This window comes from Papaver somniferum, chromosome 9 (genome assembly GCF_003573695.1).
Source record: "Papaver somniferum cultivar HN1 chromosome 9, ASM357369v1, whole genome shotgun sequence".
In the NCBI taxonomy this organism is placed as follows: Eukaryota; Viridiplantae; Streptophyta; class Magnoliopsida; order Ranunculales; family Papaveraceae; genus Papaver; species Papaver somniferum.
The window spans coordinates 56,612,948-56,685,036 of NC_039366.1; the positions used below are offsets into that span (position 1 = coordinate 56,612,948).

The window sequence follows — 72,089 nt, forward strand, 5'->3', positions numbered from 1 at the left end:
ACCCCAATAGTTGCTCAGTGGTGCAGAGTGCATACTGGATGATTTTTATGATGACCGATCAAAAAAAAGAAGATGATGATTTTTATGATAATCAATCGAAACCTTATCCTAATCAGTTGACGTCTGCCACACCAAAATCACTGTTATGAAACTGACCGGAAATTTCAGACTGAGTGACTTATGAACGTGCATCACATTTTATTTTATTTTCTGATGGAAGGTGCATCACGTTTACTTTATTTAATTTACTGGTCTCATTTGAATTGCTCCTTGGTCCAGCTATAATCAGCTATTTTCAATCCATTTCAAAATATATACCGTATATATGCAGTTGACAACTTTTCTATCTGTATTCTAAATAGTTTGTCTTGTGAATAACTATTGTCTGTATACTCCTCAAGGACCTTAATACCTTATGCTGAATTGCCAGAGAATAGGTCAACCTCATTTTGTTATAAATAGAGGGTTCATTTTGTTATAAATAGAGGGTTCATTTTCTCTTAAGCCTCCAACATTACACATTTTCTACATTAAGGTCTAATCTAGACCAATAGAGAGATATTCTTACTTTAGCTTAAAACTTCAATTAGTAACCAAGTTTATCATAATTAATTAATAGTATTAGTTTTTGTTTGAAATATGAAGAGTTTTGTAAGCAAACCAATATTCTTGGTTTATGCATATCTCCTTATTGTGGTTCTTGTTTTAAACTCAAGGCCAGCAACTTCTTGGTTAGAAGTTGGTAAGTAATTGCTAATGAACTTTTTTCTGATTTTGAATTTGTTTCTTCTAATTATGATCGACGATCAAGTGCTTGCATAGTTACAAGTATAAGATCATGATATGTTCTTACGTAAAGTGAACATATCTGATTTATAATCAACTGTTATGCATGCATGCAGAGAACCAGGAAGATTTTAGTTATGTAACAGGGAGCGGAAACGGACCAGAGAACTGGGGAAATCTTCGTCCAGAATGGGCAAAATGTAAGAATGGAACCCAACAATCCCCAATAAACTTGGATTTTAGCAAGATGCAATATGCTCCAGAGTTGGGTGATTTGCAAATGAAATATACGCCAGCATCTGGAATCCTAAAGAATAGAGGCCATGATATCAGTGTAAGTAGTTAAACTAACAAATTTATCAATCTTAAATACGTACTATATATTAGATGTACTAAAATATGTTTATCCATGTACCCGTCGATGTGCATATGCAGCTTCAGTGGGCTGTTGCTGGAGATGCTGGATCCATTCAAATAGATGATACTACCTATGTGCTTGATCAAATTCATTGGCACTCACCTTCCGAGCACACTGTCAATGGAAGAAGGTGATTAATCTAAATCACTGTTGGGTGCAATAATCAAAAACAAAGAAAAATCAAATAAGCAAAAGTTATTGATACTTAGCTCCTTTATAATGGAAGTGATTGCTTTGACGAAACGAACAAGCTCCCCGTATCTCCGCAACAGTAACAAGGCAAAACTTTGGAAAATAGAGTGAGTCACGTGTTCAACACGCTGTCCTTAAGACATTAGCGCCCGGCTACACTCAAGAGTGATGCTATAGCCCTCACAGGACGGATATCTCCAGGATAAAACACCCTAATACACCTACTACTAGCATATGTAGTAGATGCTCAACTTGAGCTTGGCAACTCCGAAAAAACCGTTAAGGAAAATCGCGAATGCTTAAAAACCGCTATAAAATATTTTCCCTTAGGGGTCTCTCTAAAATATAGAGCAACCCCTTTCCCATAGATTTTACAAAAGTAGTGAATTTCTTTATATAATTGACAAATACAACTTAAGAAAAAAACCCCGATGTGGGACTAAAAGCTTTATATAGTTTCTTAAAACTACTAAAAATTGGAAACTCCACGATGTGGGACTAAAAAGTTTCATTCACAAATAAAACAATAAATTATAATTTTTTATTAAAACTTTAAAAAATTATTTTTTTATTAATCGTTTTCCAACAATCCCCCACATGAATGAAAACTCAATAAAACATGAAAACACAGATAGATCTTGGTAAATAAACATCCCAACCTCACGATCCAAACAGACTGATCGTGCAAGTGTTGAAATCATACTAGTCATTTCTACGTCCTCTCCCTCACACAAAAGTGTGTTGACCCCAGGGTCATACTATGGATTGCATAAATCATAATAGTATTGAGAGCTTTCATCTTTAATTCTCACATGGTGAGACTATAGGTATCTTTCACCAAAGTGAAAAAGCATGAACTAGTGAACCCTTAGTGACCTTTAGGTCCTAAGTTCCAGTAATACCAAAACCATCAAAATGAAAATCACATAAAAAACGCAGGAAATACCATTTTAGGCAGAGGTGTCCATGAGGTCTTGAACCTTTGCTTAGTGAGATATTACCAGAATTACTTGCTAGAGACAGTGAACTATGTCTTGAACTGCTAGCATTTGATGTAATTCGTGATAACAACCACGGGTGATATCTCCAAGATTGCTGCCAAGCTCGTGCCGTTTTGTCCGTTTTGGCCCTGGACGTATCCTGTTTCTCAGAATGCTCTAGAGAATCAGCTCATATTCTCACAGGAAGCGACCCACTTCCTCATTCAGATAGGTGAGTTTCCATAAAGAGTGTTACTGCTACACCCCACTTCAATCTTAAATTGAAACTATAGAACTCATTAAGACTTATTAAAAAGTCATCCTCCACATGCAGTCACACTATCACGTCTACACCATAGGGAAGGGACAGAGAATGAAAATCTCTGATAGTGTTTACCTTTACCCACCACAAATTAGTTGTCTCATTCGAAACCTTGATCATGGGATCTCCAGTCAGCAAGGTTGAGTATCCTTCATGGCAAGTTTAATATATGAGCTTAAGCCCCAACCCCCTCGATGCATTTTTAACTATCTCTTTGTACAAACCTTTCGTCAAAGATTGCGCGATATTCTCCTTGGACTTTATCCAATCAATGGAAATAACGCCGATTGAGATTAGTTATTTCTTAGCTTTAACTATTATAGCTTGGCTAACACAATGTATAGATATAGCTGGCACAGGCCTATGCCAAAGAGGAATGTCTTCTAAAAATCATCTTAGGCACTCGGCCCCCTCTCATGCTTTATCTAACGCAATACTCTCAGATTCCATAATGAATTGAGCGATATGTTTGTTTGGAAATCTTCACTAGAGTGAAACCATATCCACTCGTAGACTTAGACTCCTCTGAGTCAACTATCCAGTTTGCATCATAAAGTCCCAAGGACAACAAGATACCTTTCATAAATCAAAAGAGTATTTTAGGTACCATAATACTCTACTCAGTGCATCTGAATTCTCTTGCTCTGGACTACAATTATATCCACTTAACTTACTAATATAGGCAATGTCTGGACTCTTACAGTTCATTAAATTCATCAGACATCCTATAACTTTTGAGTATTCAAGTTAAGATACTCCACTACCCTTATTTTTCTTGAGACTACAAGAATAATCGTACGAAGTACAAGCAGGTTTACAATCAGACTGATTGTATCTCTTAAGCACAACTCAACATAATGAGAACGACTAAGACTTATAAATGTTTGATTATCTTCTAATCCTCATCCCTAAGATTACATCAAAAGGGCCCAAGTCTTTCAAGTCAATGTTCTCATTCAGTGCATGTTTTTAGTGGAATTGATCACATCTATGTTGTATCAAGCATATCATCAACATACAAGCATACAATTACACAGACATCCTTAACAAGTTACTTGTAGACATACTTGTCAGATTCATTAATTTAAATCCACTATCCATTATCACATGATTAAATTTTCCATGTCACTGTTTACGTGCTTATTTGAAAACCATACAAAGATTTTTCAAATTACAAACTTTGTATTCACAACCTTTCACTACAAAGTCTTCAGGTTGATCTATGTAAATTTCTTTACCTAATTCACGGTTTTAGAAAAAGCTGTCTTAACATCCATCTGATGTATCTCTACGTTCTTTATGGCAGCAATAACAATTAGTATCTCAACGGAAGTAATTTCCGTCACAATTGAATTAGAATCAAGGAAATCTACACCTTCTTTTAGTTTATAGCCTTTAGCTACCAACTTAGCTTAATATTTTTCCACAGTTTCATCTACCTATCGTTTCCTCTTAAAGACTCATTTACATCCCATGGTCTTACAACCTGGAGGTAAACTAGCAAGCTCCCAAGTCTGGTTCCAACGGACTGAGTCCATTTCACTAAATGAAGCTTCTTACCAGAATGGGGTTTCAGTAGATATCAAGGCTTTTTACAAGTCTGTGGCTCAGACTAAGCTAGGCATGTTATGAAGTCGGTTTCATAAGAAGTCTCAAGTCTAATTATTTTACTTCTCTTAGGCTCAACATCAACTTCATCTTCCTTTAAAATAAGTTCTGACTATTTGAAATAAATCTAGGGGATCAACAACACATCTCTAATGAGGTACAGGTTTAGAATAAACATGTTCAAAGAACTCAGCATCCCTAGATTCCGTAATAATATTCACACCAATGTCAGAAAAAATCAGAACACACAACCAAAAATCTATTTGTAGAAGTATACTCAATATACCCTATACGAAAACACAATCAACATTTTTGGTTTCAATCTAGTTCTTTTAGGAAGAGGAATTACAATCTTAGTCAAACGCCCCCACACTTTGACACATTCATAAGAAGGTCATCTACCGTTCCATAAACCATATGGAGTTTCATCTGATTCTTAAAAGGGTACTTTATTCAGGATATACTAGTTAAGAGGACTGCCTCCCCCCACAAGGCCGCAGGTAATCCTGAACTAATCAACATGGAAATTATCATCTCCTTAAGGATACGGTTGTTATGTTCAAGGCTTCTAATTGGTTTCCAACTTCAAGTTTATACATCTTAAGGCTTCTAAGGCGTCATCCTTATCCTAAGCAAGTATACAAGATAGTACCTCGTACAATCATCTACGGAAGTTATAACCATCTTTTACCACAGTGTTTTGGGTTGAACTCATGTCAACTAGGCCTAACTGAATTAATTTAAAGGCTTAATTACTCTGAACATTTGTGCTAAAAGATTTTATAGCATATTTTGATTCTTCACAGATTTCACTTTTGTGTTCAAAATCCAAACTAAATTTGGGTACGAAGCCTATGCTAGCCAGTTAAGCATTGACTTATAAGTTTACGGTTCCAAGTCTACCACGTAAAACAATCAATCACACAAAGATATCACAAGAATCAACTACGTTCACATCATCAGTTTTTCCGTTAAGCTTATATAGACCCAAAGTCCTATAACTCTTGCTTAAAAAATCACTGCCTAGTTACAACAAGTTTTCCAGATTCAATTAAGATCTTAAATATTTTTCCATCTACAACAGAACAAGATACAAGATTTTCGCATATGCTCGGAACATGAAAACTTCATTCAATGTGAGAATATTACAGATATGAGCTTCTGCTCGACCTTTTCCTTTTATGCAACCTCTATTGCATATGAGTTACTCAATAAGAGTTTCTCGACATCCCCTATCCTATGATAGGAGGTGAACAGGTCTCTGTTTCAACAAACATTCTTGGTGGCTCCAGAGTCCACCTACTGGTCTCTCACATTGGTTATTAAAATAACTTCCGACATCATGCCACCAAACTCGTTCTAGTTTGTTTCAACTAAATTAGCATTAACTTTCTACTTATTAAGGTTTTTTGTTGTCTACAATTTACTGCCGCGTGGCCAGGAATTTTACAAACATAACACTCACCCTTAACTAAAGTAATTCGGATTCAGGTTTACGAAATATACCTTTATCATGAAGACCATGCTTATAGTTGCGTTCGATGTTCTCACCTTTGCCATCTTTGGAAGATTTGTTTCCAACCACATGCGGCTATTAGCCATGTCCCTCGGAGATGACACCTTTATTCACAAATCACAATTCCAAATCAGAAAGTAAAATATGAGTTTTGAAGATAACATCTATATATACAAACTTCGTTTGAATCAGCGTTTCAAAAAACTCATGGTTACCCCACAAAAATTAATTTAGTTAACAACAATTTTCTGCTCGTCAGAATTTTTCAGAAACGTTTTTCTGTTTTGTAAAATATCAAAAAATACTTTTACAACTCCAAAAATTCTGAAATTTTACGCGGGTAACTATCAGGATGTCTACTACGTTGTGTCAAAAGGGTTCATCGAAATTCCTTCTAGATTAAAAGATAAAATTGAAACTCTACAGCTGACCAGAAATTCGTTTTTGTTTTTCACTCCACAATTAACATCCATGATTCACAAACCAATCAATCGTTTTCGATTATTAAAATATAATGTCTTAAGATTGTTGGGTGCAATAATCAAAAACAAAGAAAAATCAAATAAGCAAAAGTTATTGATACTTAGCTCCTTTATAATGGAAGTGATTGCTTTGACGAAACGAACAAGCTCCCCGTATCTCCGCAACAGCAACAAGGCAAAACTTTGGAAAATAGAGTGAGTCACGTGTTCAACACGCTGTCCTTAAGACATTAGCGCCCGGCTACACTCAAGAGTGATGCTATAGCCCTCACAGGACGGATATCTCCAGGATAAAACACCCTAATACACCTACTACTAGCATATGTAGTAGATGCTCAACTTGAGCTTGGCAACTCCGAAAAAACCGTTAAGGAAAATCGCGAATGCTTAAAAACCGCTATAAAATATTTTCCCTTAGGGGTCCCTCTAAAATATAGAGCAACCCCTTTCCCATAGATTTTACAAAAGTAGTGAATTTCTTTATATAATTGACAAATACAACTTAAGAAGAAAAACTCCCCGATGTGGGACTAAAAGCTTTATATAGTTTCTTAAAACTACTAAAAATTGGAAACTCCACGATGTGGGACTAAAAAGTTTCATTCACAAAATAAAACAATAAATTATAATTTTTTATTAAAACTTTAAAAAATTATTTTTTTATTAATCGTTTTCTAACAATCACTAGTTAAACCTAAACCGTGTCAGTATAATTGATATCGTTCTGGATGAACATATATGGTAGAAAAGCTACGAATATATCGAAATAACTAACAAGGTTTTTGCGAACATTAATTTAATATCAGGTTTGCTTTGGAGCTACATATGGTTCATAAAAATGTGGAACTTAAAAAGGTTGCTGTGGTTGCGGTTCTATACTCTCTTTCTATTTTCAAAGACCCATTTCTTTCCAAGGTAATGCATATACAAACTAAAAATCACTCCTTAGTATATCATTCAAGATATAACCTTATGATCTTATATATTGTGATTCATTAATCCTTTGATGGCTCATCAGTTGGAGGCCAACATAAGGGATATATCCGGTACTGGGGCGAGTGAAGTGAACATAGGTCCGGTTGATCCAAATGACATTGATATGAGTGATAGAAAATATTACAGATACTTGGGTTCTCTCACAACTCCTCCTTGTGACGATGGGGTTATTTGAACCATCAAGAGAAAGGTATATACAGTTTAATGATATGTATATAGTGTAGTTTACCAAGGATATTTGATCTTTCTTAGTATTGCTAACTAATTTTCTCATTTTCACTTAGCTAGCTAGGATTCTAATTTATCCTTACTTCGTGAATTTTAGGTGATGCCTGTCAGGATAGACCAAGTAATGTTATTGAGAAGTGCCGTTCATGATGTAAGTTCCCGTGCAAATATTGTCTTTGTCTCTTCGAATAGCATCAATTTAAAAGCATCACAGTTGATTAATGAATATTATTATGTTGCAGGGAAATGGGAATAACGCAAGACCATTGCAGCCTCTAAATAACCGAGACATCCTCTACTACTCTGCATTACCAACATCAGCACTGGTAGACAGTATGTAATTACGGCCAAGAATGTGTTGGAAAACGATTAATAAAAAAAAAAAGTTTTTAAAGTTTTAATAAAAAATTATAATTTATTGTTTTCTTTTGTGAATGAAACTTTTTAGTCCCACATTGTGGAGTTTACAATTTTTAGTAGTTTTAAGAAACTATATAAACCTTTTAGTCCCACATCAGAGAGTTTTTCTTCTTAAGTTGTATTTGTCAATTATATAAACAAATTCACTACTTTTGTAAAATCTATGGGAAATGTGTTGCTCTATATTTAGAGGGACCCCCAAGAGAAAAAAATATTTTATGTTGTTGTCTCAAGCGTTCGAGATTTTTCTTTATGGTTTTTTCGGAGTTGCCAAGCTCAAGTTGAGCATCTACTACATATGCTAGTAGTAGGTGTATTAGGGTGTTTTATCCTGGAGATATCCTTCCTGTGAGGGCTATAGCATCACTCTTGAGTGTAGCCGGGCTCAATGTCTTAAGGGAAACGTGTTGAACACGTGACTCACTCTGTTTTTCCAAATTTTTGCCTTGTTGCTGTTGCGGAGATATAGGGAGCTCATTCGTTTCATCAAATCGATCACTTCCATTATAAAGGAGCTAAGTATCAATAACTTTTGCTTATTTGATTTTTCCTTGTTTTTGATTATTGCACCCAACAATCTTAAGACATTACTATTTGTAATAATAAAAAAAATGGTTGGTTGGTTTGTGAATCATGGATGTTAATTGTGGAGTGAAAAACAAAAACGAATTTTTGGTCAGCTGTAGAGTTTCGAGTTTATATCTTAACCTAGAAGGAATTTCGATGAACCCTTTTGACACAAAGTAGTAGACATCCTGATAGTTACCCACGTAAAATTTCAAAAAATTTGGAGTTGTAAAAGTATTTTTTTGATAGGGAAAATTAGGCTAAGGCCCAACCCATGGATAACCCATAATATGAGGCCCTTAATTAAAACAAATTTAAATCTAGGCCCCGAGTTATTAAAGGACATCCATACCCTTTTATATATTGTCAAGCCCATAATTAAATAAAATTTAAAATTTAAGCCCAAAATTATTAAATGTAGGCCCAAAATTATTAAAATACAGTGTGAATGTGTAAACAGAAGTTACACATGCATATGGCATGTGTATCCAGAAGTTACACATTCTTATGCCATGTGTAATGCAAAGTTACACATCAAGAAAATAGACATCAAAAAGAACGCATACAAAAAATACATGTAATACTTTAATATTCATTTATTAATTTCTTAGCATGTGTAACTAGAAGTTACACACGCATCTGTCTAGTGTAACTGAGAGTTACATATGCATCTATCTAGTGTAATTGAGAGTTACACATGCGTCTGATTTGTGCTTTTATGAAGTTTAAATCTTTTCCTTTCCTTCTTGTCTTCCTCCCTCCAAAATGCTTGCCTATCTGCAACGAAATAAACATCCATGGATTAGGTTGGATGAACAAAAAGCAAAAAAAGAAAAAAAAAATATTAGAACGAATTGTAAGGCAAAATTATAGAACAAAGATCACAGAAAATACACATGATAACCTATCTTAGCATGTGTAACTGGGAGTTACACATGCATCCGTCATGCGTAATCATCAGTTACACATCCATATCGATGTGTATGCAGAAGTTACACATCCTCATGAGATCGGTTTCTTCACAACACAATAAAGAAACTTGAAAGCAAGTGAATGTATCTTGAGTCAGACCCTCATTCTGCATCCAGGTATGAGTAACAAGCTATAATATACGCAGAAAATGACAGAATAGGGTCAATGCATAAACAAACCATTATGTTGTCCATACACTACTTTCACTATGGACTTGTTATGGACTTAAACTGGTTAACATATCTCCACTAGTTAGTCCTACATTTACTTAAACAAACCATTTCCACTACTTACCTATAGACAGAGATATATAGGGGCATATGGATTTGCTCGCAGTAGCATTAACTTATCACCCCGATCATCATTGACAACAAGCCGCTCATTTTTATTGTTTCAGGAACAATTGCTCTAAATTCTCAATCACTAACTGAACCTGAATCATTCAAAGCACAAGTAACTACTTAGGTTTAATCATACACAATACTACTACTTTTGAAAGACCTACTAATTTGGTAACCAATTGTGTAAATACTATATGTAAGTAAAATATATGTAACCTGAAGTTACACATTCAATCGGCATGTGTAACTAGAAATTACACATCAAATTAGCTTGTGTAACTAGAAGTTACACATCTAATTAGCATGTGTATCTATAAGTTTCACATACTTTTGCATACCAATAAATACAAAAGGAAAATCAAACACAATCAGCTAAAATTCCCAATAAAAATTTAATAGATGTATTATGTTACAAATGAGTCTCACAAGGTAGTAAATTCAGTGATTGTTAGAACAATCAATCTTAACTAATTAAACTACCGAATTGCACGCCATAATACTTTTAGTACTGCAATCAAGTAATCTAAAGAACATTGTCAGCTGTATTTTAATCTGATTTATTGACATAGCGCATACTACTGAGAAATGATGACAGAGTTAATCCATAAGTACAGGTCTAGCTAAGGGTTCAGTGCAGGCTGGAAGCCAAATAAACACTATGAATACTGAAAAGAAAAAAAAAACTGTAAATTATTATGTATAACGTACCATATCCAGAGTGAAAACCCCTCAATCTGGCTTTTGTCATTCTCCGTGCATGATATGGAGAGTGAATGTGGTTTGGTTTGCAGCTGATGAATCCATCTTTAACCAACTTCCTAATGTGTTTCCCTGCACAAGAAAACACAAAACCAATAAACTCAACAAAAAATAAGCATAACGTACATACAAACCAGTAGATCCGCATAGCATGTGCAACTAGCAGTTACACATTCGGTTAGCATGTGTAACTATAAGATACACATTCAATTAGCATGTGTAACTTGCAGATACACATGCATCTGAATTGTGTAACTAGGAGTTACACATGCATCATACTTATATATGTCAACATAAAATCAACAAATTCATACGATACATTAAGTGGTAAAGTAACTGAGTCCATAAGACCCTACATAATATACCAAAAAAGTAATGTTCAGCTATTATCCATGTAGCAAAGCTTGCAATTCATTCTATGCGCCTATGCCTCGTTTATAATAATGAACCTATATATCTTGGGGAAAAATGGTTACCATCAAAAAGTTCAGGTACTTGGGCAGAAGATCATCGAATCCATCTGAGATGAAGACACGTCTGACGTATAACTTCAAGTTGGACTTGTTAGCATTGTAGTAACTCCCATACAGATCATGAGGAGCCTTTGGAGGAACAAAAAGAACAGCCTTGAACTCAACATCACCTTCATCACTAACTTGACTTGTTCCAATCAGACCAAACACCAAAAATCCTGCCAAATGAGCTATAATTCATGTCTCATGCTTAGGTATATGAACAAGCAAAGTATGAAATTTTTCTTCTGAGCCAGCTGACTCAAATCCAGAAATGAAAACAAACAAAGAATCCTTCCAAATGAGCTAATCAGTATTAAGAACAAGTAAGGTATGATCTCCTGAGAACAACAATTATTCCTTCTGATACAAGAAGGAACACATGATTTGACGTGTAAATAACACACAACCCAAGCTCAGCAATACCACAGACAAAGTAAAACAACTAAGCATTTTTAAGGTTTAACGTCAAACTCTATATAAGAAGTTGCGTAGAGGAAGATAGAGATGAAGTATTGTACTGTCACTACGAGTTACACATGCATATTAGATGTGTAACGGCTAGTTACACATGCTAATATGCATGTGTAACTAATGTTTACATATGCCATATGCATATGTAACTACTGATTACACATGCATTTTGTACTCAAACAAGAAAACACCCCAATAAAAAACTAAAATGCCCTCCTCATTTAATAAACTGAAACAATGAAATCATTAAGATGGACCATATTTTCAGTTCCAAAGAGAACAACATACTTTTTTTTAATCTGATTCACTACATGTCTAATAGCCATTCTAAATTTTGCGTAATGTGACTGTCTGACTGAGAGGAGGTAAACATTTACTTACTATCCAATGCGCACTCTTTCAGTTACACATATCAGTTTCCTAAACCAAAAAGATCTGTCAGACTATAATTAGTAGTAATATCTTACAAAACATGAACAAATCGAGAGGCTACTCTAAGATATGAATGTATTAAGTTCATATATTGTTAACAGACATCAACCTAAGCCTTATTATCTCAAATTAAAAATTAAAATCAATCCTAATAACTAACTTACCTGATTTCAATCCCTATTTTTTCACTTTACCTAGCCTGCAGATCCTCTACATACCAAATATTCACTGCAAGCAACACAAACAAGTTATTATATATAAATTGACATTGAAAACACCGCCATCAGCACCAATATTGGCTCCAAATCCTCATCTATAACCTGCACTTCCTCCACCACAACCTCCTAGAATCACAAACTTAATGGAACAGTTGAAACACTCTGCAATTCCACCACCACTGCTGAACATGACACCTCCACTTACTTCTCCACCACTCAACAGGTCAAAAATCCCCCACTAAAACCTGCATCTGCGCCACCACCACCACCTCCTCATACTCAGCATGGCTAGAAGCCAACAAGTATCATTTCCAGTAAAGGTTTCTTCCAACATAATCAAACTATGGTAGAAGATTAAACTGCCAGTAAAATTGAAAGCATAATTTCGATTAGATATATAGTTTGTGTCATGAAACTGCATCTGTTGTTATTGTTTAAACAATTGAAAATAAATTTCGTAAAATTATCTATCAAGAATAAAATGAAATTGAAAATTAAGAGTGGTTGAAATTAAAATTAAAACTATGGGTAATAGAGACGATGATTTGCTGATATCAAATCTCAAATCAGTTTATAGATCGGAGCTACAATTATATTTACGTCGATTTTGATGAAGAACAGATCTGAAATATTTGTTCAAAATTCTTCAAAAAAAATTACATCAAAACAACCAGAGTGAGTAGATGTTGTAGATTAAAGATCCAAACTCTGATCAAGGATCAAACAACGAAATCGAGATTCGTTTTCATATTTTTTTCAAAACTTTTAAAATCAAACTTCAGAGATTTTGATTTCAACTCGAGATTGATAGATTAAAGCTCTTAATTAAATTAAAAAGGATATGGAAAGATTAAACTTACTTTGGTTCATTTTTGTAGATGTTTCTCTTCGATTGAATTGAATCGAGTTTCTTTATGCTCGGATTTAGGTTCGTATCATTTGGTTGATTCTTCTTCAGATCTTCTCATCACTGAAATCGCAAGAACACGAGTTGTTGGCGATGTTTAACTGTGTGAGAACTTGATTTCGAGAGAGAATAATTGTTTCAGATCTGGAAATGAAGAGAAACCATTTCTACAGGAGATAAACTCGTCTGGAAGAGAGAGAGACGAAATCTGAAAATGAAAAGAATCTTCTGATATTCCTCTTGTTTATATACAAAAGGGTAGTGTTGTCATTATTAAAATCTCTAATAATTAATTATGGGCCAGATCCGAAGAAAATTTGATATTTTGGGCCTAGTAATATCATTTTCTTAAAGCATGGAGTTGATAGTGGATGATCCATTTAGTGGGGCTTCTATATATTGAACCCATATAGTAGGGTGATTCTAGTATTTTTCACTTTTTGATATTTTACAAAACTGAGAAACGTTCCTGAAAAATTCTGACGGGCAGAATTTTGTTGTTAACTAAAGTAGTTTTTATGGGGTAACCATGAGTTTTTTGATATGGTGGTTTAAACGAAGTTTATAAATCTAGATATTATCTTCAAAACTCATATTTTATCTGAACTAAGGTTTGTGAGATATGGTGTATTAGGTGATTGGGAAATTACCGTGTCCGTGGTCAAAGTATAAACGAAGTTTGTGACATGAAATTGAAAAGGAACATGGCTACCAGGTGCATGTGGATGAACACAAGTCTTCCAAAGCTGACAAAGGCGAGAACATCAAACACAACTCTAAGCATAGTCTTCATAATAAAGGTATGTTTCGTAAAACTGAATCCGGCATTACTTTAATTAAGGGTGATTGTTATGTTTGTAAAATTCCTGGCCATACGGCAGTAAAGTGTAGACAACATAAAACCTTAATAAGTAGAAAGTTAATGCTAATTTAGTTGAAACAAAATGAACCATGATGTCGGAAGTTATTTTAATAACCAATGTGAGAGACTGGTGGGTGGACTCTGGAGCAACTAAGTATGTTTGTTGAAACAGAGACCTGTTCACCTCTTATCAGAGGATAAGGGATGTCGAGAAACTCTATATGAGTAACTCATCTGCGACAGAGGTTGCATAAAAGGGAAAGGTCGAGCATAAGTTCATATCTGTAATATTCTCACACTGAATGAGGTTTTCATGTTCCGAGCATATGAAATAATATTGTATCTTGTTCTCTTGAAGATGGTAAAAGATTGAAGATCTTAATTAAATGTGGAAAACTTGTTATAACTAAGGGTATTGATTTTTTAGGCAACAGTTATAGGACTTAGGGTCTATATAAGTTTGAAGGAAAATCTGATGAAGTGAACATAGTTGATTCTTGTGCTTTCTTTTGTGTGTCTTTGAATGTTTTGCATGGTAGACTTGGAACCGTAAAATTATAAGTCAATGTATAAACTGCCTAGCATAGGCTTCGTACCCAAATTTAGTTTGGATCTTGAACACAAAAGTGAAATGAATATGCTATAAAATCTTTTAACACAAATGTTCATAGTAATTCTAATCCCTTAGAATTAATTCAGTTAGGCCTAGTTGACATGAGTTCAACCCAAAACCACTATGGTAAAAGATGGTTTATAACTTCCGTAGATGATTGTACGAGGTACTATCTTGTATAATTGCTTAGGGATAAGGATGATGCCTTAGAAGCCTTAAGATGTATAAACTTGAAGTTGATAACCAATTAGAAGCCTTGAACATATTAATTATATCCTTAAGGAGATCATAATTACCATGTTGATTAGTTCAGGATTACCTGCGGTCTTGTGGGAGGAGGAAGTCCTCTCAACTAGTATATCCTGAATATAGTACCCTTAAGGATCAGATGAAACTCCATATGATTTATGGAAAGGTAGATGACCTTCTTATGAATATGTCAAAGTGTGGGGGTGTTTGACTAAGATTGTCATTCCTCTTCCTAGAAGAACTAGATAGAAACCAAAAATGGTGATTGTGTCTTCATATAAGGTATGCTGAGTATACTTCTACATATAGATTTTTGGTTGTGTGTTCTGATTTTTCATACTTTTGGTGTGATTTTTCTGACTTTGTTGTGAATACTATTACATAATCTAGGGATGCTGAGTTCTTTGAACATGTTTATTCTTAAACCTGTACCTCATTAGAGATGTGTTGTTGATCCCCTAGATTTATTTTCAAATAGTCAGAACTTATCTTAAGGAAGATGAAGTTAAGGTTGAGCCTAAGAGAAGTAAAACAATTAGACTTGAGACTTCTTATGAAGCCGACTTCATAACATGCCTAGCGTAGTCTAAGCCCTGGACTTGTAAAGAAGCCTTGATATCTACTGAAACCCCATTATGGTAAGAAGCTTCATTTAGTGAAATGGACTCAGTCCGTCGGAACCTGACTTGGGAGGTTTATAGTTTACCTCCAGAGAGTAAGACCATGAGATGTAAATGAGTCTTTAAGAGGAAACATTAGGTATATGGAACTGTAGAAAAATATTAGGCTAAGTTGGTAGCTAAAGGCTATAAACTAAAAGAAGGTGTATATTTCCTTGATTCTTATTCACATGTGACGAGATTTACTTACGTTGAGATGCTAATTGTTATTGCTGTCATAAACAAATTAGAGATACATCAGATGGATGTTAAGACAGCTTTTCTAAAATCGTGAATTAGATAAAGAAATTTACATAGACCAACCTGAGGACTTTGTAGTGAAAGGTTATGATGACAAATTTTGTAAGTTGAACAAAATTTTGTATGGTTTATAAAATAAGCACGTAAACAGTGACATGGAAAATTTGATCATGTGATAATGTGTAGTGGATTTAAGTTAATGAATCTGACAAGTATATTTACAAGTAACTTGTTAAGGATGCCTGTGTGATTGTATGCTTGTATGTTGATGATATGCTTATACTTGATACAAACATAAATGTGATTAATTCCACTAAAAACATGCGCTGAATGAGAACGTTGACTTGAAAGACTTAGGCCCTGTTGATGTAATCTTAGGGATGAGGATTAGAAAATAATCTAACATATGTAGTCTTAGTCATTCTCATTATTTTGAATTTGTGCTTAAGAGATACAATCAGTGTGATTGTAAGCCTTCTTGTGCTCCGTACGATTATTCATGTAGACTCAAGAAAAAAGGGTAATGGAGTATCTTAACTTGAATACTCAAGATTTATAGGATGTCTGATGAATTTAATGAACTGTAAGAGTCCATACATTGCCTATATTGTGAGTAAGTTAAGTAGATATAATTGTAGTCCAGAGCAATAGCATTCAGATGCACTGAGTAGAGTATTATGGTACCTAAAATACTCTATTACATTTTATTTGATTTATCAAAGGTATCTTGTTGTCCTTGAGGGACTTTGTGACGTAAACTGGATAGTTGACTCAGAGGAGTCTAAGTCTACGAGTGGATATGTTTCACTCTAGCATCAGGGTTTGTTTTTGGAAGATTTACAAACAAACATATATTGCTCAATTCATTATGGAATCTGAGAGTATTGAGTTAGATAAAGCACGAGAGGGGGACGAGTGCCTAAGATGTTTTTTAGAAGACATTCCTCTCTGGCATAGGCCTGTGCCAGCTATATCTATACATTGTGTTAGCCAAGATATAATAGATAAAGCTGAAAATAACTAATCTCAATCAGCGTTATTTCCATTGATTGGATAAAGTCCAAGGAGAATATCGCGCAATCTTTGACGAAAGGTTTATCCCAAGAGATAGTTAGAAATGCATCGAGGGGGAAGGGGATTAAGCTCATAAATTAAACTTGTCATGAAGGATACTCAACCTTGCTGAATGGATATCCCAAGATCAAGGTTTCGAATGAGACAACTAATTTGTGGTGGGTAAAGGTAAACACTATTAGAGAATTTTATTATCTGTCCCTTCCCTATGGTGTAGACGTGATAGTGTGATTGCATGTGAAGGATGACTTTTAAGAAGTCTTAATGAGTTCTATAGTTTCAATTTAAGATTGAAGTAGGGTGTAGCAGTAACACTCTTTATGGAAACTCACCTATCTGAATGAGGAAGTGGGCCGCTTCCTATGAGAATATGAACTTTGATTCTCTAGAGCATTCTGAGAAACAGGATATGTCCAGGGCCAAATTGGACAAAACGGCACGAGCTTGGCAGCAATCTTGGAGATATCACCCGTGGTTGTTATCACGAATTACATCAAATGCTAGCAGTTCAAGACATAGTTCACTGTCTCTAGCAAGTAATTCCGGTAATATCTCACTAAGCAAAGGTTCAAGACCTCATGGACACCTCTGCCTAAAATGGTATTTCCTGGGCTTTTTGTGTGATTTTCGTTTTGATGGTTTTGGTATTACTGGAACTTATGACCTAAAGGTCACTAAGGGTTCACTAGTTCATGCTTTTTCACTTTGGTGAAAGATACCTATAGTCTCACCATGTGAGAACTAAAGATGAAAGCTCTCAATACTATTATGATTTATGCAATCCATAGTATGACTCTAGGTTCAACACACTTTTGTGTGAGGGAGAGGACGTAGAAATGACTAGTATGATTTCAACACTTGCACGATCAGTCTGTTTGGATTGTGAGGTTGAGATGTTGATTTACCAAGATCTATCTGTGTTTTCATGTTTTATTGAGTTTTCATTCATGTGGGGGATTGTTGGAAAACGATTAATAAAAAAATAAGTTTTTAAAGTTTTAATAAAAAATTATAATTTATTGTTTTATTTTGTGAATGAAACTTTTTAGTCCCACATTGTGGAGTTTCCAATTTTTAGTAGTTTTAAGAAACTATATAAACCTTTTAGTCCCACATCGAGGAGTTTTTCTTCTTAAGTTGTATTTGTCAATTATATAAACAAATTCACTACTTTTGTAAAATCTATGGGAAATGGGTTGCTCTATATTTATAGGGACCCCCAAGAGAAAAAAATATTTTATGTTGTTGTCTCAAGCGTTCGAGATTTTTCTTTATGGTTTTTTCGGAGTTGCCAAGCTCAAGTTGAGCATCTACTACATATGCTAGTAGTAGGTGTATTAGGGTGTTTTATCCTGGAGATATCCGTCCTGTGATGGCTATAGCATCACTCTTGAGTGTAGCCGGGCGCTAATATCTTAAGGGCAACGTGTTGAACATGTGACTCACTCTGTTTTTCCAAAGTTTTGCCTTGTTGCTGTTGCGGAGATACAGGGAGCACATTCGTTTCATCAAATCGATCACTTCCATTATAAAGGAGTTAAGTATCAATAACTTTTGCTTATTTGGTTTTTCCTTATTTTTAATTATTGCACCCAACAGAATGTACCGGCCGGCTTTATCCTAATAATTGTACTACGGGAATCTTTACCGAGTGCACACTAGTTCTCTACTTTCTATGCTTTTTAATTTGTGCGGAAAAGAGAAAGTTAGCAAGGAGTGAAATTATTATACCTTTTTCTTTGTCCAATTAATGAAGTTTGCTTTTATTAAAAAAATAAAAGAAATGCAGTAAAATATAACTAGTATAAACAACGTTAAATATATATGTATCTTCGCATACAAACCTAGGAATTAAGTCAAGATGCTGTTACATCACTAAACAAAAACTTGATTACATTATGCTTTCGTATAAATTGCTCTCGAATTCTCTCAATCCACGACTATAAATTTATAACGTCTTTGTAAGAGGAAGATCTTCCAACTTCAATGCAAACACTACAAAAAGAAAAAAATGACAGGCAAATTTGAAGCACTTGTTGGACTATAAAATTGGACCGCTAGTGTTTTCGCAAAAAGCAAGAACTCAAGACTGACTTGTACAAGTTATCACTAACTCAAAATCAGCATTTTTAACCTTTTGACAACTCTTTTGGTGTCATATCTTTTGACTCGGCAAAGATTCATGGCTCCGTATTTTAACATTGTCTTAGCTTATCAACTGTAAAATCGACAAAAACCAAAACCAACAAAACTATGGTTTTGAGAGTTGACATTTCCTGAGCCATCATCATCATTTTTGTCAGGTTGTGAAAGGTTTGGAAGGAAAACCAAACCCACAAATTCACAAAAAGAAGAAGAAAGGAAAACACAAACAAGAAAAACAAAAAATCTTGTAAAGATCCATCCAAATTCAAAAATCAACAAGTAGTGAGATACTTTATTACTTCTGATTTGAGGATAACCAAATTAAATTAGACTTTTGTTACAAAGAGTTGTTACTTAAGGAGTCGAAAAGAGTCGTAGTATCCTCGCTATGATTCATGATATTTTGGCCCAACCCAACACGTTTTTTGAATGCAAACCCTACTACGGTCCGTTTGGCCAACAAGCCGATCCCGGCTAAGTGAGGGTTGATCCGCAGGAAACATTTATCAATGATAATTGTGGAAACATTTGGGTTCAGGAACCTACACATTTGAGTTTGCGAACCAAATGAGCTTTTATCGTTCCTCTTGCATTTTTGCATTTGAGGTATTTGAGTTTGCGGATCCAATAAGGGTATACTTTTCATATTTCCTTCGAAAAATTGAGCCAACGAACATATTACTCGAGTTCACGCAGTGGCGGAGCTGAAAAATAAAGGTGGGGTGTCTTGAAAACTAATTGGATTGGTGGGGTTGGCTTAAGCCTATGGTTTAGGCATGATTTGTTTTTGCCAAATTTAAAACCACGGTAAAATTTGGTGTTTTTCTGGACTATCCAGCCCAAGTCTATGTGTAGTTCCGCCTCTGAGTTCACGAACCTACTAACTTATGAATTCTATTTTCTCTCTTATGAGTTTGGAAATTTAATTTCTTGAGCTCACGGACCGAAAAGCTTAAAGAGCCAACCCAATACTCTATTGGCTTTGGGCTCATTCTAACTACTTTGATTTTTATTGAGATCTTTTCACGCACTTACAATTTGTTATTTCTTAGCTAATTTTTTTGCTCGGAAGCTATATTTACTTTCTCTCAATTATGTGAAGTTATCTTTCGTATACTTTTCATAAAATTTACTTGAGCTATCAATTTTCTACAACTTCAAACCATGGAAAGAACCTTAACGCAAGTCTAACTCTAACTAAAGAAACATGTTTACGTATATTAAAAAACGATTTAGATTTGGAAATTTACTTGGGTTCCAAAAAAATCCATTGTGTGCATTTTAAATAACCCATTCTCGATTGATTACTATAAACTGGAGACATAAACAACACTGAAAACCAATCCCTGCACCCATATGTATCTTGTTGCAAAGTTTTCCCTCAAAACACCAAAGGATCTTTGAGATCTAAGGTATGACTTCGAAAGACTTTACTCGGAATTCGTAAAGCACAGTTTCACTAATCTTCAAAGAACGATAGTTTTGTAACATGTATTTGTATTTTATCTGTTTCTAATTCTTGTCTATCCCATGGTCCTTCACTTGATATAATTCCCATACTGATTTAATTCTGATTAGATAGAAAACTTCAACACGATTGAGTATAATTCTTATTGACTGAAATCTTGTTTGTAAGCTTTCCATAAGAGTTCATATTTGACTAAGTTCTAATTTTTATTCTTTTATAGATAGTTGATTAGGTATTTTGTAACTTTTTAAGAGAATGAACCATAATTTTTTAAATTTATATTCGTCTAAATCAGGAAATAGATTGATGTCTCCTTGATCTTGAATCAGAAAGGCCATCACCAGGTGTCCTGTTTGAGGAAGGGTATTGCCGGTCTTCACGAAAGACTGTGGAATAAATCATCGTCATGTAATGGACATCAACTACGGGAATCAAGTGTGTAGGTTCTTGCGAGAAATCAAGAGATGTAGGGACACAAACGAAGCAGGGTAGCTTGGAGGGATAATTTTGTCTCAACTACATTCCAAACTGAAGTCTTATAATAGGCTAGTGCTTTTAACAGCTTTTTGTGTTCAAATTGAACGAGGTCTCAAGGTTTTTACGTTTTGCAGCTAACCTGACTAACAAAATGTAGGGTGTCTTGCATTACTTTTGAAAACGTGGGGGTACCAAAATACACTACCAACTTTTTCTTAGGCAACCTGTATGGACTAAAATCAAATACAATTCCGAGAGTTTAACTTAATGAATCTCAATCATAAATTGTACAAAAAGATTATATCTCTTTCTCTCACAAGAAGAATGTAAAAAAGGAGACAAGTCCGTGAACCTGATTATTCCATCAGAGTACTTGGACGATTCCAAAGATCAATATCCAAGATCAATCAAGTCGTATTCAACAACTATGATGGACTTATCTACTTGAATTGATTTTAGCGTACAACCTGTAAAATTTCGATTATAAAGATAATACAACAATCAAAGTGTAATTACTTGATAATAAGTTCGGACTTAACCAAACTCTATAGGGTCATTATCAAGTAATACAAAGTTAACGTTTGTGTATTTTACTTTTAATTATAATAAACAATTATAATTGCAGAAATAGAAAAGTAAAAGACACAACAAGATTTTGTTAACGAAGAAACCGCAAATGCAGAAAAACATGAGTTATTAGTAGCTATTTGTTATTAGTTAATTGTGCTTACGTTGGTAAACATGAGTTAGTTACGTGACTGTGTGAGTCGCACAACTACTCATTAGGGTTTGGTTTATGTTGCTGTGTTGTATAGACTGTGAGGCAGAAAAATCATTAATCTTAAAACTCTTGTATTCTTCTTATCTCACTGATCTTATCTTCTTTGAGATGTTCTGTGCCGTTTGTAAGGTAGACCCGTACAATTGGTATCAGAGCAGCTCAAAGAAGATAAGAAGAATGAGAGAAGAGGAAGGTAAGAACAGTGAGAGAAAAGGAAGATAAGAGTTTTTAGATTAATGACCTTACAATAAAAGACAAATACCTTATTCTGGTTATAGAGGAGCTGCTGGATTAGCTTAAAGGGGCATTTGTATTCCACAAGATAGATCTGAGGGCTGGCTACTACCAAATTAGGGTGTATCCATCAGACACTCATAAGACAGCTTTCAGGACACACCAAGTCCACTGTGAATACTTGGTTATACCCTTTGGGCTGACTAATGCACCAGCTCGTTTCCAAGCTCTGATGAATGATGTTTTAAAACCTTATTTGAGGAAATTTGTTCTTGTCTTCTTTGATGATATCTTGGTCTACAACCCAGATATGAGGACTCATATTCAACACTTGGAGCTCACCCTAGAGTTACTAAAAAAACATAGTTTGTTTGCTAAAATGAGCAAATGTTCTTTGGACAGTCATCCATTGAGTATCTTGGGCACATTGTATCAGGTGAAGGTGTAGATGTTGATCCATCCAAGGTTGAATGCATGAAGAATTGGCCAGTTCCAAAGACCTTTAAGGAGTTGAGAGGCTTCTTAGGGATGACAAGGTATTATAGGAAATTTGTGCATCATCATGGACTCATTGCAAAACCACTAACTGAGTTGTTGAAGAAGAACAGTTTCAGATGGAGTGCAGAGGCTCAGAAGGCATTTGAGTCACTCAAGACAGCCATGATTACCACCCTAGTATTGACCTTGCCAGGCTTTGAGAAGCCATTTCAGCTGGCCACAAATGCTTGTGACTAAGGAGTAAGAGCAGTCTTGATGCAGGATAAGAGGCTCATTGCATTCTTCATAAAGGGATGGAGGCGAGATTCCTAGCATTGTCAACATATGAGAAAGAATTGATGGTTGTAGTCATGTCAGTAACTAAATGGAGGTCTTACCTGTTGGGAGCCAAATTCTCCATTTACACAGATCACCAGATCATTAGACATTTCTTGGATCAGAGGGTTCACTCCATGATGCAGCAGAAGTGGCTAAGCAAATTGTTAGGCTACAATTATGAACTGAAGTATAGAAAGGGCAATGAAAATGGGGTTGAAGATGCCTTATCAAGAGTTCAACTAACAGAAGATGCTGACTGCAATGTCACCTCAATGTTACAACCAACATGGTTGGATGAAGTACAAGGGAGCTATGTTCAAGATAAATTAGCAGAGAAGCTCATTCCCAAGATTTTTGTAGGAACCCAATTGTTTATAGTCTGATTATTGACTAATCAATGTATATGTATGCCTTGTGTTTATGGTTGTGTATTTGGCTTATTAGTATGTTAGGTTTGTGCAAATCAGAAGAGTTGCACCTAGAGTACATATTCACTTGTTTTCTTTCTTGGCTAGAAACGTGACGGAGTTTCACTTCGACACCTAGGGTCCAGGTCATGATTTTGGTTGGATAAGTTTTGTTTGGTATTAGTTTTTGCTTTCTGTTAGGATGAGTGTTTTTGTATGCTTGTTTTGGTGGTGCCAAACTTAGCTTACTGACGTGTTAGGAGCCTGTGATAGCTGAACTTTTTTGTGAGTTAGTCATCATCAGTTTGGATATGTGGCGAATGTTTATCCTGACACAGGGGCTCGTGTTCATAGGGGATATTTTGGAAAGAAAAGAGAAATGTTGATGAAAACAACTGAACTTAGCTGCCTTCTCTTACAACATCTGTAGAACTCCGTGAGAGAAATCGAGAGGGATTCAAGAGAAAAACCAGAATCAGTTGAGCCTATATCAGATTTCTGAGTTCAATTCATAGAAAGCAAAGTGATGGTCATGAACTCGTGGATCACTTAGTTCCAGGGAGATCTGAAAGTATTTGAAAAGGGGTTTCTTTTCTCTCGATCCGAATTTGAAATTAAAGGTATGACTCAAGTCTGATTGTTCTTGTTTCGACAAATTCTTCTCAATATGATAGCTATTGATCGAACCTCTTATTACTGATTCCATCTTGGTCTTGTCAAATTCATTATCAATAGACTTAGGGTTTATTGAAATTTATTTATGTATTCATTATTAATAGCATGATAAGATTAGAACTCGAATAAAGGAAGGGATTTCTGAATTTCGGGTCTGTGGAACACCAGAACCCTAGGATCTTCGTTGGAAATCATTTTCTTTGTTGTGTGTTTATCTTGTTCTTAATCCTTGACCACTGATTCTTGAGGAGTATATTTTTGCTAGGGAGGAGTTGGATTTACTGTGATGTTCATGATACCGTAAATTTTAGTCTTGATATGAAGGTTTGTTGGATTGAAATTCACAGCAGCACTTCAGAATTCTTATGTATGGTCAGGTGATGTTTTGGCTCGACTTTAGCGCACTTTAGATGATGAACTGAGTTAGGGATTCTTATCATGAAATTTTGTTCTTTTGATAGATGAATCAACTGGGATATTAAATGTTATGCTCTGCGCTAATTGATGTAAGACATGCATATTCTCAATCAGTTCTTCTATACAGTGATTTTGACGTATATGCTTCATAATCTAGCCTGAGACTTGTACTGATAAGCATTAGATATCTTTTGAGCAAATAATCCAGCATGTTATTCGAATGTTGCAGTTAAGATTACGCAATTTGAAGTATGCCAGCTTGTGTAACAACTGCCCTGCACCTCTGTCAGTTCTACTTTTAAGAAATTTGACGCTTACAACTTGAGTTAGCCTTAGTTCTTATATAGGGATTGCAGTATATTGAACTACCAAACTTTAGAGGATTTTGTTGCTTGGTTTAGAGTTAAATTGACTAAGTGTATATAATTTTAGAGTTTATTTTGAAATCTAGGATTTGCTTGTAACTGCGGTGAGTAGACGTCTTTATGGACTTTCATGGGTATGTTAGAGATCGATTTGGTTCATGATGTCTTAATGAAAATTGTATAGGAGATTGTTATCTATCAAAAGAGCTATTAGTTGTTTGAAATGAATCAGAGATGAATGTTTTATGCACCTTGAAACTTAGACCTTCGTGTTGTTTACAAGGGTGTTAGGGGCTGAAACTGAAGAAAGTGTTAATCAACTTCATTGTGCAGGATTTACTGTTTGACTAGGTGTCTTTGAGTTCAGTTGGAGGATTGCGAAGATTGAGGTTTGAGTAGCGGATTGAGGTGGGAATTTACATGTCTCTTTTGTAACCATTGATGTCTTTTACAAAACTATGTTTATCTGCCTTATCAAACTCATGCATGGTTAAACTTTAATTCCTTAACATTTTTGTTGGCTCCTTTAACCTTTCCATTACTTGGAAAGGACCTGAAGTGTACTTCTTGTCTTATGAGTGTAATGGGAAATAAGAATTTCCTTCGTTGGTATTTAGGATTGTGCTCGTTCTTTTATACCTAGCTTTTATGTTTATATAGGTCATCAGTTTGCGAGTTCGGAATTGATTGACATCCATATATGCTATTAGGGGTGAATTTGCGAGTTCGGAGTTTACCACCATATTATTAATTGTATGAAGGAGGAGTAGGTCCGTATACATGGTTGATTTGTGTGTTTTTGCCTTCTTTTAATGTTTGAAGTATATGTTGTCTAATTTCAGTGGGTTAAATGTGCTTTCAACGTTTGATAAATTTGCATTATTTTGAAATTCAACTTTAATGGTTCCATTTGGGAAGTGTAAGTATTCCTACTGAGCTTGTTTAGCTCACTCCTTCCATCTCCTTTTAGTGACTGGTAATCTTGAGATAAGTGGCGTAGACTCGGCCGAAGGAGAGGTTATTGTTTGGGTTGTGTAGGGTGTCTGGTTGTGTATAGAAAGGTAACTGCCGGTATCTTTTTGTAGGCAGTACTGTGGTTGTGGTCAGTAAGGGTGATTTTTTATTTTTTTTTTGCTTGTAACTATTGTAAATTATGTTTAATTAACTATCACAAGCACACCGTATGTAAATTAGTTAGTAATGTTGTGAATATAGCCAAGTTTGGGTCTAGGCCGGTTTACACTTGTGCTGAAGGTTTCATTTTAAAGGATTGAGGTTTTACTTCAGCGAGCCAAAGAATTTCAGTTAATCAATTTCTTTTGTAGCCTAGCTTGAGGAAAATTTTCGTGATGTTGATCATCTCTTTTGTATCCATCTTGTCAGCTGCGAACCTTAGCTTACTGCAGCACCACCAGTGTGGGTTCATGGTCTTAAACTCAGATTAGAAAATTTGGGTCGCTATAATGTTGGTATCAGAGCCCATTAGTAGATCTTATATGGGCGCTTAGTAAAAGCTAGAACCTAAAAGACATCACGAATAAAAATCTTATTGAATATAGTAGTTGTTTTTTGTTGTTGTTTGTGAGTAGTGTGCTTATAATATGTCTTGTAAAGTTTTAGATATTAAGTTTTATGTTCAAGTTGCGGTGGCAGAGTATGACAGACAATAATGAAAATCAGAGTTTGGAGGGTGGGTCTGGTCAGCATATTGAGAGTAGTAATCTGTAGTTATTAATGAAGTCTATGGCGGAGATGAGGCAACATCAACTGTTATTGGAAGAAAGACTTGGGATTTTGCCTCCACGACACAACTCAGGGAGCGCAGGTCAGACTTCGAACCAAGGGGATCTGATTATGGATCTGATTATGCCAGGACGAAATCAAAATCTACTCGGACAGTTACTTCAACAGTATGTAAAGCTCGCTCCAGAGGAATTCGAGGGAAGCCCACCAAATCCCAAAAGGCGGAAGAATGGTTGCAACATGCAGAACATGTTTTAGAACATGTAACCGATGATAGAGATATGTGGGTCAAGTTGGCTACCTACAGATTTCGAGGACCAGCACGAGTTTGGTGGAAGGAAGTAATGAAAGCGGACTGTGAGGTAATGACCTGGGATAGGTTTAAAAGTTTGTTTATGGACAAGTATGTACCTGATGCGGCAAGAGATAGGAAATTTTATGAATTCATGTCTTTAACAAAGGGTGGTATGTCTGTTAGCACTTATAATGATAAATTTGTAAGGTTGTTGCATTACGGAGCAGAGTTGGTAGCCACTGATGAGGCTAAAGAGAAGAAATTTATCAGAGGATTGGATCCCGAGATGCGGAAACGACTCTCATGTTTACGAATCAGGACTTATGGGGATGCTTTGAATCGGTCTCTTGATTATGAAAAAGAGATGGAGGATCAACTTGCAACACGAGTTAGAGAAAGGTCGCAACAGTTTTCAGCAAGACAAGGTCCAGCAAAACGGTCAATGTTCTCAGCTCCTAATCAGACATTTTTCAGACCACCAGTAAGACCATGGTCAACGGGATCAGCAACAGCACCATCTGCAATACGTCCACCTTCAGTTAGACCTCAAGGAAGATGAGTACGGTTCCAGCAAGTACACCCGACTGCACCAACCAGTTCTGGTTTGAGTTCCTTCAGGTGTCATGGCTGTGGTGAATCGGGTCATTTGAAGAGGGATTGCCCAAAGAATCCACCAACAGGGTTAACTCATCAAGGAGCGGTTTATGCAATGGAGCCAGTAGTAAATTCTAATCAAGAAGAATCAGAAGAGAGTCAAGTATTGTATACAATGGTGGAAGGGGATGGCTCAGCGACCGATCAGGTGGTTGAAGGTAAGATGTTATTGTTCAATCACCTAGTGCATGTGTTGATAGACACTGGTTCTACTCAATCATTTATAAACCTAAGCATAGCAACTGAACTGGAGTTAAACATGATATGTAACAACAAAACTTTAGCTTTAGCTACACCATTGGGGACAAAAAAATTTCCTTTTCGAGTTTGCAAGAATTGTTTGATGATGGTTGATGATCAGGAATTAACCGCAGACTTGATTGTGCTAGAAATGTGTGGTTTTGATGTCATACTAGGTATGTATTTGATTAGCTAAATATCATGCTAGTGTGGATTGTTTTGCTAAAGTAGTTACATTTCTATTGCCTGGTAGATCTCCGTTTGTGTTTGAGGGTTCCATAAAACCACAGAGTTTGTTTCAGAAACTGAAAAAAAACTGTTGGTGAAAATGGGTTTGGTTTGCTTGCTTGTGTCACTGAAGATACGGTGACAGTAGAGTCAATACCTGTAGTGTGTGTGATTTTAAATATGTATTCCCAGATGTTCTGCCAGGGTTACCACCAAAGAGAGTGATAGATTTTTGCATTGATTTATTGCCGGGAACTTCTCCAATTTCGAAAAATCCTTACCGTATGGCTCCCTGTGAAAAGAAAGAAATAAAGTCACAGATAGAAGAGTTATTAAGTTTAGGATTTATTCAACCTAGTTTTTCTTCATGGGGTGCTCCTGTTTTGTTTGTGAAAAAGAAGGATAATACGTTTAGGTTGTGTGTTGATTATCGGGAATTAAATAAAGTCACTATCAAGAATAGGTATCCACTTCCAAGGATAGATGATTCGTTTGATCAGTTGAAAGATGCTAAATTCTTTGCTAAGATTGACCTTAGGACAGGGTATCATCAGTTGCGAATCAAGGAAGGTGACATTCCAAAAACAGCTTTTAGGACAACGTTAGGGCACTATGAATATCTCGTTATGCCTTTTGGTTTGTCTAACGCCCCAACAATGTTCATGGATTTGATGCATAGGGTACTTTGGCCATATTTGAATGAATGTGTGATTGTGTTCATTGATGATATTTGGATTTATTCAAAGACTCTTGAAGACCATGGGATACACTTGCAAAATGTTCTCCAAACTCTGCGTGAAAACCAGTTGTATGCAAAGTTTAGTAAATGTGAGTTTTGGTTAAATGAAGTAAAATTTCTTTGTCATGTCGTTTCAAGTGGGGGAATTGCAGTAGATCCTTCAAAGGTTGATAGTGTTTTGAACTGGCGGCAACCAAGAACAGTTTCAGAAGTTTGAAGTTTCTTAGGGTTGGCAGGTTATTATCGTCGGTTTGTGCAGGGTTTCTCCAAAATTGCATCACCATTTAGTCGGTTAACACATAAAGGGGTTAAATTCGAATGGTCAGCTGAGTGTGAGTCTGCTTTCCAAGAGTTGAAGAATCGTTTAACTTCATCACCAGTGTTGACCGTGCCGAGTCCAAGGACAATTTATGACGTGTATACAGACGCATCTTCGGTTAGTCTTGGATGTGTATTAATGCAGAATAGACAAGTCATTGCCTATGCTTCCAGGAAATTGAAGATTCATGAGAAGAATTATCCTACACATGATCTAGAGCTGGCGGCTGTTGTATTTGCTTTTAAGATTTGGAGGCACTATTTATATGGAGAAAAATTCAGGTTATATTCTGATCATAAGAGTCTACGGTATTTGTTCTCACAAAAGGATTTGAATTTGAGACAAAGCCGCTGGGATGAGTACTTGAAAGACTACGAATTTACCTTGTTGTATCATCCGGGTAAGGCAAATGTGGTGGCTGACGCTCTTAGTCGTAAGAAAGAAGGGATTATGGCACACATGTTGGTTATGAAATGGATGTTGTTGAGTGAGGCAATAGATTACACATTACAAGAATCATAAGATGATGGTGTTTGCACCAGTTATTTAGCTCAAATGACAGTACACTCTACCTTGATTCAGAGGATAGCCAAGGTTCAAGTTGAAAGTCAAGACTTTGTAAAATATTTCGACATGGCTAATGATAAAGACAACAAGGATTGGAAGCTACATTCTGATGATACACTTCGTTTCAGGGATCGTTTATGGGTGCCAAAAGAGACAGGGTTAGAACTGAGGAATGAAATTTTGAATGAAGCGCATCGATCTCATTACACTATTCACCCGGGCGGCACTAAGATGTACAGAAACCTAAGAAGAAACTTTTGGTGGCCTGGAATGAAGAGATCTATTGCTGAGTTTATGAAGAAATGTTTGACATGTCAACAAGTAAAAGCTGAAAACAAATTACCAGGGGGACTTCTTCAACCTTTACCTATTCCAGATTGGAAGTAGGAACATGTTACAATGGATTTTGTTACTGGGTTGCCTAGAACTAGTGATGGTATGGATTCCATATGGGTTGTGGTGGACAGATTAACGAAGTCGGCTCATTTTGTACCGGTCAAGACTACTTACTCAGTAGACAAGCTAGCACAAACGTATGTTTCCGAGATTGTCCGGCTACATGGTGTTCCATTGTCCATCATATCAGATAGGGGTGCTCAATTCACGTCTGATTTTTGGAAAGGGCTTCACACAACATTTGGTACCAATGTTAATCTTAGATCGGCTTTTCACCCGCAGTCATATGGACAGTCAGAACGGGTTATACGTACACTGGAAGATATGCTCAGGGCATGTGTGCTGGATTTTCAAGGTAGTTGGAAGAGTCATTTGCCGTTAGCTGAATTTGCTTACAACAATAGTTATCAGGCAAGTATTGGTATGACACCATTTGAAGCGTTATATGGGCGACCGTGTAGATCACCGATATGTTGGACAGAGGTTGGAGACAGTTTGTTGACTGGGACGACAGTAGTTGCAGAGATCACAGAGAATATTAAGATCATTAAAGAACGTCTTCGAGCATCTCAAAGTAGGCAGAAGAGTTATGCAGATCATGGTCGACGTCCACTACAGTTTGAGGTTGGGAAGTATGTGTTGTTACGAGTATCGCCAAGAAAAGGAATTACTAGATTTGGATTAAAGGGAAAACTCGCACCACGGTTTATTGGTCCATTTCAGATTGTTGAGAAAGTTGGGGAAGTAGCTTACAGGCTCGCATTACCAGCAAGCATGGGTCATGTTCATAATTTATTTCATGTGTCTATGCTTTGAGGTTACGAGTCTGATCCCTCTCATGTTTTGGAATGGCAATCTCTGCCATTGGAAGATAATGGTACATACAAGGAAGAGCCGATAGATATTCTGGACTGTAAGGAGAAGGTTTTGAGAAAAAAAATTATTCCGCTAGTGAAACTGCGTTGGATTCATCACAATACCGATGAAGCTACATGGGAGAAATAATCCGATATGCGAGCTCAATATCCAGAGCTGTTTTCTTGAGGTATGTTTTGTTCTTTTCGAGGACGAAAAGTTATGTTAGGTAGGGTGATTGTAGGAACCCAATTGTTTATAGTCTGATTATTGACTAATCAATGTACATTTATGCCTTGTGTTTGTGGTTGTGTGTTTGGCTTATTAGTATGTCAGGTTGGTGCAAATCAGAAGAGTTGCACCTAGAGTACATATTCACTTGTTTTCTTTCTTGGCTAGAAACGTGGCGGAGTTTCGCTTTGACACCTAGGGTCCAGGTCATGATTTTGGTTGGATAAGTTTTGTTTGGTATTAGTTTTTGCTTTCTGTTAGGATGAGTGTTTTTGTATGCTTGTTTTGGTGGTGCCAAACTTAGCTTACTGACGTGTTAGGAGCCTGTGAAAGCTGATTTTTTTTGTGAGTTAGTCATCATCAGTTTGGATACATGGCGAATGTTTACCCTGACACGGGCTCGTGTTCATAGGGGATATTTTGGAAAGAAAAGAGAAATGTTGATGAAAACAACTGAACTTAGTTGCCTTCTCTTACAACATCTGTAGTACTCTGTGAGAGAAATCGAGAGGGATTCAAGAGAAAAACCAGAATCAGTTGAACCTATATCAGATTTCTGAGTTCAATTCATAGAAAGCAAAGTGATGGTCATGAACTCGTGAATCACTTAGTTCCAGGAAGATCTGAAAGTATTTGAAAAGGGGTTTCTTTTCTCTCGATCCGAATTTGAAATTAAAGGTATGACTCAACTCTGATTGTTCTTGTTTCGACAAATTCTTCTCAATATGATAGCTATTGATCGAACCTCTTATTACTGATTCCATCTTGATCTTGTCAAATTCATTATCAACAGACTTAGGGTTTATTGAAATTGATATCATATGTATGTATTGACTAAAAGCATGATAAAATTAGAACTCGAATAAAGGAAGGGATTTGTGAATTTCAGGTCTGTGGAACACCAGAAACCTAGGATCTTCGTTGGAAATCATTTTCATTGTTGTGTGTTTATCTTGTTCTTAATCCTTGACCACTGATTCTTGAGGAGTATATTTTTGCTAGGGAGGAGTTGGATTTACTGTGATGTTCATGATACCATAAATTTTAGTCTTGATATGAAGGTTTGTTGGATTGGAATTCACAGCAGCACTTCAGAATTCTTATGTATGGTCAGGTGATGTTTTGGCTCGACTTTAGGGCACTTTAGATGATGAACTGAGTTAGGGATTCTTTTCATGAAATTTTGGTCTTTTGATAGATGAATCAACTGGGATATTAAGTGTTATGCTCTGAGCTAATTGATGTAAGACATGCATATTCTCAATCAGTTCTTCTATACAGTGATTTTGACGTATATGCTTCATAATCTAGCCTGAGACTTGTACTGATAAGCATTAGATATCTTTTGAGCAAATAATCCAGCATGTTATTCGAATGTTGCAGTTAAGATTACGCAATTTGAAGTATGCCAGCTTGTGTAACAACTGCCCTGCACCTCTGTCAGTTCTACTTTTAAGAAATTTGACGCTTACAACTTGAGTTAGCGTTAGACTTATATAGGGATTACAGTATATTGAACTACCAAACTTTAGAGGATTTTGTTGCTTGGTTTAGAGTTAAATTGACTAAGTGTGTATAATTTTAGAGTTTATTTTGAAATCTAGGATTTGCTTGTAACTGCTGTGAGTAGACGTCTTTATGGACTTTCATGGGTATGTTAGAGATCGATTTGGTTCATGATGTATTAAAGAAAAATGTAGTGGAGATTGTTATCTTTCAAAAGAGCTATTAGTTGTTTGAAATGAATCAGAGATGAATGTTTTATGCACCCTGAAACTTAGACCTTCGTGTTGTTTACAAGGGTGTTAGGGGCTGAAACTGAAGAAAGTGTTAATCAACTTCATTGTGCAGGATTTACTGTTTGACTAGGTGTCTTTGAGTTCAGTTGGAGGATTGCGAAGATTGAGGTTTGAGTAGCGGATTGAGGTGGGAATTTACATGTCTCTTTTGTAACCGTTGATGTCTTTTACAAAACTATGTTTAGCTTCCTTATCAAACTCATGCATGGTTAAACTTTAATTCCTTAACATTTTTGTTGGCTCCTTTAACCTTTCCGTTACTTGGAAAGGACCTGAAGTGTACTTGCTTGTCTTATGAGTGTAATGGGAAATAAGAATTTCCTTCTTTGGTATTTAGGATTGTGCTCTTTCTTTTATACCTGCTTTTATGTTTATACAGGTCATCAGTTTGCGAGTTCAGAATTGATTGACATCCATATATGCTATTAGGGGTGAATTTGCGAGTTCGGAGTTTACCACCATATTATAAATTGTGTGAAAGAGGAGTAGGTCTGTATACATGGTTGATTTGTGTGTTTTTGCCTTATTTTAATGTTTGTGAAGTATATGTTGTCTAATTTCAGTGGGTTAAATGTGCTTTCAACGTTTGATAAATTTGTATTATTTTGATATTCAACTTTAATGGTTCCATTTGAGAAGTGTAAGTATTCCTACTGAGCTTGTTTAGATCACTCCTTCCATCTCCTTTTAGTGGCAGGTAATCTTGAGATAAGTGGCGCAGACTCGGCCTAAGGAGAGGTTATTTTTTGGGTTGAGTAGGGTGTCTGGTTGTGTATAGGAAGGTAACTGCCGGTATCTTTTTGTAGGCAGTACTGTGGTTGTGGTCAGCAAGGATGTATTTTTTTTTTGCTTGTAAGCAACTATTGTAAATTATGTTTAATTAACTATCACAAACACACCGTATGTAAATTAGTTAGTAATGTTATGAATATAGCCAAATTTGGGTCTAGGCCGGTTTACACTTGTGCTGAAGGTTTCATTTTAAAGGATTTAGGTTTTACTTCAGCGAGCTAAAGAATTTTAGTTAATCAATTTCTTTTGTAGCCTAGCTTGAGGAAAATTTTCGTGTTGTTGATCATCTCTTATGTATCCATCTTGTCAGCTGCGAACCTTAACTTACTTTAGCACCACTAGTGTGGGTTCAGGGTCTTAAACTCAGATTAGAGAATTTGGGTCGCTACACTTTTGGTTACACCTTATTTTGGAGACTTCACTTATGAACAAGGAGTAATCAGGTACAAAGGAAGACTGTACATTGGGGACCATGAGGACTTGAAACAAAGGGTTATGGTTGCCATACATGCTTCTTCAGTAGGTGGTCATTCTGGTTCTAGAGATACCTACCAAATGGATAAGTTGTATTTTTAGTGGAAGGGACTTAAACAGAGCATTTTATAGATGATGCAAGAGTGTGATATTTTCCAGCAGCATAAAACTACTACTTCTCTTCCAGCTGGCCTGCTTCGACCCTTGCTAGTACCTGACCAAGCTTAGAAAGATAGCAGCATGCACTTCATCTCAGGGCTTCCAAAGTTAATGGGTAAGGAAGTAATTCTGGTGGTGGTAGACAGACTCACAATGTACAACCATTTTTTGGCACTCAACCACCCTTATACTGCTACCTTAGTAGCTAAGGTATTCCTAGACTCTATTATCAAACTCCATGGGATACCCCAGACTATTGTTTCAGATAGAGACAATGTCTTCGTGAGTAATTTTTGGCAATCATTATTCTCTAAAATGGGTACTGCATCACACATGAGTACATCCTACCATCCATAATCTGATGGGCATACAGAGAGGGTAAATGCTTGTCGTGAGACCTATTTGAGGTGTATGACTAGCTTCAAACCAAGTAAATGGGTAGCTTGGTTTCCATTAGCTGAATGGTGGTTCAATACAAGTTTCCATACTAGCCTGAAGTCCCACCCCACCCCACCACCACAATTTGGAGTAACTGCTTCTAGTGTCGGCATCAGCTGCAGATGATTATCTACAACAAAGGCAAACCATTGATGGGATTCTGAAGGGTGTATTAGATGAGGCTCAACATATAATGCAGCAGCAGGCTGACAAAAAAAGGATTGAGAGATAGTTTAAAGTGGGAGATTGGGTATACTTGTGGCTACAACCTTATAGACAATCATCAGTTCAGTTGAGAAGAAACCTTAAGCTTGCTGTAATTTTCTTTGGGCCTTATAAGGTTTTTGAAAGGATAGGGAAGGTAGCCTATAAACTATAGTTACTACCAGAGTCAAAAATTCACTCCACTTTTCATGTCTCCCAATTGAAGGCAAAGTTAGGTCAGGGCACAAACTGTTTTACCAACCCTCGACAAGAATGGTGAAATGAAGATTAAACCACTCAAGGTGCTGGCCTCTAGGCAAAGCAAAAAGAACAATCACACTATCTCGCAAGTATTGGTTCAGTGGGAGCACCTCCTTCCTCAAGATGCAACATGGGAAGACAAAGATTTCATGGTTAGTCAATTTCCAAAACTGATCCTTGAGGACAAGGATTTGGAGGAGTAGAGGGTATTGGGCAGACCCTGTGTTAGGGCACCAGGTGTACTAATAATAATTATTACTCCCTCCGTCCTATTTTAGATGAAGGGGAAGGTGTTTTCACGTAGATTAAGAAAATGGAGAGAGATTATTTTTCTTCTTCCATATATCCCTTAATAATAATTGTTGAAAATATTTAAATCTCCTAGTTTTTTGTTCCTTTTTCTAGTGGTTGATTCCAATGCAGGGTCAAATTAGGAAGAAAGTGTGAAAATTATGGAAACTTTAACTATTTTGGTATTTGAAAAAAACCCTTCCCCTTCATCTAAAATAGGACATAGGGAGTACTAGTTATTAGTTAATTATGTCTACGTTGGTAATCATGAGTTAGTTATGTGACTGTGTGAGTCGCACAACTACTCGTTAGGGTTTGGTTTATATTCCTGTTTTGTAGAGAGTGTGAGGAAGAAAAATCATTAATCTAAAAACTCAAAACTCTTATTTTCCTATTCTCTTAATGTTCCTATCTTCTTTGGAAAAATGCTTACTCTTATTGGTCCACTGAATGATCAAGGAGAGTTTCAAGCTCATATTATTGCTGATATTTCCCAAGGAAAATTTATTATCCACGAAGTTAAAGTTATTCTTATTGACCCCAATGACAGAGAAACAATCAAGGTAAAAAATTTCTTTATGGAGATTCCACATGGTACCTGTTTTAAGTGCTGACATGTTGATGCTACTCATTCTGAGGATAAATGCAAAGTTAGAAGAGGAGTCTACAATAGAAATTTTCCTAAGGTGTTTGTTTATAATGAAGAAGGGGATCAAACAAAGGTGCCAAATCAGCCTACTCAAGACAATATTGGAATGGAGAACTTAGCCTCTGCTGCTGCTGGTATAAGAATATATGATAATGAAATTGATAGAGAAAACTTTCAAAGAAGGGGTACAAAAAGAAGGAGAATAGATGCAGACAACAGTTTCACCTTCAATAATGACGAGATAGCTGGAATGAGAGTTATTGGTGATAGAAGGAGAGCTGCTGGTGGTGATGGAGGTATTCTTGATGAGGGGAGTAGCAATAACTTTGAAGAAAGAGTGAATGCAGAAATAAGAAGGTTGGTTAAAGGAAAATCACCTATTATTGACAACAATGGAGCTAGCCAGAAGGAATTGAAAAAAAAAGGGAAGGGAAGATGATTGGTTCAGACTCCTAGGTCAATACTCTGCAATGGATAGGAAGAAAGATGATTCTTGGGACATGGTTAAGAACAACAACAATAACTTTATGGCTGGGAGAACCCGGAAATCTGTTGAGATAATTACTAATGAGGAAGAAAATGCTCTCTGCTGGAGTCTTCTTGAAGAGGAAGCTGAGAAGTTTGATGGGGAGAATATGGAGATGGCCAAAGCTGATATTAGCTCTGATAATTCTATCCCTGAGCAGCAAACTACTTTTCATGAGGTAAACTGTGAAAACTACTTATCTAGTTATATTTTCTCTTACAAGTATATTCTACATACAAATTTCTACTTAATCATGTCCATTATGATGATCTTTAAATCCTTTAAATTTGATTTAAGCAGTTTTATTTTTCAAAAGTTTTTCTCAAAAAAGTGTGTTATAGGTATATGCTTTTATTCTTGTATGTTCTTCAATTGCATCATGGATAGTTTTTTACCACTATATAAAAAGCTGTTTTTCTGTTACATGGTAATGGAAGATAAATAATTTGGGTATGACTTCAAGGTTTTATCCTGGAATCTTCAGGGTATTAGGTCTATGTTAAAATAAGATTATTTGCAGCACTTAAATAAAACCATAATTTGGACACGATTTTCCTGTCTGAGAAAAAAGTCAACATTTCAGTAGTGGAATCGAAAATATTTTGGTAACATTTTTAGGAACATATCTAATATCCTTGAGAATATTGAATATGAAAATAAGAAACCACATAGTTTAGAAATGAAGATCAAAATAGAACAACTTCAAAATGATCTATCTAACTGGTATGAGATAGAGAAGGCCTATTGGGGCCAACATGTTAAAGAGACTTGGATTAATGAAAATAACAACAACACTAAGTTTTTTCATCAGCAGGATTCTAATAGAAATAGGTATAACAAGATTCATGCCTTAAGAGATAGTACAGGCCTTTGGATTGAAGGTCAACAAAAACTAAGTCACTGTTAACAAACCACTTCAGAAATATAGCTAGCAGCAATGGAAATGTCATAAACCCCATCTTTGATGAGTTTCTTAGTCCTTCTATAGGTGTAGACGACAATGAAAAACTGAATGAAATTCCTAGTGGATCTGAAGTAAAAGAAGCGTTATTTATGATGAATGCTTGGGGGGCTCCGGGGCCTGATGGATTTCCCCCTGGTTTTTACCAACAACATTGGGGTCTTCTTAAAGATAACATACTCCTCTGGGTTCAAAATATTTTTAGAGAAAGATGTTTTAATCAGACTGTTAATCATTCATTTATTACTCTTATACCTAAAACAAAAATGCCAAAAACACCAAGTGATTTCAGGCCGATTAGTCTTAGTAATGCCCTTTACAAGATAGTGACTAAAATAATAGCCAATAGAATTAAGCGATTATATCTCAGAACCAATCGGCTTTCATCCCCAATAGGCAGATCACTGATAACATTATAGTGACACATGAAATCCTCCACACTATGAAAACCAGTAGAAGAAAAAATGGTAATATGGCCCTTAAACTAGATCTTTCGAAAGCCTTTCATAGAATGGAATGGAATTTTGTAATGTTTGTGTTAGAAAAGTTTGGTTTCTCTAAAGAATTCAGTGACTTAGTTTATAATTGCATATCTACTATCTTTATGTCTGTACTTGTTAATGGTTTTCAAGGGAAAACCTTTTACCCTACTATAGGTATTAGACAGGGTGACCCTATGTCACCCTACATCTTCATTATATGTATGGAGGCCCTTTATAGACTTCTTTCTTATGCTGAAGCTAATGGTAAAATCTCTGGTATAAATGTAGGATCCAAATATCGCACAAGTATTCGTAAGTGTGCGAGATTCATAAAAGGTTGTGCGATAATGTCGCACGGAGGATAGGAAATAAAAGGAAATAGGAAATAAAAGGAAATATGAGCTGTCATCCACTAGGTAGCATCCTATATAAAGAGAAAGGTAGGAGAGAGAAAAGTAACTTGTATTATTATTATCTTCTTATTTTTTCCCCAAAAACCAGAGAGAGAGAGAAAGCTCCAAATACTCATTAATGGAGTCTCAATGTAATTCATATGTAATTCAATGATCATAGTGAAACCTAACCCCGTGGATGTAGATCAAATTGATCGAACCACGTAAATCTTGTGTCTTATTTTCTATTTTCGTTATCTTTATCTTTATTTTCATATCAAATAAGCTTAGATCTAGAAATTATAGTCATGATAATACAAGGGGTGTGTTGTAGGATTTCCTGCAACTACATTTTGGCGCTAAAAACAGGGAGGAGTAAAGGATTTATCCCTCATGTAGCTTGTTGGTTCAAGAAGTTTCCATGAAGATTGGCTACTGTTCATATTTTTCTAGATATACAAAGTTTAAGTTCAAAAATGGAAAGTTCATGGAAGAAATCACACTTTCAGGGAGTAAACATCATCAACAATTCAAAGACATGAAAAGAGTGAGAGAAAAAATTAGTTGTTGTGGTGAAATTTAAGGAGAAAATGGAAGTTTCAGTGGAAGATTTTCATGTTCAGGAGAAGAAGGCAAATGTGAAAGAAGTTAAGGAAGGACGAAGAAAAGATAAGAGGCAGATGCTGCAATTTCTATTACAAACAGAAATTCCCACAGATGGTTTGAGATGGAGCGAGTAAGCGATAGGTCACGGGTTCGAATTTCGCAGAGACACATATTTTTCATTTTCTTCTCATTTGCATGGGAGAATAAAAGAATAAGAGAAAAACATTGTGTGTTTGTTTCGCAAAGAGGTTCTTGAACAGTTGGTCAGGAGAACAATATGTACGTTCATGGTCGCAAGTTCGAACTTCCCTGCGAAAAAATGAATAATTTCGCAATATTGTTTCATTAGTTCGCAAACAAGAGGTAGCACAGTTGGTCAAGCTTTGCTAGAGTGAGTTGTAAGACTCGAGTTCGAATCCCTCATCAAGCTTAATTTTTCGCACATTTTTGAAATCCTAAAGGCGAAGAAATGGAATAAAGTACAACATTGTGTGTTTCTTTCGCAAGCAACAAGTAGCGCAGATGGTCAGAGAAGGAGTATGCAAACTAGAGGACATGGGTTCGATTCTCCCTGCGACCAAATAATTTTTGCTTCACAAATATTCATTTCGCAGAGTTGATATTTGATTACTTCGCAAAGTCTTTGATTATTTCGCAAGAGAGGGTTAGCACAGTTGGTCAGGAGGCATGAATGCAAGCAGCAGGTCGCAGGATCAATTCTTGCTTCTCGCATGTTTATTTTTATTATGCGAAGTTTATACATAATTGCCTCTTACACAGTTGGAATTTGATTACTTCGCAAGAACTTTGACTATTTCGCAAAAGAGGCTTAGCACAGTTGGTATGGTGCGAAAAAATCCAAGAATCCGATCAAGGGTTCAAGTCTCACTTCTCACACTTCTTTTTGCTGCGCGAAATTTCAAGGCATTTATTCACTTCTTTGACAACAACAACGACTCACATGAAAGATAAGTACCACTTCCTTGAACATTTTACTTTATACTAAGAACGAATAAAAAGATTTTTGATTTGATTTACAAAAAAGCGATTCAATCGCACGATTACAAAGATTTCAAGATTATAAAGATTACTAAGATTTCAAGATTACAAAGACTTCAAAATTACAAAGATTGCGAGATTTCAAAATTACAGAAAACTGAGAAAATTTAATTTATATGTTTCTCTAGAATATTTCTTTTACAGAGAATAAAAAGATTTTTGATTTGATTTACAAAATGCGAAATAATCGCAGAATTACAAAGATTTCACAATTATAAAGATTTCAGAATTATAATGTATTAGAACTTCTCTTGAATATTTACTTTGCTTCAAATGATATGATATTATGAGAATGAAAGAATGAATGAAAGAATAAAAGAACAAAGAAACGCGAAAATTTCGCAAGAGACAATCTAAGATCCATAAAAATCTAAGATTAGAATGGGGCGAACCTTTATGGCGTACACCCTAGTTCGCGAATAAAATTTCGCAAGAGGAAAATGTAAGACCTAAAGTACGTCATAGAAGGGGGTACCTGTAGCATGACTCAGGGAAAAGGTTACACCGCCCCTGGAACCTGAGTCATGGAGATTTGGGGTCAATAAAGACCATCCGGGAGAGGCACCTCTGATTCTCAGCCTAAGCATATGACTTAGGTTGGGCGACTAAGGTAATAAGGACTCTCCCAAGGAGTGCAGAATCTGATCAAGGCGCCGAGGTACACGGTTGAGTCAAGAGTGCCAGGGGCGTTTGAAGCGTCCTTGCCATTCTTGACAAGTCTTGGCTCATACTGCACTCGGCCCGAAGAAAACCCCACTTAGGGTGCAGTCTCATAACGATAAGCCGTATAGGTAAAAGGGATAAGAGGCTGCGAAAACAACTGGTTGTTGTTAAGATTGGATGAGAGGAGCTAACCTTGTATGGTAGAAGTACGCCTCCTTGAAGGGGCAACCAGGGGGGAGATAAGGGCGGCACCCTCCATTAGGGAGCTGATAAGTGTCTTAAGACGCAAATGTCATGAGGCTTTTTACTCGCAAGGGTATTAAGGATTGTCATATTTGTGCAACAATCCTGAAGAGGCAATAATACTAGAGAAAAAGATAAGACGAGATCAATGGGTCATTACATGAAAGTGTGAAGACGTCCTGCGATTTCGTCGCACGACGACAATGTCATGGGGCTTTATTTTCGCAAGAATATTTAGGCTTGTCATATTGTCGCAACAATCCTGAAGAGGCAGTAATACAAAAGAAAAAGTTAAGGAAAGATCAATGGGTTTTTGCATGAAAGTGAAAAGACAACCTGAGATTTTGTCGCAATGACAAGAGGTGGCAAAATAAGACCTTTAACTAGGAAGGAAAAATAAGACCACATAAGAAAATGAGTAAGCAAGTAAGCTTGCGAGAATGATTATATGTAAGAAAACAAGCTTGCGAATATGTACATGGAAATGAAACTGAGGCAGTGAAAATGCCGCAGACTTGATATTATGATCATACTGTTATGAGATACTAATAGTGCAGGAAAAAGGAAAGATGAAACACAAGTAAGAACTTGTGAGGAACAATAACTACACGAAGAGGAATGCATACACCAAAGAAAAAGCCAGAGAAATGGAGAATGGAGGCAATTTAAAGCTACATCAATTTTAGCGTGCAAAATGAGCTAGGTAACGCAAACATTAGCTATACATTGCAATAGATAAGCATTCTCATCATATAAACATCATACTCGCATCATAAAAGAATTGCATAAGCATTTCATAGCATAAACATCGCATACACATTTCATAACATAATCATCACATAAGCATTATATTCGCACAAGTACTTTACAAAACTGTACGGAATAATATTGCAGAACTTCGCAATAATATCGCAGAATTACGCAGAATTTCGCAGGATTATTCAGAATTTCGCAGAATGTGTCAGAATTTCGTAGGACTATTCAGAGTTTCGTAGGATTATTCAGAATGTGTCAGAATTTCGCTGAATGTGTCAGAATTTTGCAGAATGTGATTATTTCGTAGAATGTGATTATTCCGAACGATATGATCTTTTCGCTCAATTATTTCGCACAATTATAAGCAACTTGAAGAGATTATACTATCGCATGAGCACAAAACATGAGACAGAGGAAATATGAGAATAAAGAAACAATTCGCACATTCAACATTTTCTCAAAGATTCTACCCTCATAGATAAAGAACATAGGCAACTATGGATTACCAAGAAAACATTTTATGTTCTTTATCTTCTCGGCAAGAATCACCAAAAATGGAGTAATAATTTCGCATGAATAGAGACAATACTTATTATTCTCATTCAAGGACGAATACTTCTTACATTTCGAGAATTGAATATTTCTTATACTTCATCAAGGATACTTCATGCTTCTTATACTTCTTCAAGGATACTTCATACTTCGCATACTTCAAAAGATGATACTTCTTATTTACTTCGCAACATTCCGGAACTTCACAAAAGAATAGAGGCAAGTACGTACTTTTCAAATCCAGTACTCTTTCGCTCGTTCCTTCATCAACAAAAATCAAAGACTACTCCAACAACACGTATCTCGCTCCAACAACTACAACAACGGATTTTTTTCCTGAAGATCGCTCTTCAAGCAATATTCAAGAAAAAAGAGGCAAGATGTAGGATCCAAATATCGCACAAGTATTTGTAAGTGTGCGAGATTCATAAAAGGTTGTGCGATAATGTCGCACAGAGGATAGGAAATAAAAGAAAATAGAAAATAAAAGGAAATATGAAATAAAAGGAAATATGAGTTGTCATCCACTGGGTAGCATCCTATATAAAGAGAAAGGTAGGAGAGAGAAAAGTAACTTGTATTATTATTATCTTCTTATTCTTTCCCCAAAACCAGAGAGAGAGAAAGCTCCAAATACTCATTAATGGAGTCTCATGTAATTCATATGTAATTCAATGATCATAGTGAAACCTAACCCCGTGGATGTAGATCAAATTGATCGAACCACGTAAATCTTGTGTCTTATTTTCTATTTTCATTATCTTTATCTTTATTTTCATATCAAATAAGCTTGGATCTAGAAATTATAGTCATGATAATACAAGGGGTGTGTTGTAGGATTTCCTGCAACTACAGTAAAAGTTACTAAGCATTGCCCTTCTATTTCCCATTTATTTTTTGCAAATGATTCTTTTTTGTTTACTTCTGCCACTATAGTTCAGGCTTGAAACCTACTAGATATTCTTAAAATCTTTAGTGACTCTTCAGGTCAGGTGATCAATTATCAGAAATCGGGAATATATTTTAGTAAAAAAGTCGAAAACAAGCATTGTAAGCTATTAGCTAGAATTCTTAAAGTTGGTAGAATAAAAAAAATGACACATACTTAGGGACACCTCTGTTCTTTAATAGATCCAAAAGTTTCAATCATCAAAATTTGTTAGATAGAGTTTATAATAGAGTTCAAGGCTGGAAGGCAAAATTTCTCTCTCAAGCAGGTAGAACTACTCTCGTTTGCTCTGTCACTAGTGCTATGCCCATGTACCAATGATGTGTTTTCTTTTTATACTTCATCAAGGATACTTCATGCTTCTTATACTTCTTCAAGGATACTTCATACTTCGCATAATATGATGTGGATCGGCACCAAAGATGACTCTGTTTCTGTTAAGTCTTCCTATAATTTTTTATGCGATAGAAATCATGTGAACATACATGTAGATTGGAAAGGAATATGAAATCTTAATATCCTACCTATGGTTAAACTATTTCTTTGGAAAACTTTAAGTGGTTGCTTGCATGTTAGGGAAGTTTTAGGTAAATATACACCAATAGATGTCAACTGTCCATTATGTAATAACTATGTGATTGAAACTATTGATCATCTCTTTACTAGATGTGTGTTTTCTGAAGCAATCTGGAGAGGGATTTCTTTCTCTCAAAATTTTTATTCTGCTGCTAATATTTCCTATAAGAATTGGTGTCTTATGTGGTTAAAGGATTGCACTAACAGAAATTTCTTTGCGTATGTTCTTTGGTATATATGGAAATATAGGTGTAAAGTTGTTTTTGATAATGTTACACCTGATCCTAATGACCTGATAGATTTTATTAAGAAGGACAACCCCCAATATTCGCGAAAAAGTTTAAGTTGTGTTGATAATCTGAAGTCTACTTCTCTTTGTGATGCTGCAAATTCGAAATCTCCCTCGGTGTGTGATATTTCCCATCCAGGCTGTATTCATGAGAGTTTCAGTAGATTGCAGGATGTTGCCTATATTTATTTCGATGCTGCTTTTCAGAGCAAATCTAACAAATTTGCTTATGGTATTGTGGAAGTAAATAATGAAGGTTTAATTGTTGACTTTACAGGAGGGACATGATGGTGTTCAAGTGCTGAAGAGGAAGAATCCAGAGCTTGCCGAGAAGCTACAAGATGGGGACAAAACAATAGAAAAGAAAGACTAATCTTCCTCAATGATAACCAAAATGTGATAAGTAGTCTAAAGAAGAAATTTTTTGTTGTTAACCGGAGGTCAAGAGCTTTTCTGTTACAAGCTTTAGATCTTCAAAATGTTCTTGCTAGTTCTTATGTTTATATTTGGATATCGTGTAATAGTCTAGCAGATAATTTAGCAAAATTCCTTAATAGACATGCGGATGTGCATGTTGATTCTAGATGTTGGGAGAATTCTAGAAAGGAAATATGGTTAGGTATTCTATGTAAACAAAACAATGTATGTTTTTCCTGTTAGTTTCTATATAACTTCCTTTTATCAAAAAAAAATAAAAAAATAAAAAAAATCTGTGTCGTTTGCGAGATAAATCCTTACACGTGGACAAATGTCAAATTGACGCATCTGTTAATCATGTTTGGCACTCCATAGTAGCCCCTAACCGGCAAGTTCGGTCATTTGAACATCAGATTGGACTCGTCCTTATAGAAATGGAAGAGACTTTATTTGGGTGCAGGAGTGTTTATTAGGGTATATAATGTTGCACAAAATTGGTTTAAAAGACCAAAATCAACAATTCCTGGGTGAAAATGACATTTAGATTTTGATACCGTTTAAATGGACAAAAATGTAAAAATAGTCAGGATGTAAACAGTTTCATCCTACCCATTTTAAATACTTTTTCTTATTTTTAATTTACATCAGGATGCATCCAGCTTCATCCTTGCTATTTTTTAAGTTTAAATCAGGATGAATCCAGTTTCATCCTTGCTATTTGTTTGGTGTCCATTTCACCCATAATAATTTTTACTTGTCCATTTGAACCATGTTTTAAAAATATTTGGACAAATAACTCATTTTCCGATAATGTTGCTTATAAAATCTATTCACATTTGAATAGGCAACTATATGCAATCGTATTAGTTTTAGGAGCAATATATTCCTTGGAGAACTTTAATGTCGGATATTGTTCGCATTTTGATGAGAGCACTGAATTGGCCAAGAAGCCAAGAACCTTTCAAAATGACTCCTCGGACATTTTCTTTAATTCAAAATATAATCACTATATTAAGGCATCTAACATCAAGGGGGTCCAACAACAGCCTTAATTAGTTTGTTACAAATTAATTTCCATTGATTTTCCTGCCATGCCCGATCAATAGTTTCGCTTCGAAATATGAAGAACCTTATCAGCTTGGTTTCTACGTTTCTCCTTGTATCTGTTTTGATTTTCAATGCAAAGACAATCACATCTCAGGAAGTAGGTAAGTTCTTATTGCCCGAAAGGCGCCCTTACTCAAATAATAAGTTGGTGTTTTTAATTTCCTTGGCTTTTTCATATCAATCTAAAAGATTTTGATGCGCATAAATTGTAGAGGATCAGAGGGAGTTTGATTATATGAGAGGTAGTGGAAGAGGGCCTGACAAATGGGGAGAAATTCATGAAGGATGGGGAGCTTGTAGTAATGGAACTTTACAATCTCCAATTGATTTGTTGCATGAAAGGGTTGAAGTTGTACATAATTTAGGCAAAATAAAGAAGCGCTACAAACCAGCCAACGCCACTCTGAAGAATAGAGGACATGATATTACGGTAAATTAATAATTCTCCAAGTACAATTGAATCTCCAATATCGAAATACTTAAGCGCTAATATATATGCAGCTTCATTGGGGAATTGGCACTGCTGGATTCATTAGAATCAACAGAACGGAGTATGCGCTCGATCAATGCCATTGGCATTCACCTTCAGAACACACTATCAATGGCAAGAGGTGGTACCTGTCAATTTTATTAATCCCTATTTCTTAATATCTAGACATGATTAGCCACGACTCAATCCTTTGTTGCCTTTGCTGTGATCAGATTTGCTCTAGAACTGCATATGGTTCATCGAAATCTTGAACAAAACAAGACGGCTGTCATAGGTGTACTGTACAAAATAGGAGGACCTGATTCGTTCCTTACAGAGGTAAAGTTCTTTGATCATCAGCTCAAGTTATTGAGCAGAATTGATATATTGTTGTGTATCGATTCATTTTCTTGTTGTGAATTTAATTAATTGAAAATGCGTCCGTGCATATTCATGATCAGCTGGAGAAGGATATTCAGAACATTTCCGACACCGATATGGAGACTCACAAGGAGATTCACATAGGAATGGTTGATCCAAGGCACATAAAAACGGCCGGCGGGAAATATTACAGATACTTGGGTTCTCTTACTACTCCACCTTGTACTGAAGGTGTCATTTGGACCATCAACAGAAGGGTATCTAAACTGTAACTAGTACATTTTTGCTGAATTAACTTAATTAATAACCATATTCTTAACTCAATTGTGTTAAATTCCTCTTCTTTTTCATTGTTAGATGAGGACTGTTTCAGAAAAACAAATGATGTTATTGAGAACAGCCGTGCACGATGTAAGTTGACATTTCGAATAAAACTTACAATGTATGAAAACGCGAAGAATCTTTAGAAAAAAATAACTAGGACTTCCATCTTACAGTTACCTACAATATAGGTTTATTATTATGCGTAGTGTGACTGATTCTCATTTTATTTTTCAGAATTCGGAGAAAAATGCAAGACCCTTGCAACCTCTTAATAAAAGGGGCATTCTCTTCTCGGGGCCAAAGCATCGCCATACACATATCTAATACTCCCTTCGTTCCTAAATATTAGGTTGATTTCTATAAATAGATGTTTCAAAAAAATAGGTCAGTTTTCTAATTGGGAAAGTCAAATGTTACTTTAGTTTTCTGGGACCACTTTTCTCTTAACTTCTTTCGATGACAAGTGTCATGTGGACCATTTCACTTCACTTCTTTTATTGACAAGTGTCATGAGGACCACTTTCAATGATTAGTTCTCTTAATTTCCTTAATTTTCTCTAAAAACAAAACCAACCTGTTAATTAGGAACGGAGGGAATAATTAAACACCACATCAAGTTTTGTTGTTGGAGCATACCCAACATGATAACTACTGTTGATAAATACCAGACCGTCAGGCATGTATGGGATTACATAAAAACGAAACGAAACGAAATCAAATCTTCTTTTTTTTTGGCAAAGAAAAACTTAATTATCATTTAGAAAATAGTTCGACATAGCGGTTACATGTCCAAATCGGCTATTAACTTGAGGCTTATACCATGTTTTAACAATGTTGGTATAATCAGAGTTCATATTACCCACATTTTTGCTCGAGCTCCCTTTAAAGTAGAATTCTTAAAAAAATCCCTTTTTACGCCATCCTTTGCAGCATTTCTGGCCACACTTTCTTTCCTTCCTCTTTCCCTTAGATCAGTACCTTCTCTACCATCTTCATTTTGAGTGTGAACATTGTTGAGAATCACATAATCAGAACTTTCCCATCCACCCCTGCTGGAACCATTATCACTGCCAATGTCACTGCTATTAACATTATTATTACTGTCTTCTTTTTCTTGAGAGAAACCCGATGCAGAACTTGTTCTTCCTTTAGACAAATTATCCAATCTATCTAGAGTTTCAAGCCAGTTCTTCATGTTTCTTTCCTCCTTAGCAGACCAAGACCAGTCCTTCTCAAAAACCATCCTAAGTCTATACATCCTTGTTAACATAGCATTCACTTCTTTACTACTACAATTGTTAACTTCGAAATATTTAAAAGCTTTAAAACAGTTACTGAAATTCATATCTAACATAAGATCCTCCATATTCATTTTTCCTACCATTTGTTCTGAGTCACCAGAGGACTCCATCAGCTTCCAAGACACTGCAACATTTTTACAGTTTATTTTAGTTAACCACTGCATTACAGGTATCAAGGCCTTTCTAATGTCTTCATTATTTACACCATTTGGTGCACTGATGCACCTAGCTCCTCTGAATTTTCCTCTGTGATCTGTAGCAAACATAATTATAAAACCATTAGGATTATTTTTGTTGTTGAAAACAGAGAAATATGCTTTCCCAGTTGTCCTTCTTCAAATCCAGACTGTTTATGCACTTTCATCTTCTTCAATGCCAAAATATGAGTCATTATCTGAAAAGCAGTATACTTATGATTTGCTTTACTTCTATTGAACATAGTTTCACACCTGGTTTTCCAAACAAACCACATAGTGATAGCACAAAGATTTTCCCAGCTAACATCATCATGAAAAGGGTACTTTTTGTTATGAAACCAAGTTCTAATCCAGTTTTTTAGAGTATTACTCTCAGTTCTCAAATTATTTGTTTTATACGACATATGTTTCCAAACATTTTTAATTTAATCACATTTCATGAATAAATGATCTAGACTTTCAACAGACCTATTACGAAGCACACAAATAGAGTTGATTTCAGGTAAAATTTTACTAATTCTTTCTCCAACAGGGAGAATATCATGTAAACATTTCCAAAGCAATAATTTAACTCTGGGCATGACCCCCATATTCCACATTCTTTTCCAAGTCCCTCTCCTAACTCCATTATTGTTTGACAAATTTTCAGAATCTAAATAAAGCTGAGTATACAAGGACTTAACTGAAAATTCCCCATTTTGGGTCAACCTCCACCTGAGCCTGTTTTTTTTGTTAACATAAATCTTAATTTTTAAGATTTTTTTGATTGTTTCATCCTCAAAACACACCTTTAGTTTATCTACATCTCAGTCAATCAACTCAGCATTGAAAAGGTCACAGACTTTAATAAAGTTATGATTCACAGAGGAATCTAAAGGTTGAACCAGATTATCTTCTTCAGGAAGCCACTTATGGATCCGGATATCAATATCCTTTCCATTGTTAACTTTCCAAAAGCTGTATTTCCTAAGATTTTGAAAACTTTTTGCAATTCCTTTCCAAAGCCACGAATCAGTGACTTTTATTTTAAAATTATCATCCAAAATGTCACCATTAGGAAGATACTTAAGCTTAAAAATGATAGCCCAAAGAGACTCAGGGTAAGACACTAACCTCCATCTTATTTTTGTTATCATCGCTTTCATTAACTAAATGTTTCTAAAACCTAAACCCCCTTCAAGTTTAGTTTTACAGATTGGTTGCCAGGCTTTCAAATACAACCCTTTAGATTTTTCGTCTTTTTTCTCCCAGAAAAAATCTCGCTGCAAAGCAGTGATTTTCTTTAAAGTATACTTCGGTATCCTAAAACAGTTCATCTGATAATTAGGTATTGTTTCAATAACATTTTTAGCTAAGACCCCTCTACCTGCACCAGATATGTTAATGCACTTCCAACCTTTCAGTCTACTCGCAATTTTTTCCACAATTGGATCAAAATAAACAATTTAAGAAGTAATTGTAAACATAGGCGATCCAAGATATTTATCATCCAATTTTATTTTCTGAACTTTTAAATTTTTTATCATAATTCTTTGAAATTTCTTTGGCACTTTACTGCTAAAGAAAATACCAGATTTCTGAAAATTTATTAGTTGACCAGATCCTACACAAAACTTAGTGAAAATGTTGAGAACATTTTTACTCTCAGTCAAATAAGCATTGCCAAATATCAGACAATCATATGCAAACAACAAATGATTTATAGGTGGCACTTTCTTGGTGATTTTGATACCATGAATGAGCCCCTTCTTCTGAGCCAACAAAAGATAACGAGAAAGTGCTTCCATACAGAGGATAAAGAGGTAAGGAGATAGAGGATCTCCTTTCCTAATTCCTCTAGTGGGGAAAAAATGTTTACCCGGAGAACCATTCAGAAGCACAGCAGAGCTAGTGGTTTCTACGCATTGTTTTATCAGATTACACCAATCAGGACCAAATACCATTTTACCTAAAACAGCCAGCAAGAATTTATATTCTACCCTATCAAACGCTTTGGACATATCTATCTTTAGACCTAAATAACCCTTTTTCCCTTTTTTCTTTTTCATTGTATGAATAATCTCATGAGCTAACACTATGTTGTCGGAAATTTGCCTATTAGGAACATACGCCGATTGAAAAGGAGAAATGAGTTTATCTAACAGAGGTTTCATGTGATTAGCAAGCAATTTAGAAATTATCATATACGTAGTATTACACAAACTTATCGGTCTAAAATGAGAGGCTTCATCTGGCATTTTGGTTTTAGGGATAAGAGAAATGAAACTGTTGTTTAACTCTTTGAGAAGGAAACCAGTAGAGAAAAATCTTTGAACCATATTGACAATATCCATGGACACTAAGTCCCAGTTTTTATGAAAAAAGACAGTTGGAAACCCATCAGGTCCAGGGGAAGATTTAGGGGCCATATTAAACACAATATTCCAAATTTCATCATATCCCGACATCTTCATGAGGGTGCAATTATCCTCATTAGTAACCATACAGGGGATAATAAAGATTAGGTTTTCATCAACCACTGGGTTGGAGGTAGCAGCCATATTAGAGAAGTGTTTAAAAAGAACTTCATTAATCATATCTCTACCTTCAATCAACAAAAGATTTTCATCTTTTAAGGCACAAATAATATTCCTAATAGTTCTAGTTCTAACAAGGCCATGAAAATACCCCGAGTTTTTGTCACCCAAACTTAACATTTTATCACCACTTTTAATTTTCAGAAAAGACTCACCTATATACCATTTTTCAACCTCTAAGCTAAGAGTTTTCAAAGTTTCAGATTTATTGGACAAGTACTGGTTATTACTAGCACACTCTAAATCATTTTTAGCTCGTTCAAGTCTTAAATGAACATTACCAAAGTTAGTTTTGTTCCACAGACTAATATTTTTCTTGGCAAAAAACAGTTTTTTAACAACCTTAAAAGCTTGGGAGCCGTCATGATGAGTTAGCTAGGAATCCTTTATAATATCAATGCATGATTCATTTTCTAACCAAGTACCAAAACACTTAAACGATTTAGCCCCTCATTCATAACCTGCTTAGTACTCAAGATAATATGACTGTGATCTGAAGCCATAACATTTAGATGAACCACCTTAGCATCTGGGAACATATCTAGCCATTCCTTGTTAGATAAACTTCTATCAAGTCTTTTCTCTATCAACTTAGTATCAACTCTGTGATTCAACCAAGTAAACGGATAACCATAAAACCCCACATCTATCAAACCTGCCTGATTAACTGCCTCAACTGATCTCTCTATCTCCAATTTATTTGTTCTTCCTACTTCTTTAGATTTTTCTTTATTTAAAGTAAAATTAAGGTCTCCAATTACCATCCAAGGATTAGTTGTAGACCTAGACATTTGAGTTAGAAAATCCCAAGTTATTTTCTTATTCTGAGAGTTTCCATAAAGACAACTAAGATCCCAATCCTTATTTATTATTTGATCATTTATGCAAACGTTGATGTAGAAACTAGACGCCTAAGTCGCGTTTATCTTGACCGTGTCTAACCAAGCTAAGGCAACACCTCCAAATTTCCCTATAGGGTCCTTAACATGTATATTTTCATATTTAACTGACCTAAACAAACTTTCGACTTAATCTGTTTAGTTTCACTCAGAAAAATCACATCCTGTTGAACAGACTTAACTAAGGCTTTAAAATGATCTCTAGTGTAGTTTTTCCCACACCCTTGACAATTCCACGACATGATTTTCATACTTCCAAATTGAATGCATTCCTTATACCAGACATAATTATGTAAATTTAATACAGCAATGTCAATCAGATAAATGAAAATTCCACTGTTCTTGTTTCCATGCAAAAATCCTTTTATACCAATAATGGATCCACTATAAACATGCTTGTCAATTTATTTAAATGAAATAAGACATGCTTGCACTCATTAACCTTTATAACATTCATGTTCTTGTAATTGCTGATGAAAGTAATAGTAATAGATGTTATCTGAGAGTGTACCTGGTTGTTGTTATGAGCAGAGAGTATCATCTCATCACTGATTCCAGCACCTTGGTTCAGGCATGGACTTGCAGGAAATTCATTGACGTAATCATTGAAAATATCGAAAGGGTCATCATGATGTTGAACATGAATACTAATCATTTGAGGATTAGCCAGAATTATATTGGAATCATCATCTTCACCATAGCGGAAAGAGGAAGAAGGAAAAAGCATATTAAGAGTAGAATCAGAGAGACTGCTAGCACAATTATCAAATTTTGAGAAGCTAGAAAATTTATTTTTGCAATAAAAATTATTTTTTAAAAAAGTCTCACTATGTAGCATAGATTTCTGATCAACCTTAGACTTTTTGCCAATTACATCCACCACAGGAGCCTTCCTTTTGTACTTCCTCTTCTTTCTTTCAGGTTCCACTAATTTTACGGAGAAATCCAAAAGATTTCCTGCTTTTAATTTGTACTCTTTAGCTTCATCTAGACGCTTGATTGCCTCCTCCAGATCCACCTTATTACCTCCTTCACAGATCACTAAATTTCCCTTAGAGTGCCCATCTTTCAACGTATATGAGATAATTTCAGGTTCCACTAGCTTTCCCTTTGATTTTGTTCCTCTCATCAGCCATTTTCTTATCTTCCAATCTTCTTGTTGTTTCTAACACCATTTGATCTGCAATGAGTGTTAACTCCCCTGAATTCATCCTCATAACTGCAGGAGGTAACCTTTCAGAAGGAGGTAAGACTTCCTCACAATCTCCATGAACAACCACTGAAACTTCCACATCAATTCATGCTATCGAATCTCTAGATTCCTCAAGTTGAAGAGCAGTGATTGTTGCTTTTCTTACCCCATGATTACTCATATCTACATGTTCACTATGACCAACATGACCAACATCCATCCAGGCTTCAGCACCATCTTCATTTGCAAGTGAGATTCATTCACCAGAACTACTTCACCTTCAAAACAAGGTTCCACTCTATGATCCAAAACCCTGCAGACCTGACAGATTCTCCGTGGCATAACATTATAGTTTACCGACACCCAAGCTTCATCATATTGAGCTTTGACTAAGACAAGTCTAGGGAGTGAACCCGTAACATTTATCTTTATTAACATTTTTACTGTCTTATGATCCTGAGACAGACCCATCGGCTCAGCTAAACCACATAATTCACCCACTGCAGAAGCCATAACTCTATACGCTGCTGGAGTTAAGAACTCATTAGGAATTCTTCACATGAAGACAATGAATATCTCATAATCCATATTGATTGAAGCACCAAATTGGAAGCCAAGAATTGGAATTTCAATTAGCACTACCAGATAACCATCCAACACCCATGGCCCATCATATTTGATTCTCATTATGTCTATTTCAGATCCAAACTTGTAGAGATGTACATTTAATGTAGCACCAAATTTATTGATACTCACTTCTCTGAACATAGGCCAATTATCCCTTACCAGTTTTCTCACTCTGCTTGTAGAAATAGTAATAGGACTACAAATTCTTCCCAACATGCTTAAATTGTAATCTTCTTTCTATTTTTCCAACACCATATGTTTATCTAGGAAGACTATAGGTTCAATAACACTTTCTATATTCAGTTTATTCTTCATATTGACAGCTAAAGTATCCACAATATCAGAGGAAGACTCAGGGTTTTGAAAAACTCTATTTAAAGATATAGAGGGAGAAGCCATAAGCTGGAAGATGACTTTGAAAATATTCTCAGGATTTAATTGATATTTATACTTGAAAAAATTAGTACCCCATATGACTATGATACCAACTAAGTTTAGACACAACCATTGAAAAAAGATCAGAATTAGGTGAAATTGGGACATGGCCCTGAGATCTGTAACAGTACTAAGAGGCATGGGTTATATCTAACAAAGATGCCAAACCTTATAAGGAGAGAAGAAAATTAAAGCATAAAACCAAACAGAAAGAGGATCAAACAGAAAGAGGATAAAATTGGAACAAGACTAAAAAATAAGGAATCAAATATAAACACAACCAAAGAGAGGAAACCAGAAACAACCAAAAATCAATCGGAAACCAAAGGGAAAAGAGAGGCAGATCAACAAAGAGGAAGGGAGATTTAACACACAAACAGGACACAGAGAGAAATAGATCACCCAATTGATACCTTCAATGATACTTCCAATCAGCCTGTAAATCACACAACCAACCACTCTACCAAACCAGTAAGGTTAGGAAATGAGAATAAGAGAGAAAACCTTACATGTACGTGATGATAACTCTCTGCTTCAACAACCAGAGAAGGAAGAATGCTCAAACCCCACACTAAAATCTCGAAGAAAGACTACTGAACCTGATAACCCTTCCCAATACACTGAAATCACTGAGAAAATTGAGAAAGAAACCTAATTTTGACCACAGTCAACGACCTAAATAATTCACCCGAAGAAACACTATTTCAGACACTCTCTCCACACTCTCTCTAACTAGATGCTTCGTCTTGAGGGATCACGAAATCAAATCAATGATTAATTTTTTAGCCGATGAAAATCTGAATTGAAGAGTTTTCTAAGTACAGGTATAATATTGGAAAAAATGTTTACCAATTATACTAGATTGATGGGCAAAAATGTTAGCATATGCTAAATTACTATTGCACCCTCACAACTATTCATGTGAATAAAAATGAGGTTAATGTGGGAACAAAATCTTCAACCACACAAACCTAGTTCGCTTATAAATACTTTGGGTATTATGATACCTAAGCAATAAAAATTCCACCACTTTCATAGAGTTGTTATTCTCTTTCTAGATAACTAGTAATCTAAAATACAAAACAAAGCTTGGATAAATTGAGCTAGATAAAGAACGTCTGAAATTCGTCTAGAAGGGGAGATAATTTTTTTCTTTTTCTTGATACACTTGCCTATAAGCAAAAACTGAGTAACACTTCTAACTATTCTATTGAAAGATTCCGCCCATATAATCTTCTCTCAACAACTGAACGACAGAGTCAAGAGGTTGACCGAACCAAGTACCATTAATTTTGTTTGCAGCTGCTGCCTTAACTAGACAATCTGCAAAAAAATTCCCTTCCATGTAATGATGCTGAAATATTACTGTCTCCAATATTTTAGCTAATTGTAGAATATCATCAACTAAGCCTTTCAAAAACCAAGGCAGAGAAAACTCTCCTTTGCAGAGTAAGATAACATAAGACGAATCACTTTCCACTTCCAATTTATGAACTCCCGTATCTTTCCAGTTGAACACCATCTCTAATTGCCCATACTTCAGCCAAATTGTTATCGTTCTTGAAATTATGCTTAGCATACCCTGCACAGAAATCACCATTGTCTTTATGAATGACTCCTCCAATGCCCGAAGAGGAGATAAATCTATGGTCGTGGTTTGTTCAATTCTTTATTAATTAGTGTTTCATTAATTGTTCATCATAAATGCTTAATTAATTTTTTCATTATAAAGTGTATTATTAATTAGTGTTTCACTAATTTCTCATGATAAATGATCCATTAATTTTTCATTATAAATGTTCCCTTGATTAATTTAATAAATATATTTTTTCTTTAATAAATAATTTATATGAAAATAAAACAATATCAATAGATAGCGGCAGTAATGGGTGGTGGAAGCTGCAGCGGTTCTTAGAAAGTGGTAGAGGCGGAAATATTAGGGGTGCAGGGCAGAGCCAAACCCAATTGTAATTGTTTTTGGTCTTTTTATCATAAAACGGGCTAATGAGTCCATTTTACACCCGTATCCAACTTGCCAAGAATTTTTTCTCCCCATTTCTCAAAATTCATCCCATGGAGGTGGGAAATTTAGCGGGAGTGAGTTACGTAGTGGTGAAAAAAATTAGTTTTATTTTGTCGCAACACGGATAACGTTATATTGTGAAAAGATGTGGTTGGTTGTTTTAGCACGATTGATAAAGGCAGGTACCATACATTTCAGGGATGATATCAAATAACATAGGACAAAATATTCATGACCGTTAGATCACCCAAATGTACCCCTGCTATCTTTGGTACCAGATCATATAAATCATGCTTCTTAATGTTAAATAAAACTGATTGCAAAAGAAAGGAGAATATAACACGGAAAAAAACATAATGGAATAAATCAATTGACGACGTAATTTTGTTCAATTTAAACATTCGAATTACGCCAAACAACCTACATGGGGTGGGTGGCAATGGCGGAGTCAGAAATTGACACCGAAGGGGCTACTTTTTAAAAGAAAAAGAAACATGTAAATTTTAGTTGACTAAACTCTGAATATAGATGAGTTAAGTACTATTCATAGGATAAAATTAAAGATTTTTATGTAGTTGTTAGAATTTTAAGGGTGTTATACCAGATTAGTCGACCCTTATTTCTCACTTAGCAACGGTGGAGAAAGAAATGGTATCAATCGGCTTTGTGGTGGTGGAGGGTATTGGCGAGTAACAATAGACTATGTTAATTCCATGATGCCACCAACCATGTAACATTATAAAATATAAAATGTGGTCGATAGTTTTAATATTAAAATAAATCCGGTTAAAACACACAACAACTAAAAAAGATATTGAGATCAATTGTCATGTTATTTAATAATTGCAGACGAATGACACGAATCAAAATCGGAACATATGAAATTATTTATTAACGAACCGTGACATTATGGAACGGATTATATTCTAGTATATACATACAATGACCTTTCGTAAATACTTACAGTTTATTATATATGTCGCTTGAATTTTTAGTGTCAAACTCATATCAACAAATCGAATTATATATGTACGTATGTCATTCCGAATTACTGCTGAATCTTGACCTGTTGACCAGATTTTTAACAAATACAAATTATCTAATTCGTATAATACTGGTACGTTTGTTGTCTCAGACTGTTCTCCGTACCCGAATTTCTAACTAAGGTCGCGAGGGCATATTGAGGCTAACTAGGACAGTTGTTCCCTCGTAATTTTAGGAAACATGTAAAATAGCCAAGAATTGTTAGATTATCCGATAAATTTTTGTATGATTTGTATGAAAATAAAAGAATATATTTATCTATGTATTTAATGAGAAAATCAATAATTTTAGGCTTGGATAATGAAAATTACTAGTTTCATACCCCCGTTAAAATATCTTACAACTTTTTCTTGTTTTTGTTCTTTTTTCTTTTCTTTTTTTCTTTTGATAAATCTCATAAAATTTCATTTATGATAAAATAGAGATTACATGTACTTCAACAACATTAACATCAAAGATCAAAATACAATTAAAAGGCATTACGAAGAGTAATTCGTGAAGAGAAATAATGAACTACCAACAAGAGTACCAACCAACCCAAAGACTGAAAGAATGGTTTTGAAGTTATAATCCAACCATTTTGATAGAACTTTTTCTTCTTGACAAAGAAATCTTCTCATAAAAATATGATAGTAGTATACCCAAAATCTTGAATCTTGATCATCCTTTTCTTTTCGAAGGCTATCTGTAAGACGGATCCTGAAGGTTCCAACATAAATGATAACTTTTTAAAGCCAAATGGATAAGAACAAACACTTGAAAATATTGGGCGCCCTATACCACATGATTGTTCCAAAGAAAATATTTCCCGCTTTGTCACTACTTTATGTAAAGAATAAATACCACCTGGTTATTCTATTTGATATATTAGTTATACCGTAGATTTTCTGTAGACAGTTCATGAAAAAGAGTGATTGTGGGAAAAATAAAGAAATATCATGATGTGTATAGATCCTATGTATAAATAGACTTAGTGAACGGGTTGATAGACAAAATTCACTCACAGAGTGTGTGAAGGAGAACATAGTAATAAATGTCATGCATTCTGTCTTTTGTAATTGATTTAGGAGTATACCGTTGTTTTAGGGTAAAATAAATAAGGTGTAAAGTGATGGGTAAACTGAAATTTTTAGTGAGAACTAGAGATCAAAATTGAACAAGACTTGCCTAAACCAATAAATCCTCATTTGAGTATAACTTCGGTCAAAATGAAGGGGAATGGTTGATCTTAGGGAGAGGAGTAGAGAAAGAATGACATCGGGTTGTGATGCATTTGTAATGTGGTATCGCTGAACTATGGTATGAAGTTCTTATATTTTCTATGAAAAACTATTATGTTAAGAATTATCTATCTAATAGTAAGAAACTCCAGGTAAAGTCGAGATAAGACTTGTCTGTATAAACCAACTGGGAATAGCCCAGTTGGTCAGGATTTGAACTCTCAAGTTATATGTTAGAGGTTCAACTCCCACGCTGATCGTATAAGAAGAAAAAAGAAAAAAAATGTCTGTATAAGGCTGAGCTTTTGTGAATAAGTTGAGGAACCTATTTATAGTATTAGTAACATGCATTGATCTCGTAGGAGGTGGAAGATGTGGAGGATTGGAAGAGTGAAGACTATGGAGAATGTGGTAAAGTCGTGTCCGCATTGTATGGAAGACTGACAGGTACACCCACTACTGCCTTCCCCCTCGCAACATTTACATGACTATGTTTCTTTTTATTACGGGTGTATCATTAAACAACAAGTCAGACCAAAATCTTAGTTAATATCCTCCATGCGACATAGTTGATGTCTTGTAATAAATTAATAGTAGAGTTAGATACTGTTTATGTTAAGTTGGTTAAGTCACAAGAGATGGTACTTGGTCAATTAGTGAAGCCAACACTCAATCTATCTCCAATTAACGCTTGAAATTATAGTAATTCTACATACATTTATGTTTAAAAGGTTTATTCTTTTAATTTAATGTACGCCGAATTTATCTTATCGAATTCATATCTGTAAAATGAATTATACATATACATATACCGTTCCGAAATACTACTTTATCTTGACTTGTTGACCTGAGTTTTGACCGTATCCATATAAAATTGGTAGATATGTCGTCCCTAACTTCTTAATGGATCCCGAATAGCGAACTAGGCTCCTAATAATTTTGAAATCTTAGTACAACTGAGTTTCTTTCAGTTCACCATACTGCTGAATTGAAAATGACTACAAGGACCCAATTAATGTCCAGTGGGAATGTCCCCCTCCTTATTATTGTAAGCTCAACACCGATGGTGCATCTAACGATCTTCAGTTTGCTGGTTGCGGTGCAGTTATTAGGAACGAACAAGGCAGATACATGAGGAGTTTAACGAAACACATATCACACAATGGCAACCGCACGACAGAGCTTTGGGAAGTTAGAGACGGTCTTAAACTGGCAAAGACTCTAAGTATCAGTAAGTTAATAATAGAGAGCGACTACATATACATAGTGAGTTTGTGCAAAAAAATAGTATGATAGTCCTTGGTTTTTTGTAAACCTTTTAGAAGATATTGATGTTTTGTCTAGTGCCTTTGATACTGTATTTTTTGTTCATCAGTACGGGGGGAAATTATGTGGCTGATGTTTTAGCCAAAAAAAACAACTAATGATAGGTTGCATGGTACTTGGTTGTATAGTCCTCCTAGATTTTTGGTTGATGTTCTGACTCAGGATGTAACGAGGAGGGCCTTCCTTAGACTTGTAAGACCCAGTTAGTTTCTTCTGTAATGAATCCCAAAAGAAGAAAAGAAAAGAAAAAACTTTGGAATCTTTAATCAAACTCGGGCAGTTGATATATCATAGTAAACCCATATCATATGTAAAAGCTTTGGAATTTGTACAAGCTTAACACTTGTAAAGCGTGCAAATGCCTAGTAAATGCATATCATATGTATATAATTTGGAAACAAGGACTTCACTGAATATCTCCGCGAGATATCAAGGTTCACCTGAAACAAGATCGAGACCCCAAATCCCCTACAATGCGTCAGAGAGGCTTTCATGGTGTAATAATCCTAGGGAAAACATTGACAATTTTTTTATTCTCTTTCTCCTAAATCCTCTCCATAACCGTTTTTTCCAAAAATCTATCTGAATCTAGGTTTTTTTCCCTTTCAATCTTCTTTTTAAAACCTAGATTTACTAGGATTGAATCTAATATATCAGATTTTCCTAGTAAATTTGGGTTTGTAATTGTATAATTATTTTTCTTGTTTTCAATAAAAATCACTTTATGATTTAGGTATTAGAATTTATTTTTTAGTTTGTATTCTTCTGTATACAATGGTTATTTCATGCCTTGTAAAAACTTCAATTCTAGACGTCTCTTGACTAGTCTAATAGCGTTGACGAGCTTGAGGGTCTTTACATAAAACTAATTGAAACAACATCCTATTGAAGTCTCAAGAATTGAGATTTGAAATCAGTTACACAAGATACTGTTTTTTAGATTGACATGAATCATCATAACTAATCAATTTTAAATTTTCTTATACCTTACAGTTAATCGGCTGCAACACAAACTTACTTCTGCTAAACAAAATGAACGGAAACCCTAAGTAGTTATTCAACAAACGAACCCTACAAAAACGATGTAAATTCTGATCAGAACCTTAAAGGACCATCAAGAGTTTCCATAACGAGCCTAATTAAAACTCTTTTACTGAAAACCTTTTCTTGCAAACTTACCGACCAAATCAATACTCTTTCATCACAACAACCACCTATTTATCGATCAAAAAAAGATCAACGTCCCTGTGCTAGCTCTTGATTGAGCTGAATGAAGTAATGCCTGAAAATTGGAAAACTCTGATCTCCAATAACCCAAATCAATCATGCCTGAAAACCAGATCCCATATCAAAACAGTGGATTTAAGAATCTAATTATGTATGTACGACCCCAAGTCTATGTTTTGTTGGGGGTGAGTTATTCAAACAGAAAAATGGAATACTATTATGTTAAGTTGTGGTATTTTGTGTTTCGTTAACTTCTATTGTGGTACCAAAAGTCATTGGCCCCAACCAAACTTGACATACCAACGCTTGGTGGGTTCAACCGAGCTATGCTCTAACAGTAAAGTTCAAAATACTAGGTGAAAAGTATTCTTTGGTAACATACCAGAAGAATTTTATAGTATTCCGACGTATCCCGACCAAGAGGTCTTACATTTTTTGGATCAATATAGGTCACCATCTAAGGAATAAATGAAAAGAAAAGAAAATTAAATTAGTTCCAAAAAAATAAAAATACTATGCCTGACCACAGTTCCGGCATGCTCGACCACATTTCCTGCATGCCGGAACTGAAGACCAAATTTGAAACGTTTCTGACATAATAATTTCATTGGAAATCAACTCCGCAAGCTAGTTAGCCAGCATGCTCGTTACCTATATTTCCACGCTGGTACACTGTGCCGACGTGATCGATAATTAACGAACCACGCCGATATTTCAGTTTGAAAGTCACTGCTTCCTATATGTTTTTCTTGAGGTACCAGCATGGTAACTTCAGTATTGTACCATGCCGGTAGCATATTCCTTGGAATATTCTGTGGCAGGTAAAAAATAACTTTTCTACCGACATAGTTTTTTGGTTGGAGACAATACCGACATACATTTCAAAATGGGGGATATTATTGGCCGGTATGGGTGTACTATGAATACCATGCCGATGTGGTTGATGTCGGCATTGTATTCATACTACGTTCATACCGACACAGAGCTTTTTCAGCAACAAAAATGGTGAATTCAAAAAGAGAAAAAAAACAAATTTTCAACACTAGCACCTGTACCTAAGTATTTGGAGTGATTGTATGTTGAACTTGTTTACTTTTTTGGGTTAGTTCTTCACGAAACACTTCATGCTCATAAAAATCACGATCTAAGGGTGTTTGTTCCAATTGTGAATTGTTATCATTAGCTGAAGATTCAAGATATACTTCTTGTTGTAGTTGAGCTATAGATTCAGCAGCAATCTCTCTTCACTATCATCCACCATTTTCACCAAAAAAAACTTCTCTCTCAAGTTTTTTCCCCTTTCTACTCTCACCTTACCCAAATAATAATACACATTATCAAATAATCTTATAAATTTCTTAATTATAATTAAACAATAAACTGACTAATGAGGGATAAATTATCAATTAATTAAAATATATAGATAACGGATGACCCTGATTTGATATTTAAATCCCGCCTATCCCTTCCCTTTATCCAAAAAAAAATAAATCGCGCGTTCCAAGAAAAGGGTTGTGCGATATTAAACCCTTGAAAAACCCTCACTCGCTATTTCTCTCTGCCAAACTCATTTGTCTTTTTCTTCCTCTTCTTGTACCCCCATCACAAACCCTAAAAACCTAGATCTATACATTCCTGCGCTTTAAACCTTCTCACAATCTCTCTACGAAATGGAAGACAAAATGATCACAAAACCCCTAAAAACCTGAATTTATACATTCCTGCGCTTTAAATTTCTTACAATCTCTCTACGAAGTCCAAGACAAAATGATCGCAAAACCCCTAAAAACCTAAATCTATACATTCGTGCGCTTTAAATCTTCTCGCTATCGCTTTACAAAGTCGAAAATAAAAAGGTACTTTACTTTCGTTTTGATCTTTTAAACCAAAGTTCCCGAAATCTTATGTTTTTACGAGTTTTTGATTTGAAAATTTTATCAGCTACATTGGTGTTATATTCTTACAGAAATCGAATTCATGGATAGTGTTACTTTGTTTGATATAAGTATGGGAGAATCGGCAGTACTAAGTAAAGTTCGTATTGATTTTAGTCGTAAACTTCTAGATAGATAGTTATTATGGAGTTTGGGGCAACCGTCGTATTATAGCTAGGCGGTTTGAAACTCCCGAAGATGCTGCAGAACAAGCTTTTGTAGGGGTAGATTGCCGCCACGTTTTAGGTTATCTTGGAGAATTTAGGCTTTCAGGAATATTCAAGGGTGTCCATAACCCATTGTTTCATATTTTTGAATCTTATATATGCACGCTGAGGGAACTCTTGAGTGGAAAATATGAAGGGAAAGGGGCTGATGGAACGAAGGAAATGGATGTACTGAGACTATTTGAGATGCTCAGAGATGGTCGTATAAAGATAGATTTCATAGAAATACTCAGGTAAGAGTTTTTTTTGTGTTTTTTTTTAACTATTTTTGTTTAAAAATCGATTATAATTCCTTTTGTTAGAGAATGATAAACCATTCTATTGCTGACATGTGCCAGTTATTCCGTGGTCAAATAATAGTTTAATGTTAGCTAATAGTACATGTTAGTCTATTATGATGTAAGATTGTATTCTACTTCTCTGTGTCGTTGTCTCTAGCTATAAGTAGCCGTGTACTGTTCTATATCGAGTCAGAAAGAAACCCAAAGGATATCAGTGCAAAGTTCAACAACTTGTAAAGCTCTTCTCACATGGTATCGGACCAGTAAATCTTTCTTCTTTGCAATGGAAACCTCCAACACTTCAACACCTACTCATATCTCTCTTACATTCAAACCTACTACCAAAGTATCTTCTACAAATTATGCTTTGTGGAAATCTCAAATAGTTCCTTTATTAAGAAGTTATAATCTGTTCCGATTTGTTGGTGAAAGTTTTCAATGTCCGGTCATGTACTTATGGCGATCTGCTGCTCCGGCCACACTATTATCTGCTAGTACTTCTGATACTTCATCTACAGATGCTGATGCTTCAGATTTGGGTAAATCAAGATCAAGCTATTCTTTCATGGTTATTTGCTGCTTTAACACAATGTCATTCTCAGGTGCTTGATTGCACTCTCTCTCATGAAGTATGGACAAGATTGAAAAATAACTACAATGCCACAACTAAATCTTATCTGTTGCAGTTAAAAACATATCTAATTCAACTCAAGAAAGGACCTGAATCCATGCTACCTCTGAAATTTCAATGATCCAAGCTTACCATACTGCTTCTGATGGTTACCATGATACATTTCATGAGTTTTGGTGTGTAGAGCATGAGGCATTTGCTGTTCACAATGATGAAGCCTCATCAGCTAATACTGCTTGGGTACTGGATTCTGGTGCAACACATCACTCGCCTCTGACTTGTCAAATCTTAAGCTTCATTCTGAATATCAAGGAACAGATCAAGTCGTGTTGGAAATGGCTCAGGTGACATGTTAAGGATGGCCGCTATCATCTTGACTTTGCTGCTGCTCAACTGAAGCAGGCCTTCTCCTCATCAGCAACTGTTGTTTCTTCACGGCACAGTAAACTTGGTCACCCTGCTTTTCATACTCTAAAGCATTTTTTGTCTTCTGTAGATGAGTCTATTTGTCAGCATTTGTCTTCTGCTGTTTGTTTAGATTGTCAGGTAGCTTGGAGCCATGCTCTACCTTTTTTATCTGTATCGGAAAATAATGTTCAGCCCTCTGGATTTAATCCACTCAGATGTATGGGTATCTCCCATTGTTCAGTTAATGGATTCAAATATTATGTTTGGCTTATTGATTCATATAGCAGGTTTACTTGGTTATATACTTTGACATATAAATCTGAAGTTTTGCCCACTTTCATCAAGTTCAAAGCCTATGTTGAGAATTTGCTTTCTAGAAGAATCAAACTTATAGTCTGATTGGGGAGGTGAATACATGTCAGTTTCTTCCTATTTAACTGTGGTCTCTTCAGCTGCAAGCCTATTCTGATGCTGATTGGGCTGGAGATCTCTTGGACAGAAGATATTTCTTGGTGATCTAGAAAGCAGAAGTCAGATTCTCATTCAAGTAATGGAGCCGAGTATCGTGCATTAGCTGATGCTACATCTGAACTGGTTTTGGTTTTCTTTCTCCTCGTGTACCAGTGTTATGGTGTGACAATATTCGGGGCTACTTATCTTACTGCAAATCCTATTTTTGACAATACCACAAAGCATATTGAAATTGCTTTTCATTATGTCTGAGAACTTTTGCTGCAGAGAAGCTAGATGTCAGATTTCTTCTACTCAAGACCAGATTGCTGATATATTTACAAGACGGGCAGTCTACTTCTCGTTTTTCTTTCCTTAGATTCAAGCTCAATGGGGGTGTTAGAGAATCATCATAACTGATCATTCTCTTGCTGACATGTGCCAGTTATTCTGTGGTCAGATAGAAGTGCATGTTAGCTTGTAACACATGTTAGTCTATTATGGTGTAACATAGAATTCTTTTTCTCTGTGTCGGTTGTCTCTATCTATAGCAGCTGAGTACTATTTTGTATCGAGACAGAAAGAAACGCAAAAGAAAAGTTCAACAACTTGTAAAGCTTGATTTTAACTTTTTTTGTTGCAACTTTTTGTTTTGTTTTGCAGATATATCATATTAGCATTGGAAGAATTGAAACATATGGATGGGGTTAAATTCCACGGAAGCTTGTCAGTGGACACTGTCGGGATACTCATTACCAAAACCGGAAAAATTCATGTGAAGGTTTTTGGCGTCAGCTACAAGACACCAGGTCTATCTGCACAAGATGGTAAGAGTCTATTTTTAGCATACAACAGTGGTAAACGCTGTTCGGCTGTCTAGGATACTTGATATGGTACCATTTTCTTTCGTTAGTACTTAGCTGCTTTTTGATTGATTGATTGATTGTTATTTTGAACATCTATTTTGATTGATTGTTGTTTAGAACAAGGTCTGTTCTGTTTGTTTGTATAATGTTCAGATTTTGATAGTCATAGTTATGTTTTTTTTTTTGTTTGCTGCAGTTTATATCCCTGCATGTTGTTGAGCCTGGTGGTGTTCTTTTTATTCCTTCATGAAAATTATTGGCTGATTCTAGATATGAGGTTTTTAGATTTTTGCCTAGTATTCAAGATTTATTATGGGTGCATAGTATGAATCGATTGGTTAACCATTTCAAATTGATGTTTGCAAAACTTGCACAAAGATATATTTATGCAACTGCAACAGTAAACTTTGAGAGTGAGTTTCTTGCAGGTGTGTTGGCTCGTCAATGCTCACATCTGTTCCATTCGGTATTGCACAATATGTGAAATGATGCTAAGCTTAATACTAGTATATCAATGTGTTAAGATTAATACAGTGTTTGACAAGGTGACAAGCCTAGGTATATCAATGTGTACTCTCGTTGGAGGGTGAAGTTCATATCCACTGCTGTCACCTGTACATATATACCCTATACAATACATTCTGTACATATATACCCTATACAATACATTTTTATCCTCTCTCCCCGTCTGATAATACTAGAAGTGCCTGAGTTTTTCTTAGCTTAACTGTTTTACCCATAAGAATAGTAGTCCTAAATGCAAGGCAGAATTCCAGTACTTTACCTTAAAGCTAAAATGAAAATCCATTGTCGAACCTTGATCTTATTTGGGTTCTAGTTATAGACATTCTATGACTAGACATTGTCTGACTAGTGTGGTGTCTGTAAATTGTATGGAGTCCAATAGTTGAGATTCATGCACCAAAAATCCAATGGGAGTAGTCAAGTCTCTTTCTCAAGATATATGGGAGTAGTCAAGTCTCTTCTTTGGCTAACTTGTCCCTTGGCATATTAGGATTAGAATTTTGTGGTGGTAGTTTTTTCGTTCTTTGCTATTCCTTGTTTTTTTTTTTTTTTTTAAAAAAAAGGTAACGACTGGAGAGACAGCTCCTTACAGATTTTAGTTTTCTTTTGGGAGGTTTTGGGTTTACTTATGAGATCTCCATGTTCTAAGTTTTTGTCTCCCCCTTATTTCTTTTGCTTCAGCTTTATGGCTTTCTTGTTTTAATTTTGCAGATTTCGTCGCCTTAGGAAGCTTAATCAAAGAATGTTTCCAACTCTCCAACTTTCCTATAGTAGATCATGTTGAAGCTCATGACTTCACAGAGAGGTTGAACATTGGAAATGCTCTTCCTATGCATGCTGTTAGTTTATGGACCCATTATGAGCAAAATCCTTCTCATTTACTGCGCCATCCCCTCTTTTGGAGTGGTGCGATGTGCTTGGAATTTGTCAAGAGGCTAGGTGGCTTGCTGATGTCGATAGCAGGGCGAACCAAAGCTGCCACATTTCGAAACACATTCAGAACCGCCATGGATATTCCTATTAATAATTGGCAAGCATCAGTCGATTCCAATACACAAACACATATTGGTAAGAAAACGTATGGCACCTTCGATTGTTTGTCATCCACAGATTTACTTAAGATGATGCGTCACAAGAGAATTCATTTTCTAGAGCTCCAAACAGTTGATCAGGTTAGTTTTGATAGGATTCTCAGAGATTATTCTTTTTTTTTTTTTTTTTTTTTTTTTTAAAAATTGCAATTATTGCTTTATCAAAAATTTACCCCTTATTGTGATTATATTTATATTTTGTTTTATTAGTCCTTTTACGGGATGCTACCTGAAGCATTCTATGAGCATTTTAGAAGCGATTATCCTGATTTGTTAATGAGAGCTTACAATGCATTGGAGCAATACATAGCATTGTTGCCTGACCTTCCTAATGGATACTTTGATGACCTACTTCTCAGATGATGTGAGGTAAGCATATTTCCTACTTTTGATGGTCACACTGGTTTTGGAACCCATCCACATGATGGAGCTGTTCTGATTTCTATCCTCTTGTTTCTTACAGGGAGGTTCCTTGGACAGATAATGATGGAGATACCTTTTTTTTGGGGGAAGAAGTTTTTAATGAATGTATTAAGAAGTCAAGAAACGCGAATTGGAATTAGATAGATAAATTCTCTTTGTTCTTCTTTGGTGGATTGGTTTTCTTTCGTCTAAAATGGTTATTGTGTATAGTGAAGTATGATATATTATATCTCTTCTGAAGAAAGACTGATACTTCGGAAAACATCTTCTTTCCTTTTATTACACACTACTTACATTATATCACTGCTGCATAGCTCAACACTTTCTTGTATTCACGGAGAGTGCATTGAATGTGCATGTCATCTCAGTGATCTTACATTTACAAGTTCTTTGTTGCTATTCAGACTGCATAAGATTGTCACACTCGAGATAATTTATAAGAGTAACAAAAGGAATAATTACTCGATCATTGGTTTAAGCCATTAATTAGCTAAGATGTGTAAATTTTCACCATTAAAATCTTTTCATTTTCGTATAAATTTGGACCAATCTGTCTTGGCATATATATTAACGAAAGAAATGAGAAAACAAAGATTAGCAACATGTTACAAACATATACAGCACATTCAGCAGTATGGATTTGGTGTTCAGTCTTAAATCCATTTTCCTCTTTAATACTCGTATTATGTACAGCTCTACTCTAGCACCGAATTTTCTATTTTTCTAGTACCAGAGCTGGATTCAAACTATTGAGCTCTTTGGAATACAAATCCGCCGAGCTTTCAGATGAGGGTTTATATTCTGTTTATGCATGTAGTTCCAGGGGTCAGTCAGCGAGCCTCTTCAATCAAAACAAATCAGAAAACTAGTCAAAAATCTTCCCCATGTAGTGATCTGAATAAGTTGATGATTGAAAATGTTAATGAAGAAGATAATATTGTGTGAGAAAGAAGCTGAAAGGGAAAATCAATCATGCACAAGAATGTCACCATTTTTGGTACAATCTAGTGAAGCATTGCTCAGGTTGAGCATGCTGTGTTGCATCGTTTGATGCATTTGAATGTGGCTTGAGCAATAGCTCAGGTGTACTTTCAGTCAGTTGAGTCAGATGTCGGACTTGGATTTGACTCTATCTGACTCAGAAAGTCTGACTGAGTTGATTCAGTCTAAATCGGCGTTGACTCCCTGATTCACTAAGTTGACCTTGACTTCGACTTGACCATTGACTCATCAACCAGTTGACCTGACTTGACCAATTATGACCATTTGACCGGAACTTGACCTTGACGTTAACCGTTAGTCTGACCGTTAACCGAGTTGACCAGTGACATTTCCGGTCACCTATAGACTTTCCCGACCATTCTTCCCAAGTTGTTCATTCCCCAATTTCGACAGAGAACTTCCAATGGAGAAGTTGATAAAGAAAGAGGGGTACATTATTTATATGTCCTTATTTTTGACACCCAATAAATATTCTATCGAGATTGGGGTATATCCAAATTAACTAGGGTATACCCAATAAGATAAAAGATGGTCATTTTGAAGTAAAACCAAACCGCCCCTTAACCTTATATTTTCTAAATGGCTAATATGTCCTTGTTTAATTAACATTAAAAATTCTGATTAGCTTAATTAATTGAGTTTAGACTGATTAATTGAGTAGATTAAACTTATGAATTTAAGTTATGAAATTTTATTTTTGATTGAATTCATGTGGGAAGATTTTTGATGAAAAGAATTTTTTTCAACAAAAATGAAAACATACTACCCAAACACTTCTAAAAAGGAGATTGCAAAGATGATGTGTGAAATCATACTCAAAATTAAAGAAGAAATCAACGATTTCAGTTCTAAAACTATGAAAAGTCGCAGGGGTCAACGATGAAGAACATGTCGACAACTTATGGCCGGCAAGGTCTACGGATGAAGAACATGCCGACAACTTATGGCCCCGCAAGGTCTACGGATGAAGAACATGCCGACTCTATTATTTTTGTCGCACAGGAGGCTGTCGAAATGTTTCACCAGTCGGCATCTTATTGACTTTTTACCGTGCCGGCTACCTTGTTGTCGGCAAGGTCGTCAAAAAATATCTTGCCGACTATAGGATTGTTGACATACAGAGAAAGGTGTTGCAAATGCATGATAAGTCGGCAAGGTATTAATTTCATAACCTGCCGACTGAACTATAATCGGCAAGGTATAAGGATGCATATCGTGCCGACCCTGTAAAATGCTAATTTCAGAGATGAAAAGTCGGCAAGTTCGCCAAAAAAACACCCTGCCGGCTGAAACTGGTCGGCAAGTTCGATAAGCAAATACCCTGCCGGCTTTTGAATCATACAGGGTTTGAGATTGGGTATGATTTCATACCCAATATCAAACCGCGTATAAATGTATAAACGGTTTGAGATTGGGTATGAAATCATACCCAATCTCAAATCCCGTAGACAACTTTTTTTTTTTTTTTTTGGTTTCGTTTGATTTTTGATGGATTTTTGATTTCATCACATTTCGATTGAGTTTTGAAAAAAAATTTGAAAATTATTTGAGTCACAGTCGGCAAGGTATAGATAGTAAGGGGATTTGGTATTTTAGTATCTTTTAGACACCCCTTAGCACACTACTTTAGATGGGAACAAAATGGGTATACCCCAATTAGTTTGGGTATATCCCAATTAGTTTGGGTATACCCCAATCAAGCCAGGATAGATATATCCTTATACAATAATAAATATGTCCCTACTTTTTAATAACCTTATCCATTTAAAATTAGATTACCTTAATACCCTCACCCATATAATATTTTTCTTTATTATAAAATGGAACAAATTTATTCCTCTACCATTTCACCACCATCACTAGCACCACCACCACCAACATTCAACTACCATTTCACCACCACCGTTCAACAACCACCACCTACCAACCACCACCACCACTAATATTCCACCATCACTCCTTCACCACCACCATTACACCACCAACAGTCCTCCACCACCACTAGTCCGTCGCTGCCACCACCACTAGTCCGCCGCCGCCGCTGGTTCAGATATTTTTGTATCAACAACAATAGTTGATCCAAAATAAAAATAGAACCAACAGTAGAAGTTGATCCAATTTTGGGGATCAACAACGGTAGTTGATCCAAAAAAAAGGATCAACAGTGGTAGTTGATCCACTAAATTGGGTCAACAATGAAAGTTGATCCATGTAAATGGAGTGAACTTGACGTGACTCGAACACGCATCATCTGACATGGATCAGTCATGCTACCGTTGCTCCACAAGTTCAACATTGGAAGAAAATTACATGATTTAAACTACAAGCATCATTATACTTATCCAAGAAAATATTGTCAACAATAAGAGTTGAAAGGATCAACAACAGTAGTCGATCCCATAAAGAATTGGGTCAACAACAGAGTTGATCCAATAAATGGGATCAACAACAGTAGTTGATCCAATAAAAAATTGGGTCAACAACAAGAGTTGATCCAATAAATGGGATCAATAGCAGTAGTTGATCCAATAAAAAATTGGGTCAACAACAAGAATTGATCTCATAAAAAGCGAAGTTTACGAATATTTTTTCACAATGAATATGGCCACTCACTTCACAATTCAATTGAATAACCATAACAATGAACAAACATATCAACATATTCATGAATCAATTCTAAGATATATAAACTCACCCTATGAGAGCTCCTTGTTTTGGATGCGCATTCAAATATATGCCTGTAGTAAACGCAAAACTGAATCCTAAATTTAATTCTTTTCAACATGTCATATGTGCACAGTAAAAAGAATACAAATATTTAGTTTCTTAAAAAAAAGATCACATCATAGTTCAAGTTCACGGTTTGTAGTTAAAAAAAGACAAAATGTACCAAATCCAATTTCAATTTCACAACCCGCACCATCTCCAAACTCCACCTCCACGGTAGTCCACCAGCTTTGCTAATTCCACCTCCACCCACTAACAAGTACTAATACAACCACCTTATAGTCAACAATTTATGAGCTATATATGATATTTCAATTTCAGAAATAGCAACTGCATGTGTACGTATGTGACGACATATCCCATCCTGCTGCTATCAGTTCTGCCAAATTAATCCTATGAATATTGCAAATCATAATGACAGGGATAGGGACTGTACTCTAATAACATAGAGCTGCACCGTTCTCATAAGAAGAACTTCCTTGGCATCAATAACCTTTTACGTTACTACATGACAACAATCTCCCCACTATTTTATTGCAATTTCGGTGTAGCATGAGATATCTCATAAAACCCCGAACAATAAATCATTTAAACAAGAGCGGAAAACTTTATTACCATTATTATGAACATGCTATATTTTGGCTATGGTTCTTCTCATATCCACATCTCAATGAACTCACAACTAGATAAAGGGATTAAGGATATTAATTCCACATTCACTTCTTCAGTTCCCTGTAA

At 35.6% G+C, this 72,089-nt stretch overlaps 5 protein-coding genes and 1 long non-coding RNA gene across 18 annotated transcripts; 5 read left to right on the top strand and 1 right to left on the bottom strand.

The window, feature by feature from the left end:
- The first annotated feature begins 639 nt into the window (after positions 1-639).
- On the top strand, positions 640-7,863 carry LOC113311979 (alpha carbonic anhydrase 2-like). The gene is made up of 7 exons (XM_026560759.1): positions 640-742; positions 903-1,120; positions 1,222-1,334; positions 7,111-7,219; positions 7,323-7,490; positions 7,626-7,679; positions 7,771-7,863. The coding sequence occupies exons 1-5, from the start codon at positions 640-642 to the stop codon at positions 7,473-7,475; spliced, it is 696 nt and encodes a 231-aa protein (XP_026416544.1). The 3' UTR covers positions 7,476-7,490; positions 7,626-7,679; positions 7,771-7,863.
- A 1,998-nt stretch (positions 7,864-9,861) lies between these two features.
- LOC113308804 (endoplasmin homolog) lies at positions 9,862-13,236 on the bottom strand. Of its 2 annotated transcripts, none has more exons than XR_003340087.1 (4): positions 12,170-12,240; positions 11,064-11,278; positions 10,537-10,659; positions 9,862-9,920 (listed from the first exon to the last, which is right to left on the bottom strand). XR_003340087.1 is itself a non-coding variant. In XM_026557254.1 (4 exons), the coding sequence occupies exons 1-3, from the start codon at positions 13,091-13,093 to the stop codon at positions 10,573-10,575; spliced, it is 312 nt and encodes a 103-aa protein (XP_026413039.1). In that variant the 5' UTR covers positions 13,094-13,236; the 3' UTR covers positions 9,862-9,920; positions 10,537-10,572. The 2 variants fall into 2 exon arrangements, 1 of the variants encoding a protein (XP_026413039.1); XM_026557254.1 differs by lacking the exon at positions 12,170-12,240 and adding an exon at positions 13,084-13,236.
- A 9,104-nt stretch (positions 13,237-22,340) lies between these two features.
- On the top strand, positions 22,341-22,688 carry LOC113311980 (uncharacterized mitochondrial protein AtMg00860-like). Its single transcript, XM_026560760.1, has one exon. The coding sequence runs from the start codon at positions 22,341-22,343 to the stop codon at positions 22,686-22,688; it is 348 nt and encodes a 115-aa protein (XP_026416545.1).
- A 644-nt stretch (positions 22,689-23,332) lies between these two features.
- Positions 23,333-33,658, top strand: LOC113310932. Of its 10 annotated transcripts, none has more exons than XR_003341472.1 (4): positions 23,333-23,796; positions 24,117-24,228; positions 24,967-33,188; positions 33,391-33,658. It is a non-coding gene; the product is annotated as an uncharacterized LOC113310932 (long non-coding RNA). The 10 variants fall into 10 exon arrangements; XR_003341470.1 differs by having other exon boundaries at positions 24,967-32,826; positions 33,079-33,658; XR_003341467.1 differs by having other exon boundaries at positions 24,967-32,014; positions 32,752-33,658.
- Positions 33,659-45,485: 11,827 nt separating this feature from the next.
- On the top strand, positions 45,486-47,154 carry LOC113313759 (alpha carbonic anhydrase 7-like). Its single transcript, XM_026562549.1, has 7 exons — positions 45,486-45,646; positions 45,758-45,975; positions 46,047-46,156; positions 46,248-46,353; positions 46,476-46,652; positions 46,753-46,806; positions 46,954-47,154. The coding sequence occupies exons 1-7, from the start codon at positions 45,559-45,561 to the stop codon at positions 47,041-47,043; spliced, it is 843 nt and encodes a 280-aa protein (XP_026418334.1). The 5' UTR covers positions 45,486-45,558; the 3' UTR covers positions 47,044-47,154.
- A 15,179-nt stretch (positions 47,155-62,333) lies between these two features.
- LOC113312407 (serine/threonine-protein kinase/endoribonuclease IRE1-like) lies at positions 62,334-68,055 on the top strand. Of its 3 annotated transcripts, none has more exons than XM_026561160.1 (6): positions 62,334-62,642; positions 62,728-63,180; positions 65,381-65,544; positions 66,820-67,280; positions 67,410-67,568; positions 67,663-68,055. In XM_026561160.1, exons 2-5 carry the CDS (start codon positions 63,110-63,112, stop codon positions 67,560-67,562), a joined length of 849 nt encoding a protein of 282 aa, XP_026416945.1. In that variant the 5' UTR covers positions 62,334-62,642; positions 62,728-63,109; the 3' UTR covers positions 67,563-67,568; positions 67,663-68,055. The 3 variants fall into 3 exon arrangements, with proteins under 3 accessions (XP_026416945.1, XP_026416944.1, XP_026416942.1); XM_026561159.1 differs by having other exon boundaries at positions 62,753-63,180; XM_026561157.1 differs by having other exon boundaries at positions 62,334-63,180.
- The last annotated feature ends 4,034 nt before the right edge of the window (positions 68,056-72,089 follow it).

What these genes read in the sequence shown, in the direction of transcription:
- LOC113311979 (XM_026560759.1), top strand. Translation starts at nt 640, where the DNA reads ATGAAGAGTTTTGTAAGCAAACCAATATTCTTGGTTTATGCATATCTC. An exon ending in AACTTCTTGGTTAGAAGTTG is followed by an intron (nt 743 to 902) that starts GTAAGTAATTGC and finishes GCATGCATGCAG; the next exon opens with AGAACCAGGAAGATTTTAGT. An exon ending in AAGACCCATTTCTTTCCAAG is followed by an intron (nt 7,220 to 7,322) that starts GTAATGCATATA and finishes ATGGCTCATCAG; the next exon opens with TTGGAGGCCAACATAAGGGA.
- LOC113308804 (XM_026557254.1), bottom strand. An exon ending in AGTACCTGAACTTTTTGATG is followed by an intron (nt 10,660 to 11,063) that starts GTAACCATTTTT and finishes TTTCTTGTGCAG; the next exon opens with GGAAACACATTAGGAAGTTG.
- LOC113311980 (XM_026560760.1), top strand. Translation starts at nt 22,341, where the DNA reads ATGTTCTTTGGACAGTCATCCATTGAGTATCTTGGGCACATTGTATCA.
- LOC113313759 (XM_026562549.1), top strand. Translation starts at nt 45,559, where the DNA reads ATGAAGAACCTTATCAGCTTGGTTTCTACGTTTCTCCTTGTATCTGTT. An exon ending in ATAGAGGACATGATATTACG is followed by an intron (nt 45,976 to 46,046) that starts GTAAATTAATAA and finishes ATATATATGCAG; the next exon opens with CTTCATTGGGGAATTGGCAC. An exon ending in CACACTATCAATGGCAAGAG is followed by an intron (nt 46,157 to 46,247) that starts GTGGTACCTGTC and finishes TGCTGTGATCAG; the next exon opens with ATTTGCTCTAGAACTGCATA.
- LOC113312407 (XM_026561157.1), top strand. Translation starts at nt 63,110, where the DNA reads ATGGATGTACTGAGACTATTTGAGATGCTCAGAGATGGTCGTATAAAG. An exon ending in GATTTCATAGAAATACTCAG is followed by an intron (nt 63,181 to 65,380) that starts GTAAGAGTTTTT and finishes TTTGTTTTGCAG; the next exon opens with ATATATCATATTAGCATTGG. An exon ending in AGGTCTATCTGCACAAGATG is followed by an intron (nt 65,545 to 66,819) that starts GTAAGAGTCTAT and finishes TTAATTTTGCAG; the next exon opens with ATTTCGTCGCCTTAGGAAGC.